The sequence below is a fragment of the Centruroides vittatus genome, unplaced genomic scaffold, assembly GCF_030686945.1.
Source record: "Centruroides vittatus isolate TY-2023 unplaced genomic scaffold, ASM3068694v2 contig_397, whole genome shotgun sequence".
Lineage (NCBI taxonomy): Eukaryota > Metazoa > Arthropoda > Arachnida > Scorpiones > Buthidae > Centruroides > Centruroides vittatus.
The window spans coordinates 2,080,890-2,152,978 of record NW_027122212.1 but is presented as its reverse complement, the minus strand read 5'-3'; the positions used below and the strand labels follow the sequence as shown (position 1 = coordinate 2,152,978).

Here is a 72,089-nt window from a genome sequence, read left to right as displayed (position 1 = left end):
TTTAATATATTGGTATTCTTTATTGCTAATTTAGCTGTTGTAATTTCGAATAAAAGTAAGTGCTATAAATTTGATTAAAACGTTTCTTTACTTGTTTTCATTTATTCATTTGCTGTAAACAGTTTATATTTTCTATCTTTGTATGTTGAATATGAGTGCATTCCTCGTTATATAGTGCCCATATATATATAAGTGTGTATTTTGTCTGTGTAAACGTCTATGTATATATGTGTGCATTTGCGATGTATGTATAAATATATATATGTGTGTTTGTGTGTGTGTGCGTGTATATGTGTGTGTATGTACACATATAGTACATAGGGGAGATAGGGGCTAGTTGTCACAGTTTTTAGTCATTTCTAGTTTTAGGGTCTATAATATCAATTTATTTAGGTTTAAGTGAAAATGTATACACCTACATATCTTTTAATTTGGTTTATAATAAATATATGAACATTCAATAACTTTTTGTCATAGTTATTAATTTTTTTTTATAAAACTGTGTCACAGGTAATCTGTCTCACATTTTTTGAGTTTATTATGTTAAATTATGCTTAATATGGCATTTACTTGCATCAATTCTATAAAGAAAATAGACTACTGATTTATTATTATTTATTCTGTAAAAGACTATTAACTCAAATATTTACATATCGTCTTAGAGTCACAGTTGTGACAAACATAAAATGGATTTACATCCGTACATAGCTCGTGAGACCAATTTTTACATCTGATGCACTGAATCCATTTTTCCTTGGATCGGCTATAACTCTCACCACAAACCAAACAGAAGGTCTCTTCTTCCTCTTCTGATGAGTCAGTCTTTTCTTTATTTTACTAGAGGCAGCCTTGTGTCTTGAAGACGCTTTTCTTTTAACCTCTGCGGTTTTAGAATTTTTCGTGCCTCCAACTTGTCTTTCTCAGGGGTGTCTGTCAATATAGCAGACTTGCATTTTCTTCTGTTTTGACGGTTACCCTTTCTTCCTCCTGCCTTTGGTAGTGGCCGAATAACCTCCGGAAAAATTACTGAACATGACTGGGGCTTAGCAGCTACTAAGGTTTTCGCATTTGGTGGAGTACCAGATAGACCAGAAGTCGAAGGTATGTTCGGATTTGGAGTTTCTGCACATGTATTGGTTAGTAATTTATTTATTATAAATGAATCTGTATGAGTTGCTGAATCTTCTGTGTTATTTGATCGTTCTATGAAAATGTTTTCGGCTGCAGATGCAGGGCTGTTCGGATCTTGACGATCTGTGACATAGCTTGGAAGAAAGTCTTGATCGGTGAAAATATCTCTGTTGAATGGATAAATTCCAGAGACGCGAAATGCAGATATTATATTATTTGGCACAACTGTTAATGGAAGTGCTAAAGAGACAATACCAGGAATGTCATAGATGGTGATAGTTTTCCGTGGATTAGTCTTCATCCACGAAGCACATGCAGAGTTGATAAATTTTTTTTAAGAAGCCGGTCTACAGACTGGAGCTTGTGGCTGCAGTGTGGGGGAAAAGATAAAATAATGACACCGTTGTCTTTTGAGAAATTTAATCCGGGAATTGAGAGGTGAGACTCTGGTTATCGAGCAATAACAGTATAGGCCTTTCTTTTGTACATTTAGTAGTTTCAACGATATGCTTCAAAAATATTAAGAACTGAACTTGAATTAATCAAAACATAATTCAATAGCGTTTTATAGATTATATTAAATTGAGTTTATACTGTTAATACACGCGGATCAATTTTCTTTATCGTTATTACCATGATAAAAGATATGGCAGCAATGTTTGAATATACTCCACATTTATATGCTCCTCTCTTGACAGCAGACGCCAGTTCATAAAATGGTTCCGAGATCTGCGGTTTTTCGGAAGCAGCCAGAAAAAATACCAAACATCTGCTGAAACTGGTCAATAAAACGAAAGAGGGAAAACCATTTTCCGGTTGTTAATTTAAGAGGAAAATCTTGAACTTCATTTAAGGTGTTATTTGCTGCATCAACAAATAGTACAACAGTTACATTTCAGAATTCATTATTTAAAACTGTATTTTAGTAAGAAAAATTACTTTTATTGATAAATGTTGAACTATATTTCACCACTATATTTCAATACAATAAATTCAAACTATATTCCAAAATGAGAATCAGAAATTCTTTCCAATTTGTCTATGACATGCACGTATCATAAAAAACTGGGCAAATGCAGAAATTAGGAAGGGTCAGCAGCAAAATCTTCAAAGTAATTAGTGATATAAACACTTATTGTAAATGCCCTTTAAATAAACTATTTCATAAATACAAACTATATTTATATACCTGAAAAGAAAAGGGTCGAAATATGCCATGCCATGTAAACTTAGTTTCTGAAATTTTTATGAAAAATTTCGAAAATGATGTTGTAACTCTTGTAGAAAATACTACTACTATACTATATATAAAAATATATGTAAAACTATACTACTTGTATTCGGTCTCAGGTAAGAAAAGTAGACAGAAAAAAATATATGTTTCCTATAAAGAATAGTTTCATTTGATACAAAGGCAACTATGCAATAAATATTAAGTACATGCAAGTACAGTTTGTGTTTGAAGATAAAATACAGTAGGCTCAGCAACATGCGAAAATATGTTGCAAGAAACCTCGTATAATTAAAAATTCGTGTAAAATGACGAACCTCCATTAAGTATAAATTACTTTTTATAGTAGCATATCGCTCCCTTATTTTTCATGCAAGGCGAATAAATAGCATGGAAACGTAAATATAAAAATAGCTGAAATGATTTCAATACTCTCACTTTCTGTTTGTATTTAGGTATCACTGAAAAACTTTTACGTTTTGTTTCTTCCACACTGTATATGGGGCGTGTAGAAGATTCGGCACTCTAACCTCGAAAGCAAACATCTTTTTTTTACTAAATTTTAAAAAAAACTTGTCTTCTAAAGTAAACACTATACAACTTTCTTTGTTTTCTCACAGTTAACAAATTGACTAACATTGCGTTTTGCAGCCACGCATTCTGCGCAATTAGAGAAGGCTATATCAATTTAAAAGATACATTAATATCAAACGCAGATGACATGTTACAAAGAGAATTTTGGGCGAACAGTGATACCGACCTCATTTTTAGAGCAAAACGAAGAAATATGCTACGTATAGCTTTGAGGCAAAGTAGATGAAGAGAAGAGCAAAAAAATATCTGTTTCCTATAGTCAATAGCTTCAGTTGTCAAAAAAGAAAATATACATTAAATACTAAATATGTACGAGTAATAGTTGAGCACGTAGAAGAAGCGCAGTAGGCCTTTGCTCTACCCAAAAAATTATTTCCAAATTAGTTGCGCAAGCAGAAATTTACGTAAAATAGTGAATGCAATTAATTATTAATTATATCGTACACTAAGCATATCTATGCTAAAGTTTTTTCATAAGTCAGACAACACTATATTTATTAACGTTAAACAGCATAAAAATGTAACAATAAAAATAAAATTAATTGAAAATTTGCATGCTTTGAGTCTGTATGTGCTACGTTTACCACGGGAAACACTGTCTTGTGCTTTTTTTCTACCCCAGTAACCATGACGCCTATGAGAGTTTCGTTTTTCTCTACAATTCTGTCATCTTCAGAAGCACGCTTTTTATGTTTTCATTGAATTTCAAATTTGAAATTGTTTTTTAAAAGTAAATAGAATAGAACTTCTGGGTGTACTATAGATTACTCCCTATGGAATTTCAGGATTTTGATTATATATTTGAACTCGGGGGACCGAGATGAGTTCAACGGTACCCTATTTTTGGACCGGAGACGAAAAGTAAAAATGTTATCACACTTTTTAAGTTACCATACTTTTTTAATGCTCTCATGCAGACGGCACCGTAGTTGCTAGTATTGCCATCTTGCGGTAAAGTCTGCAAACCGTGACGTCGGACTACGTCATCTCCCGGAGCGTTAAACACGCGATACGAGAGCGGAGAGAGCGACACGACTTCTGATCATCGCGCGATCGCCATTTCGGTAAATGTTACTTATGGCAGCGAACATGGCGGCCCGACTGACCTCTCGTACGGGCGCCACCACACGCCGCCATGTGCTAAACTAGTGATCGATTCACGGTAGTTCTTGAACAAAGTAAAAAAAGGGGGAAACGTCTACTAAAGGCAATTTTAACGGCAAGCGATCGCGATAGCGAGGCCGACTTAGCGGAGAGCGACGCGACTCCCTATCATCGCGCGATCGCCGGAAAAAAGTATGATAACTTTTTTATTTTTCGTCTCCGGTCCAAAAATAGGGTACCGTTGAACTCATCTCGGTCCCCTGAGTTTCAAATTATATAATCAAAATCCTGAAATTCCATAGGGAGTAATCTATAGTACACCCGAACTTCTTTGTATAGCGTCTACTATTTTTTGAATAAAAAGGTTTTAGGAGTTTTTATTTTTTCGGATAGCGAAAACCTGAAATTCGCGCGTGGAATCATACGATATTACACTAATACACACTTCATGCTGTGAATAAAACTGCTATGATATAAAGAAATTTTGTGTTTACAAATAGAATATTAGTATAAAAAATAAAAATAAATTCGAAATGTAACAATATTAAACTGTGCCACTGGATAATCGAGTGCACACATTTCAAATGGGTAGCGCAGAGAAGTAATGTTAAATTAATCGCCAGGTCATATGGAAGGTTGTAGCACCAAGGGCAAAATTGAAAATATTTCGCAAATCTCGTGTGAAAACTTTTGCTGTTTTTAAAAATATAAAAATTAACGATTTTAGCTTAAACTGCAAGACTATCGATATATGGTAACATTGTTTTAAGAGTCGTTTTAACATTGTTATGTAAAAACAAAATAGCTATTTATAAAATCAGCACAATCACCGTAATTACCAAAAAATATTCTGTTGGCAAAAAAAGGCGTTTCAGGAAAATATAATCCATATCAGAAAACTTTGAAGATTAATTCCAATAATAAATACTGTTTATTAATAGTTACACAAAAGTAACTATTAATAGGTAACTAAAATACAGTTGACTCCGCATAAGTCGACACCCCAAGGGGAAGTGGAAATGTGTCGAGTTATCCGATGTGTCGACTAAAGCCAAGTTGGAAAAAAACCACAAAACTACAATTAATAAAATACAGTAGTGCTTTATACAGTAACATAGACTTACAAAACATCGTGTTCTCCATTTACAATTATTCTGTAGATGATAAACTGAAAAATTCGTTTAGTGTTGTTTGTTTTGAGCACTTAACTATCTCGACTTTCTTTTTCAACGAACATGAATGCCTTGAAAACATCATCTTCGCAATTGTCACTTGTTGGCAAGTAACGTCTAAGGATTCTTAATGCCTCTGGCATGAGAAAATGCAATATTGGATTCTAGTATGACGTTGATGTAGATTGTATATTTTCTTTTTGTTTATCTGTTATTATTTTATACATAAAAATACATAAAATGTTAAGGCATTTTTATTAATATGTATATATATTAATAATATTAATGTATTATTATATTATTAAATATATTAATTTATATTAATAAATAAATCGACTCCCCCTCCTGAAAAAAATGAGTTCGCACCACACGTGCAGAGTGAATTCATTTTTTCAGGAGGGGTGTCGACTTTTCGCGATTCGACTGTATTTCAAAGGTAAAAAAATCAAATTTTGGGTACACTCAAAATTTGTCTCCTAAAAATTTATAAATACACAGCTGAATTGTATAGTAATAATATAGCACTATGATGGTGATATCGTTGGAAAGATTTTCTTATACTTAAAAGAAAGTGGAGAAGCTTTGAGCCAATAGTGCAAGCGGAGATCGACAATTTTCCTATGTAAAGTTTCTTTTTTGTGACAGATCCATCGAGCGGTCACGCAAGTAAGGATTTACATACAACATTGCTCATTATGTTAATACACCAGAAATTAATTTTAAAATTGAACCAGAAAAGTGATCTTCTCTGAAGCAGCTTCTTGACACCACGTATCTTCAGCAGTAAAAACGCGTTTCTAAAGAAATTCTTATAGGCTTAGTGATATTTCTGAATGCCAAAGGAGTACACAACGATGATAACTTAAGGTTTCATCAAGTTGCAATCTCTCTTGAGCTCTCAATTAGCTGCTGACATTATCAAACATATTTTTCATTATTCGTGTTATTGTTCTGAACTTCTGAATGGAAAAGAAATGTTTCTCAGAGTGAAGTAAGTCTACTTCACATTTACGCAGAGCGTCAATCTTGTCTGTGATGCAGTAGATTGTGATCAAAATAGATTTATAAAATGTGCTCACGTTGCAAGTTCTTACCTGTGTTAATATTAATATATAGGCAGAAGTAATTAAACTGCAATTTGAAAAAATTGTTGACCTAAAAATTACCACTGTCGCATGTCCGTCCTCTGTTAATATCGAGAAAGGTATCAGACAGATAAAAGTCATGACAAGATTCGGAGAACTTAGGATCCATATGCCCCAGTTAACTATGCACTAACTTCCCTAGGCTTCCCGTATAAAAGAGAAGTAACGTGATTTCAATTCAAATAATTTTTCCCACAACGAAGTTACATAGATGACCGGCAGAACTTTATTGGTACGAGAAAAAGTATAAAATATACAGGGGAAAGACTATGATAAAATATATGTTCTAAATCTCAAATTAAGTTAAATAATTTAAAAATATGATAAAAACCTGCAGCCTGGCATTGTGACAATAATATTTCCTCGTTGCTATTGAGAATATATCAGACGCTCCTCACTGGGATAATAAATAAAATAGACTTACCGCAACAGATGACTTAATTGATTTACTGATTAAAATTCATATCTCAACTTTTATTAGAATATTAATATATTTGTTTATAAGGTTTATTAAAATATAAATGTAAGTAACATAGTTATCAATATGTGGTGACTAATGTGAAAACTATTCACATTTCTTGAAAATTAACCTCGTTTGAAATTGAACTTTTATTTTTCGAATTACAATGATGTTTTTATTCTAGTAAGAATAGTATTGTGAGGAAAATATATAAGCGGTATGGCGTATCTGCACGAACATTAAAATCGTTATGTATATATTTTATCGAGATATCAAATGAAATAATTATTTTTATTACTGTAATTTCGTTTTATATAAAATTTTTACATCGATCGTGTATAGGCCTATTCTAAACACATCTATTTTAATACGTGGCACGAACATAACTATTTATTACGAAAATAAAATATTCTGTGAACTCATAATACTTAATTTTAGGGTAGTTTATATAACGTACCATATAATACGAAGTTTCTTCGTCACGCACTGTGAAAAGTTTTGGTGATTGTCAAAACTTTACAATGAACTTTTACGTTTGAAATTTCGTATGTTAGTTAGTTTCTTTCAACATTATCAACTAATATGTAAAATAATAACTTTCAAATAAATTATATTTTATATCTTAATGTTAACAAACAAGAGACAAGTCTTGATTTTCTACAAACAAGAGACAAGAAAATAATATTCATATTATTTTCAAACTATTCAATTATGTCAATCAATAACATAAATTGTTACTAAACTTGGAGTGTTAGATAGGTTGTATCTAGATTATAAAATCTTTATAAATAATAATATTTTTTTGTTAGTATTTACATAAATGTTATAACAAAAAAAACGTCAATCTCATTGTCAATTTTGTAGAATACAATTCATAAAATTATTGATTGCAACCAATAGCAAATATACGCCTATTTACTATATTTAGTATGCATTGCAAACAGAATCACAATTTAAAATACTGGTGTAATAATAAATAATTAATTTTTATATGATCTATATATTCTATTTGCTAAATTTATCTTCATTACATTTAAAAATTTTTAGAATTTATGTATTTAGTTTGAATGCTGTAATAACTACCATATTACGCGAATTCGAAACAAAATAATTCAATTTGCTTAAGAGTATGAGAAATACAAACAGAATAATTCTGTAAGAATAATTAAGAAGTTGAATTGAACTTTTTAAAAAAAAATTAATTCTTTTTAACAAAAACAGATAATTCTTTTTAACTCGTGCCAGATAATAGAATCGATTGCAAATTTTTTAGACTTCACGAAACACGCCATATCACGTTTAAAACAGTTGAGTATTTTTCTAGCTTCAGTCACAGTAAAATGTTCTCTTTAGTCTTCTCAATCCTTTTTATTTTTTACGTTAATACAATTTTGGCAAACGACGAGAATAAAGGTAATTGCATTTAAATTTTCTGATTAAATTTACCTGTTGTAATTATAATTATGTTTTATTTTATCATAAAATACATTACAATTAATAAAATATAAATTGATAAAATGTCTATAGTTATGAAAGATCACTTCTTATTACTTTGTAATTTTTTTCAGAATATGTAATTAATTTAAAGATTTATAACGTTGATAGGTTGTTCATTAAAATATCGATGTATCGAGTACAGTAATATTTTTTTTATTTCTTTTCGACTCGAAGTTCTTAGTTTAAGATACTTAATGTTTTTTTATTTTTCGACACTACAGTTTGCAAATAATTGCTGTCTATTCACAAAATATGCTGGTTGATGGTAATCAGTGTTTTACATTTCGTTTTCGCAATGGAAAAAAAGAAAATCTACAGTATAGTATGAAACATCAAATCAAAAATACTAAAAAAAGTTTTTCACGAAACGCCACAATGTGATGCTTCAATGCATTCTCTATGGAGGTGTTTGAGTATCAACACGAAAGTGGTGAAATTGTCATCTTTCACAGACTCATATAGTGCATGGTCTCGATAAACTAGTTATTATTGCATGACATTTTCTTCGCACGTTGTTACTTGCATAGCTCGAACGTAGGCACCAACTATCGCAGGCTATTCTGCAATATCGAAAACTTGCGGATACAGACATTTTCCATTAAGGAGTCTATGTAATTTGCATAACTCAAACACATTTGACCTGTACTGCTTTCGTCTGTGCAGAAGCAGTTTTCGGATAAATTCTGCCAGGATTTGCAGAAGTTGTTGCCAGACTAAGTGACGAATTTTTGTAGTCAGTCTTCAGTGGAGATGGAACCTGGCCAACTAAGTCGAGAAAAACCACACAAGCAGATTAATTTCAAACTATATTTATGTTTTAAATCAATTTTAGATGAATTACATATACGGAAAATATCATTATTCTCTACTTATGTAAATGTAGTAATGAGATAACAAACAATACATAAATCTACCGAGCAACTATTTATTGTGACATGATCACAATGACGGTCTGCAATTTGTAATTATAATTATAATTTATTTATTTTAAAATGTATGCTCTCCACCTCAAATTAGTGCTGTACTATCTTGCCCCGGTACATCAATGTCAGCAATGGAGTCGTACCGGTCATCTATCTAAGGGAAAAGTTTTGAATTGAAATAACATGACTTCCAGTTTGCACGAAAGTTACTGTATGGTTAATGGAAGCTACCTTGTCCATAAGTCTTCCACATCTGATCTCGACTTTCATCTATCTAACTCCGTTCTCGAGATTAAGGAATGACAGTTAACACACAGACGACAGTGAAAATTTATAGGTCTACAATTTTTAAATTGCAGCCCAATCTAGAATTTCAGAAATTTTAACATTTAAGAACAATTGTTGTTTATTTTGACATTTGTACTCATGTAGATCCATTGATAATTATATTCAATGTAAATGAACTAATTGATCAAAAGAATTAAACTAAATCAAGAGTTTAATTAAAACTGTTAGATATAGAAAACAAATGTAAAAAGTTAATGAACTGAATAATTATTTCTACGACTGACAAAACTTATACAAGGAAAAAGAATTTAAAGCTATGGAATAAAAAATAAAGATATTTATCGATTGCTTTTTCTTATCTTCTACTGTTAAACTACTAGAACTTCAATAGTTTATTTTATCTTTAAAAATCGTATAATTTACAAAATATAAAATATGCTAAAATATAAAAACTATAATGCAGAAGATTTATTTTGTAAATTTCGTGATTGCAATATATAATTATTCGACTAGATAGTTCGTGATATGCCGCTATTGATCTGTGCAGGCATATACTTTATTTTTTGTGTTGCTAATATTGAAAATTTATTGTTTCTTTGTTGGAAATTTAGTATTCAAGCTGGTAAAATAATTTACTAGAATTTGCGTATATAATTGCGAGTATTTACTTGAAATTATTCGTAAATTTTAAATGTTAAAAAGAAGAATATAAGGAAATAAAAAACATGAATAGAATGAACGGCGAAATACAAAAGTCCATAAAATTTTGTCAAACAGGTATTTTAAACAAATAAAAAATAAGTACTGTTGAAAACAGAAATGACATGCTTCGAAACTAAAGCAAGAAAATGTTAATCTAAAAAAAAGAGTTATTGACAATGCAAGACCAAATAAATTTAGAACAGGCTACAAACAACTCGAGCGTTGAAATAGTGGGGTACATTTTATGGAAAGTAAAAACTTATTAGACATAACCGATAAAATAATGACTCGTGTAAATGGAAAGTTCGATAAATCAAATATATTAAATGATTATTGAATGAAAACAAGCTAAAAATATCAAAGACCAGCCGGTGAATCGTAACAACCAATTGTAATAAATATAGTTAACCTTACTATAAAGCAAAGAATCATAAATGTAGTTAAAAAGAAAAACTACGAATAACCTCAAACAAGTGTGGCATTATAAACGAAGAATATGATATTTATGTTAACGAAAATTAAACATCGTCCTACAGAAAGTCATTTCTAGAACTCGAACTCTTAAAATAGTAGTAGATAAAAGGAGGAAAAATTACGAATATATGAATTAATAAAGGAAACATTTATATAAAAAGTTATAGCATTGTCTTCTATCTATATGTTGTCGCTAAGGCATATTAACAGTTTATTTTCTTAATGGGAGAGCTCATTAGACACAAGAATTTAACAGATTCCAGTAAAGAGGACTATATGTGTTCTAGTGACCTGAAAGTAAAGTTAAGATAGCTGTCCTGGTTGGACTTAGCGAAAGGTGTAAAAAGGAGAGGGTACAGAGGGATGAGTGAGGGATAGAGTGAGGAAAAAGGGAGGAAGTGGGTTAGGAGAGGTGGAAAGTGGAGGTAAAGTTCGGGATCACATTTCTGACTCGCATCGCACTTATTACAGAAAACAGTCGTTGATACGAAAACTCTACAGATTGCCTTTTCGGCTAGACGAATACAATAGTGATATACAGAGCTATATATATGTATTTCTACTGTGATGTTAGAAGCTTAAATAGTAATTATTAATTATCTTGAAATTTTTAATATACTGAATGACTATAGTTGTAACTTTGGCATAGTTACAATCGCAAAAACTTCGAAATACGAATATAACCACCTGTAGAAAACTACCAAATATAAAAGTTGAGAGGCTTCTGAACCAAAATGGAGAAACTGTAACGAATATTAGTAAGAATCTAAACTGCAATGTAATATCAGAATTAACATTAACAAAAAACTACATACACATAATTATCTTAAGTTATTTGTTATAAACCAAAACTTGGCCGGACAGCTCTTAATAGAAATGAACTTAATGTTGCATTTCACAACAGAAGTCATTATCAATAATAAATAATTTTATTGCTTTATATGATATGAAGTGACTCTGGTTTACCAAGCTTTTCTAAAGATTTAAAATTATAAATGTTTGGATGGTGGAACAAAGCAAATATATCGGGTCGCGTGAGACAAAAAGATTTAAAAACGCTTATATAAACTGCTCATTCCAAATTGAGCTAAAATGTTTCCACAATAACATTTTTTGGTTGTTGAAAAGCAAGTGAATGTTTCGAATAATCATCCCCTTTTGCCAATCGTGAAAGTTTAGCGATTAGTTCCTAGATGACACTTTCAATGAGCCCCTGGAAAAGGAAACAACTCCGGGGAAGGAAATGTGATCATCCTCCAGTCATAAGATTGGCAAAAATTTTGAAAGAGGGGAAAAATGAAAGGTTTCTTTACATTTCTGTCTGGTCTAACCATCACATCACATCGGCCTTTCTAACAACAGAAAACAAAGAGAAAATCGAACTTGCATCTTTAAGAACAAGTTCAATTTTCTCTTTGTTTTCTTGCAGGAGGTTCTCCTATTTTGTTATAATGGAAGTTCCTTTCTTTACAATTACAATTACAACGCGTTACAATTTTTTTTTTTGTTCTGGCAATTAGTTTCTTGTAATTAATTCTGTACATATTTAATGGTTAGAGATTAATGTATTGTACATAAAACTTCGAGTACAATAAAATAATTATATTTATAGTTGGTTACAACACAGACGTATGGTTTTGGTTATTAAACGGTTAATGGATTGGTTGGAGGATATCTTGGTTGCCCTGGCACGAGGGTAACAGTTCAAGTTCGTGATGGGTCAGGAGTATCCGCTAGAAGCTCTTTGTTCTATGGCTCTTTACTCTAGGCTGGATGGTTAGATGATGTTACACTGTTAGATGTATGGATGTAAATTGGTCCGGCTGCTTGAGAATTTTTAAATAGGTGGTTAACATTTTTGTTATAGGTAGTAGGGGTGGAAATTCTATTGAGGAGTAATTAGATGAGGTCATTGGCACTCAAAATCGGTTGAACGGTTGTAGGTCACGTGAGTCCGACGTCTTTCGGTTGGGGTTATGAAGTTGCACTGCTCTTATATTTAAAAAAAAAAAACATAAGTATTGGGTTGTTCGGAAAGTAATTTCGTTTTTTCCATATGAAAATAAACGCAATATTCTTATAATAAATAAATATTTTATTGAATTATATATTGACCATTTTGGTCAAATACCTGTTGTCATTGTTTCTGGTAGTAGCATGATTTCACATTCATAAAAATTTTGATCGTTGTATACAAAAAACTGATCCAAGTGATTTTTGACATTGTCATTTCAAGTAAATGTCTTACAGTTTAAAAAAAAATTGTATAGACTGGAACAAGTAATAATCTGAGTGCCCGATCTGGAGAATATGGTTGGTGTGATAATAACACATCCCATCTAAGCTATAACAGTTTCTAACGAGTTACCAAATTTGTGTGAAATTTGGCATTATCATGGTAAAACACTATACTTTGTTTGTTGATCAATTCTGGCCTTTTCTGTTTGATGATATTACTCAATTTGTTTACTCGATGGCAGTACACTTTCGAATCAATTGTTAAATTGTCTGGTAAAAGCTTAAAAAAAATTTCTTTAAAATCCCACCATAGAGAGCATCTCCCTTTAATAACATGTGGAACTCATATATCGAGCTTTGAAACGAAACCAATTCGTTTTAAGTAACAATAAACGGTTCAATTTAACAGATTTAATCTCGCAGCGATTTCACGTGTTGTTATATGGCAGATTGCTTCAATCAGTACCTTTATTTTGTTTTCATTGGCTTCAAGTGGCCATCCAGAATGTGGTGTATCTTCGATATTAAAATTGCCAGAACGCAATTTTGTAAACCAGTTTTGGCACTGTCTTTTTCTCAACACATCTTCTCCAAACATGTACCACAATTTTTTTCTTGTTTGAACAGCATTTTGATTTTTTGGTTATAAAAAAGCAAAATATGCCGAAAATGATGCTTTCGATTTTCCATATTTGATGGGTCACCGAAGAAAAACAATTGTACAGAATCAAACAAAATTTTTTACAAATAAGTCTTAAAATGTCAGCTGTCAAATTATATAATGAAAATGTGGTTTAAAATCAAATTGGCTGATAAAAATACATCTAATTCCTCTAGTAATAAAAAACGAAATTACTTTCCGAACGACCCATTATTAATAATAGGTTATCTTGATTGCAGTTTATCACTTGGGTTGGAATAGATGTACTCTCTCTCGGAAATCTAATTCTAATTATTAAAATAACTAAGTATAAAATTTACTTTTAAAGGTAATATTTAAAAATAATCTTAAGGATCAGTGTGCAGTTATGTGTAGTAGTCGCGATTCGAAAGGGAACAAATAATTAAACTTTAATAGGTAATAAAGTCACATTTATTAGGAACTACTAGTGAATGATACAATTTCAAGGTTCAGATAAAATACAAAATTTAAGAGATTATAATATAATTTGATAACAGAATAATGATTTATTTGTGAATAAGTCGTTTGGTACTACTGTTACTCTCGGAATGCAATTATTTCGCTATCAACATGTTTACTAATTAGTTAAAGATTTAAGGGAAGGACGACCAACTGGTGGCAGGAGAAATAAATCGAGGTATGTGGCTACAACTGGGCCGAGGCATAACCCAGGGTTGGTCAGCAACTAGCCCTTGACTTCGAAGAGCTTAGAGAGGTGTGGTCTCCTGCTTTTTCTTCCATTTCTGCTTCGGAAACTTTGCTCTCTGGCTCGGATTCATCCTCTCACTTTTGCTTTCTGGTTCTGTCTGTTAATCGGTAGAAAAGTGGGTATGAAGGCCAAAATGAATTCATCCCAAGGGTTGGTTTAAGAAATTAGTGGTGGCACTGTGGGGACAATGTCTTCTCTCGGTGATGCAACAGGTTGCTTGATGGTCAGATCAGTATCAAGGTTAAATTCCTCCCTAGCGATGGTCGGTTTAATTTGGTCCGCATGTACAGTACATGTAATATTTGTTTTCTTTGTATATCCTCTTGGGATGCCGTGTGTCGTATATGACACACAATTTTTCTTCCAAAGAATGAGAAGCAGCTCTTGTTTTTTGCTTTTTAAACAATTATATTAGTTATTAATTTCATCAGTAGAGTTTAGTGAAGCTTATTAGACTACATGCATTCCACTGTGATAGAAAGAAAGGAAAATATGAGTGATTGTCTGAGCACATGTTTTTGGAAGTGATCACAAGTATGACTGTTTCATGTAAGTATTCATTTTTCTCTATTACTATTGATTATAATTTTACAATTTAAACGTGATTTTGTTCAGGAGACTTCTAAGATTATATAAGAGTATTTTTCTAAAAACTATATTAATAACAGTATTTCATGAGATGAGCTAACTTTTGAATGTGTCGTATATGACACGTTGGTTCTTAACGTTACAATAATTACATTACAGCCTATGAACTGTTTTCTCATTGACAAGTTATTTACATTTATAGTTATTTTGTCATTTAATTAGCAATATGTATTCTATTATTTATTTTCATTTTTTATTAAATTAATTCATTAATAAAAATAGTTATTTATTTTTATAATTAAAATTATTTTATAATAAAATAATTATTTATTTTTATTAATAAATTAATAAATTAATTTTTGTGATTTGTTTTTGTATAGTTATTTATCTGGTCTGCAGGATTTTGTTTGTTAAGAATTTATAAATTATTAATATCATAAATCATATATTAAAACTAAATCATTGATATTTATTATAAATTTTTTAGTGTCAACAGATGAAATAAGAAAGGAACATCATAGGACACTTCATATTCATAGAAATTTGTGTGGACTGGAAAGCTGGTCCAGTGATGAAGACAGTGACCAAACATTTAAACCAGTCAGAACATTTATCAACCAAACTGTCCTGAAGAATGTAAGTCATTAGATGATACATTTGACGATGATGAAAATGATTCTTCAGCTATGTAAACAGAGGAAGATTTCTTGACATCAGTGCAGTAACAGACTCCACCATGGCACCATACAAATAGATTTAATTTCAATCTTGAAGTTAACAGGACCGAGGACTTCAATTATTCGGTATGGTCCTGACCATCATGGCGCTAATTTTTGCCTTAATCCTCTTGATGTGACAACTTCCTTTAATAACACTCTGTCTCCTACTCTGTAACGTGGAGGTTTATTTTGTCAGTGGTGTCATTCTCATCTTGTTTCAGCTGCTTGTTCAAAATATTGTTGTGCCATTTGGTGAGCGTGTTTCATCCGTTGACGTAATTCAGAGGCGAAGTTATCTTCTATATCGTAGGATATTGTAGCAGGGCTGTAACTAGGTCAAATGGATAGGTTGGGTTTCTCCCGTATAGAAGGAAAAAAGGACTTTCGTTTGTAGAAGCGTCTATTGATCTATTGAAGGCAAATAATGCATAAGGAATCCATTCGTCCCAATCTCATTGGTCTTTAGCCACATAATAAGATAGGATCTATCGATTAAGATTTAGTTAAATCTTCTTCGACGATGCCATTACAGGTTAAATGATAGGCCATGGTGAGGAGTCTCCGTATTTGTAGTAATTTACACACTTGTGAAAACATCTTCGAGATGAGGTTTGGTGCTCTGTCGGTTAGTAATTGAGTGGCATAATACAATGTTCGTGACAAATGCTTTCGCTATCGTCTTGCTGCTGATATCCGGTAGCGGGATGGCTTCTGCATACCAACTGAAGTGATCAACAAATACTAGGATATATTTATTGCCATTAGTAGTAAGGGGAAGTGGTCCGATAATGTCCATGGCGGTTCGTTCGAACACGTGAGAATGGGGAGCAAACAATTGTAATTCAGCTTGTGCTCGTCGTCCTCGTTGCCGGTGCTTCGTACAGCTTTGACAGCTTTGACAATAATTTTGGATTTCTTTGGTCATTTTCGGCCAATAAAATGATTTTGCTATTTTTGTTTACATTTTAAGCTCTCCCAAATGTCCTGCCGTTGGGTTGTCATGAAAGGTGTATAAAATATATCCTTTTAGGCTTGCAGGAACAACAATTTGTTCCCACCAATCCGTTTTTCCTTTATTTTTTCCTTTGTGGCAAAGGACACCCTCCTCATTAATACAAAAGTCCTCCAAATTAAGATTAGTATAACATCCTGTGGTTACTCTTTCCTTTAATGCTTGTATAAGGGATCCCAGCGATCATCACGCTGCTGCGAGTTGGCCAGTTGAGCCACTGAAAAAATAGGTTCAACCTCTTTTATTTGTCTGATTGGAAGACGACTAAGTGCATCTGCATTTTTGTGAGAGTTTGCAGCTTTGTGTATAACATCAAAGTTGAATTCCTGAAGAAAAATGATCCATCGATATAATCTAGAGTTTGTTGTTGAATCTTTGCAATCAAGTAACCATCGAAGGGGTCAGTGATATGTGACAATAGTAAATTTTTTGTCAATATAATTAGGATTTGAAGTACCTTACAGCCCATACTGTGGCTAAACATTCCTTTTTGGTTGTACTGTAATTTAGTTCTGGTTTTCTTAATAATCGGCTCGCATAGGCAATCGACTTCTCCTTGCCATATTTTTCTTGTGATAATACCACACCTAAAGCACAGTTTGAAGCATTTGTAGTAAGTATAAAAGATTTTGTGAAAAATGAGGGGATTTTAATAATGGTGCCATCGTCATAATTTTCTTTAAGGTTTTGAAGCTTTCCTGTTGATTCAGTCCCTATTCAAAAGATACATACTTTCTTAATAAATCCATTAATGGCTTAGCAATTTTTGCATAAGTGTCCACATGTCTCTGATAGTAACCAGTTAACCCCAAAAAGGATTGGATTTCCTTCTCATTTTCAGGTTGTGGAAAATATACAATGCATTTTATTTTGTCAGTATCAGGTTTTATGCCCCGTGCGAAAAAATCTCGCGACCTAGAAATTTTATTTGGCACTGCAGGAAGTGACATTTCTTAGGTTTTAATTTTATTTCTGCATCTCCTAATCTTTGGAATATTTGTTCTAAACGTTTAAGGTGGCTAGGCAAAGTCAGGACTGAATGTTAGAATGTCATCCATGTATACGAGGCATGTATTTCCCTTTAGACCATGCAATACAAAGCCATCGTTTGTTCAAAGCTGCAGGCAAGTGTCAAAGTCGCATTGAGGCATCTGTTCCATGAATAGTGCCCATCAGGGGTGGAGAAGGCTGTCTTCTCCTTATTGCATACACTTAATTGCCAAAAACCTGAGATTGTGTTCATCGTAGAGAAATATTTTGCTTGCCGTATTAAGCCGAGGGATTCTTGCACTGGAGAGAGTGGATAAGGGTCTACTTTTGAAATTTTATTTAGCTTACAATAGTCTATTATCAGGCGTTGTCCGCTATCTTTTTTTCTAACTAGGAGCGCTGCCGAACTCCATGGTGACGTAGAATGTTCAATGATATTATGGGCCAAAAGGCTGTCTACTATGTCATTTAACTGTTGCCAATGGGGAATAAGGAATTCGACAGGGAGGAGAGTAAATAGGCGCTGCATTGCCGGTATCGATTTTATGTTGCACTATATTGCAATAGCCCAGATCGTAGTCATGTAAGGCAAAAACATGCCAATATTTATACATTAAGGTTAAAACAGCTTGTTTCTCGCTGTTTGGAATGCCGGTCCATTCAAAAAGCTGGCCGAATTCTGCCTTTGACAATTTTGCCGTCGCTCCCTCTTTAATAGTATCCACAGGAGCAGTTTCCTCTATTGCTTGAAAACATGTGCTGACCTTGACACCTTTCTCCAAGTTAATCGTCTTACGAGTGGTATTGAGGAGGCAGACAGGAACCTCCCTTGATGCTCCAGGAATGTCCTTTTTTGTCGCGTGTAACCAACACATTGGCTTCTGGTATTCTTTCCTGAGGAAAAAGGGGATTGTCTCTATTACTCCCATTTTATTGTTCTCCTTGACCCATAAGATTTTTGCGGTTACTATACTTTATGTCAAAGGGGAAGTCGACAGGTTTCTACCAACACCACATCATTTCCTTCCTCCATTTCCGGTTGTAAATGTGGTCTCTTCCTTGATCTTATACCTCCAACGGGGTGGGTTCTTTCCATTCTATTTCTTTTTGACTACCTTTATTGTCTAGCATCCTCTCCCTATCTATATTGTTTTGTTTTCTCCCTGCCTTTCTCATAGAATTTGCTGAGTTTAAAAAGGGTATTACAGTTTTCAGGGGAATGGTCATTTCTCCACCTTTTAAATCAATAAGATATTTTTTCCTGTTATCATATCCCTGCTGACAATACCGTCCCAAGGATAAGTAACATCTTTGTCTACTAGACAACGTGCAAAATGGAAGCGCAAGTCTCCGATCTGAAAGGTAAGGCTCATAATGCCGTAGGTTTTGGATAAGATGACCGGTAGTGCTTTGTAGATCTGTTTCTTTGTTACGATCGATGTGTACTTTTTCTTTCATCGCGTTAGCAAAAGCTTTTGATAAAAGGGACACTTTAGCTCCCGTATTATATATATATATATAAGGAAATTTTTATTTGATGCTGGCAAGTGTCAAATAAAATTTCATATAGGATATGAAATGTCTATATATGAAATTCATAAAGGATATGAAATTGTTATATAGGAGGAAATTCGGCCACAGTACAATTTAATGAATAACAAAATAACAAGATTACAAAATTAGAAGAATACATAAAATCGAATACAACATCAGTTAAGCTATTCGCAGACCCTTATACGAGAGGGTGTAAGCTCATACAAATTTAGGAACTAAGAGAGAGTTTTTGGATAAAATCATACTTCTTCCACAAATTCTTGGAAGTTTGGTCGAGTATTCATCCTTATGAGCGTTTGCACTACTTATTAAATTCATCACGACTATCTTGTGCACCAGTTAAGAATTCGAAGAAACTGTCTTCGACAGGGGGGGGGGTTTGTCTGACTTATATTCGGATCAGCCCTGGGAAAATGGTCATGTGATTTAATGTTGTCGAAGACGAAGGTTGCTTTTGGCAGGTATATACGGGTCTTACGTGTTCCTGGGACAATGCGAAGATGGTGAAATCGGACGTCATATGTACTCTTTGATACCTGTAACGTTAGATCTACCATGTTTGTATGGGCGAATGTTGACGTTCTCGAAAGAGTATTATAAACTTTTAGCAGTTGTTGATGATGAGGATGATATTTAATCTTTTTTTCCGGCGATGTTATTTTAACGATCGCGTTGAGAAATTAAGTTAAAATTTTGCAAAAAATTAGGGAAAATATCCTTTAAAAGTTCTAGATCTGACATTCACGCCACGCTTTCCTTAAAATTGCACTTCCTTAGAGGATAGTGTGATTTTATTGGGTAGAGGTATGGTTACATAAGTATTGCGTTAGTTTCCGTTTTCGCTTTTCTCTCACTGGGAAGACACTTTCATTTTTTTTTCTAGATAAAATTCTTAGTACAAATATTAGTGAAAAAAATTTAATGTAAAAACTAATACGATAAACTAATATGATAAACATATGTGAATTATAAATAAATCCCGGCGCGTGGCAGTCTCGTGATAAGATTTATTGCTGTGGAGGCTGGGTGACTGGAACATCTTGGTTTACTCAGAAGTTGATAGTTGATTAGTTGATTGACACTCTGGTTGACCTGGGTAGAAGGTAACAGTTCAAAGTTCGGTGACAGGTTGAGAATGTTTATTAGAGTTCTTTGTTCTAGTGAGCTGGATGACTCGTTGGATGATGTTACACTTTCGGATATAAACGGTTCAGGATGGTGAAGAAATCGCAAGTAAGTCGATGATACGAGGTTGTTCATAGTAGTTGTACAAATTTCACTGTCGCAGGGTCTGTAAAAGGTCCATATACACACAACAGTGACCTCACCAAAGGAAAAGGTTAATTTCACGTCTTAGCCATTCCAGAGCAGCAGAAGAAGTGTACAAGCGTTTACATAAAAGTTTATGCCACCTTTTGACACCTGATCAAAGCACACATATACTTTTAGTAAGTGTAAAGTGACAAGAATTCCACGAAACTTAACACAAACAATATTCGCTACAGTTTTCTTTAAATAATATGTGTTTTTAAATATGATAAGTACGGCAAAATGAAAAATTTTCAGAATGTTTCGGATTTTTAGTAATATATAAGTGGATCGTGTTTCGAAAGTAAACAGTCTTTCGTGATTTTTCTTTTGTTTTGTCACGAAAGCTGGGACTCTCTTTAAAAGTCGTGTAATTATTCGATAGTGTTATATTTGAGTGGCAAGTTTTAAGAATTATCTACATATCACACGTAAATAAAGAATTAACAGAGAAAGTATTATCTCATTTCCGGTAAGTTTTGGAATTAGTAATATAAATTAAGTTTCTGTTGGTATTTTTCGCATAATAAGTATGATTTATTCAAACACAATTATTAATTATGCATTTATGAATAAAATAATAGGCTGAAAAATAAAATCTTTTTACGATGATATTAGTTGTTTTATAAGAAAAGTTGTTTATAAACATTCTAATAGAATATAATCGTGGAAAAAACAGCGCAGCTTGGAAAATATTTAAATCTCATAGAAAAGTATGTATTGAATCACATAATTCACCAATGATATTTACAGCAACATTGATGACAGAAGAATATTTCAAAAACTCCTTCGGTTTTCTACATGTTTAATTACTCATTTTATTTTGATCTGTTAGTTCATAAATAGTCCATAAATAACTATTCATTTTCAAAATAATATCATCATGCATTATTTTGATAACTGTGAATATTCTATTTATTACTTATATTATCTAGTTTTATTTTGAAAGCTTTATCATTTAGAAATAACTTGGTACAATGTGAAAAATTAGTTCTCATTAAATTAATAAAATAGACACTTGTAATGCAAGCTTATCATACCAGCTAGTAACTAATTATTCAAATTTTAATTTTCTGTTTTCAGTATCTAAGATTTGTATCTACAATAAAAGTGTTTTCCTAATATGCATTTCAGATGTAAAATTCCTCTTCAGTGAGCAATAATTTTTAGAATTATTAATTAAACAAAAAACATCGACGTCATTAATTTAGTTTACAATATCTGTAATCGATAAGCAGTAGTTAAAATTGTTATTATAAAATTACTATTTACATAGTACAGTTTGCAAGAATAAATAAATTACATATTTTAGTATTATAGCATTTAAATACACTTATATATTTGTCTTATAAGACCGGTTCAAAGAGACATACGGATCAAACAGTAAATAAGTTATTTCTCTTTGTTTCCTTTTCTATGTACATACTTTGTTATGGTATGTATTTCGGCACAATTCCTACATTATACATTTCATATGATAAAACATAAAGGTAATACAGTATATTTACAACTAACGGCTAACATTATATGGTACAAAGGCAAATATAAATTTTCCAAAATAATGTACACAACTCTAAATCTTACTTTTCCATACTGCAGTATGCACATTTAGAAAGTCTTTATTGTTAAGGTAGCCTTGAAGTCGATAGAAGAGCAAAATGCATCAACCACCGCTGAGGTAATAATAAAGAGGCATTGGCGAGATGTGACAGCTCTTTAGCTAATCGAGAGGAAAACAAATAAATTTAATACAATACTTTCAAAATTAATTGTAATTGTCAAAAATAAACCTGAATGTCAAAATAAACATTTTTTATGCATATGTGGCTTGTGGCGGCTTTTTATGGCTTCTATGTGGCTAATTCAATTGCGTTCGTTCTCAAAATGTCTTTGATCGACTTAGAATAAACTCTTCCGGATTTAGTTAATTGCGATGAGCAATTCGAAAATACAATAAAAATTTGTGTCTACGGCTGTTTTAGAGATATAAAATAATAGCAGGAGCGCGCGCAACAAAGCGATATCGCACCGAAAGACATAATGTAAACAAAATTATTAAAAGAACTACGGAAAATAGTCATAAAAAATAAGGAAGCTAGTGGCATGCATGAGCTAGAGATACGCATTAGACGGAAATTGATTTTCCTGTGTAATGCATGAGACAAGCCCTCGAATATTGAATATTTTATAAAACATATTTTTTTTTCAATTTCGTTGTTTCTATTTCAATTTTAAGTTTCTATTTACTTGAAATTTAATAAAATTTAATTAGAAATTAATAGATATAACAATTGAATTGTTCTCTTAGGGAACGTGGACGACAATTGCGTATGGAAGATTGCCGGATTCGATGTAAATTTTATTTTTACGTTTTTCATAACAATTAGTTAGCCACGTTTTTCATTTATCCTAATTTGAAATTACAGTATCCATGGTTCATGAAATTTAGTAACTCTAAAAAAGAAATTATTGGAGGTTTGTACTATGAACTGTTCAAGATACTTCAAGACAAACTTAAATTTACGTAAGTAAATTTATTTCTTTACAATAGAGAAAATGCATTTACTATAAACGTCAGAGATTTTCTAAAACTCTTATGTTATGTAAATTTTTCTTTCGAATTTAAATTTGAGATAATTTTTGTGTGAGAATATTAAAGCTTAGACTCAATATTTTCGAAAATAGTAAGAAAAATTTTTACGTTCAAGCAAACCGTGGACGTATCTTTTACTTATACGTGAATTTTTTTAAACATTATTTTAGAATACGGATATTATTTATTAATACAGAAACAATTTATTATGTATGTCTACATTCTATAATAAAACTATTGATAAATTCAAATATAAAATCGTTAGAATTAATAATAAATTTCGATGCTGAGTAATTAGTACTAAACTAACCTGTTATTTATATATAGATATGAAATAGTTCAACCCATACCAAAACTGGTGGAAGGAAGACACGAAAACGGTACATATTTTGGAACAGTAGGGCAAATTGTTAATCAGGTAAAAACTTTTCATTGCTTGTCTTATATAAAATAGTATTTGCAGTGAGTTATCGTTTGTAAATGAAACATATATGTGACCAACGTAGTCAACAATATAGCGTACTTCTTATATTTATCATGACACTTACGATATTTACGTGTCGAATAAAACGAAGGTCTGTTCCAAAAGAATAATCTTTTGAACCAGACCTCTATGTGTAATATTTCCTTCTATGTGTACATGTCTGAATACGTTCAAAAAAATTCTGATGAACAATTCAAAGTTTTAAAATTAAGGATATTCGTAATAAAAGTTCGATACGGACACTTAATTTTATTGATAAAATGTTTACAATTTGGTATGAGATTATTTCGCTGTAAAAATTAAAGTGGTCGAACATACAAAATAGCTCTTGTGAAAAATAGTTACTTATTATACCTATCTATTGTAAAATATCTATTGTCATGAAAGTGTAGAAAATCTGATTCCTGTTAAATTAGAACCTAATTTTGGAATATGTTTAACAGTGGTACTAACTAATTTTAGTTTTTACGTGGTTAGTACAAAATAAATGACGTTATAAAGTCAACTACGTTTATAAATTTTAAATCACCGTGATTTATATAATTGAAATATTTGTTTGAATAATACACAATCTTTAATTGAATGAAATAATCGTTTAATATAACTAACGTGCAATATTTACGACGTACGTTGCTATTTTATAAATTGAACGAAGTTAAGTACCTGATAACTTATTAATTTTTTTTTTTTTTAACATAGCTAACAGACTTTTGTTATCTTCCACTGTATATGTCACTTGATCGGATAAAAGTCGTACAGTTTTCTTCACTCGTGTATAGTACCGAAATACAGTTTATGATGAAACAGCGTAAACTGCAAAGTAATTGGGATACGATCACCAGACCATTTTCTTTGGGAGTAAGTGACATAGAATGTTTTTAATGCATTTTTTTCTTACAAAATGTCATACAATGTAATGAACAATTTTATGTATTCAACGTTTTTTTACTGTTACATTATAAATTCTATAACAATTTTTATTATTAACAATTTATATTATTTTAAAATCTTTAATAAAGTAAAATTGATTTTAAGTGTATTAGAAAAATTTCATATTTACGTACAGTGTGAATAATAACTAATGTAGATTTAGATGTATGTACTAATTACATCTATTAATGAATTGCAAAAATGTGGAATGTGCTAAATTACTGTCATATGTATGTCATATATATGACAAAGTGTAAGAAGTATACAAAATTAATAGAACAGGACTTATTATTTTATACAGAAATTCTTACACAACAGAATTTTCAAAATATGCCCCCCTACTGTAGCTAGGCAAAGCAACACTGAAAATTACTGTTTGACTTTCTTCACGGGGTTACCTGCTGTCTTTTGGCATAAATTGAATTACAGATTTTAATGAAGTATAAACTGCGATGTTTACTGCTTTTATCCGCTTGGTCACTGCTGGGCCTAAGTAAATGGAATCGTTGATCTTTATCTTTTCTTTTTATTTCTGTATTATTGCAGGTGTTCAACATCGTTCTCATGGGGCATCGTTCACTTTTTCTTTGTCCCTATTTAAACGGAGGCCATTTCCTTTGGATTTTCTTTTCAAATACTTTTCACCAAAGTTGTTTCAGTAGAAGTTTTTATTATTCAGCATAGTTTAACCTTCTGTTTTATTAGTCATTATTATTTCTTGACCGAGTACTTAGCTTAGTATTGGGCGTTACATAAATTTTTCCTCAAATATTTTATATTTATTTTATTAACCATAAATTTTTCACGTGGAGTCACGTTAACCACATTTTTGACTTCACCAAGACTACGTGCGAATTTGATGGTATAAAAATTTTTAAAAGTTAAAATTACCTCCTTATATTCATAATACTTAAAAGGCTCTAAAACATAAAAACATTCATCACTTCTTGAGAACTTTCAAATCCTTTCATTCGTCATCAGGGAAATCTTAAAATAACGTTATGTGGGTGCCGGGAGGCGGACAAGTAGATTTAATGTAATTACCTTCTAAATTTTTCTTTATTCATGAACCTAATGGTTTACAAATAACGTTTCAAACAAGTCTACATGTGATATTGCTATTCTTTATTTAATTTTTGAAAAGCTAAAAATTTGATATGCAGAACTTACTTTTAAAAAAGATTTGTCTATATCGGCGTTTCACAACCTGGAGGGCGTGGTGGTATTAAAGAGGGTCGCGAAACAATAATGAAATCATTTTATGAGAAAAAATCATTTACACTGTGTATTATAAACTTATAAACATTTCACTTACAATAAGTACACATGTAAAGAAAAGAAATTATTGTGATGGCTGCATTTGTTTTTCATTTAAAATTTTTTCCATACGTGGATCCACGTTAGAAACACACAAAAGCAAATTTGTTTCGAGTTATAAAAGACAATTCCTGTATTTAGTTTTTAGCGCAACCATAGACGAAAAACCCTTTTCACAGAGATAAGACGTGGCGAAAGGGATTAATATTTTCAATGCTTCTGTGACTAAATTTCTATATTCATGTCGACGAGCAAGCCAAAACATATTTAAATCCTCAGATGTAAATTGCAGTTGTAGCGTTTTGTCGGCAGACATTTCGATGAGCTGGTCGTGAATCTCAATTAGTAACTTAGCAGCAGCAACATTTTCACTAAACGCATTCAGTACCCATTTTTTCGAGAAATCATTTTTATCTTCCGCGAAATACTCCGGGTTCATACCTGTCGCTATTAACGCACCGACATAAAATAATAGGAACAGTTGTATTACATTTTTTGTATTATCGGTTATTTTCTTAATGTATAAAATTAGTGCAATGTGATTATGTAATATTTAAAAAAATTTACATTTATAATTACAATCAAAATTCAATTAGTAATAGTAAGGCTTACTGTTATTCCTTTGGGTGGGGGTCCCGAAATATTAATTTTATTTATATTTACTATTTGTGGGGTCGCGGAGCTAAGAAGGTTGAGAATTCCTGGTCTATATCATTGTGGCTTAATTCTGATTTATTGTACTAAACAGTGTTTGGAAATATAAAAATTTCAAATATTAAGCATTTGTGTCGTCTTTTGTACTATTCAATGAACAATTCGAGTTTAATTGTTGTATCTATTCATGCCGGATCATTTAATTAATTTCACTAAAACTGATTTCGAAATGATAAATCAGGCGCATCATATAATATGGCGAGAAGGGTAGTGTATACAACACAAAATGTGTATGATTATTTTCAATAACACCTATTTAAAACGTAACGGTCATAAACATAAATAGAATTTGCTTACCATTTATTTAGGTAAAATTTCACAAGAACATTTCAATTGACGACGGCCATTATTCGATATTTCATAAAGGTTTTCTTCACCACTTTACCTTACGTGTTTCGTTAGCGTTATTTTTTTCTAAAATAATTACAAAAATCAATTAAGTAGATCTTACATAAAATTTTACATTTGGGAAATTTTTTGACAAGAAACAATATGTAGTTTTTTGGTTTGAATATACATAGAGTAAGGTTTTGATTTCCTGTTTCTAAATTCAAATGAAAAACTATTAAATAAAGATAATATATTACAAAATGAAAGCTGATATTAATTACCATTGTATATTCAAGAATGAGTACAGTCAAACCTGTTTTTATGCGGGGGATAGGGACCGCATTATGATAAATATTAATGTATAACAACATTTATAATCTATATAGAAAATAATTTACTTCCGGGAATAGCAGTAGAAACAAATTTAATTACAGTATGATTAAATTTCCTTGTTATTAATAATTACTCTTACTATTAACTTAATTATACATTATTTAAAGTATTAATAATGTTGTTTTTGTATTTTAAATTAAGGTCTGGATTGCCATTGTAATTTCGATTCTTTTATTGGGATTTATCTTGTCTTTTATATTAAACCATAAGAAAAGAATCGGCAATAAAGAAAGATTTTGTAAAGTGAAGGAAATGATGTGGTATTTATTTTCGACAATAATTAATCAAGGTGCGTGTAAAGTGCCGGATGAATAAAGTCTTTTATTGTTTATAATAGGTTAAGCTTATCTCAGCTGTCCAATCTATCGATATGAAACAACTTTATAACGAACGACAGAAATGAACGGTTTTTAATAAATAATTATTCGTAGTTTACATTTTCTGAAAAAATATAAAACTTCAATAAAATAAATCATAATATCCTCTTCTTGCTATAGAAAAGCTTACAAGTCTTACATATTTAATGTCACAAAAATGTGACTGTAATCAAGAATTAAAAGTATTCAACCAGATAATGACTTTTATGTTACGGAATAGAAAATATAGTGTGAAACGAATAGTTCCTGTATATTTTTTATTTAAATTTTATTACTTTCGACATTCGCTATGTCGTTGTAAGTATGTAATAACGTAAATTCCAAAGTACAGTAAGTCGTCTACTTACGAACTTAATTCGTTCGTAGCGGCCCTTCGCAAGTCGAAAAGTTCGTAACTCGAAAAGACGATGTTTGGCGCAAAAACTCAAATACAACGTTGTTTTTACAATTACGTAATGTTTAGGCTAATTGAATAATGTTGAATTAAGATTGGTAAAGGAAAGTATAAATTTAAATCAATCACATGTACAGTACATTATTTATTAAAATTACTCATTTAAAACAACTACAAATGTACTGTACATATGTATGTACTGTAAATGTTTTAACGTAAAACTTCAAAAATAAACTTGACTATACATAAAAAATAACCAACTGCACTTTAACCAGCCTCTGTCGGCTTTGTTCGTAACTTCGAAAGTTCGTAAGTCGAATGTTCGTAAGTAGAGGCTGCCTGTATAAAAATTCTATACCGTCTTAAGTATATGTATCTGAGCGAATGATACTCGTTTATAAAAAAAATGATAAAAGTATAGCCTGTACATACATATATTTTGAAGAGTTTCCACACATTTGGCTTTAGTGTAAATCAGTGATTCCCAACCGGTGGTTCGCGAACCCCTGGGGGTTCGCAGTGTTTGCAGAGGGGGTTCGCGAAAATAATATTGTAATGGCGGATTTTTTAAAACGCCATTAAAATCAAAAGCAAAAAAAAAAACAAAACAAAAACACAAAAATTAAAGAACACACCCACTGTAAAACAGATTGTTCGCTGCCTGTTTGTTAAGAAATCTATAATAAATTTCAATATTTTCATTTCTTTTTTCCTTATTTGTTTTTCAAAATTACTTCATCAATATCAAATTATATCAACAATTTTATACATTATAATTTATTCCTCTTATTCAAGTAATTAAATACCATTTTCTTTTTATTACAAACATTTATTTATATTTAAAACATTTTATCAATGTGATTAGTATCATGTTCTGCTTTATATTTAAAATCATTGCAGCAGTTTTCCCTTCTATGTAATATTTTTTTTTTACAATACAATTGGAAATAAATATCAAATTAAGGCAGTTTACTACAGATTTTAGAATTAGATACTTGTTCACAACCGGAAACTGGGAGAGTAGTGTTGTATGGGCAAGCGCCAAATCCGACAGAGGGCGCTTGCCAATTAACCGACGTTCATACATAGGCTTAGCACTTGTAAAGCTTGAGTGATAGTGATACTGTGACTGTCAAGTTCTCGTGTAAATGATTTAATAATTATTAATTTAATTATTATTATAGCTTATTTTTATTATGGATCGATAGTTAAAAACGGGTCGTTTAGAAACGAGACATGATAATCGAGATGATAGTACTGAAAGCTGTAGTGAGGTACTGTTTCACCAGACGAAAAACAAAGGAAATGATGATAGAAAAGGGAAAAAGCGAAAATATGACAGCGACTATCTACAATTGAGTTTTCATTTTACTGGGGATGAGTCGGAACCTAAACCGCTTTGTGTTATATGTAACGAAGTTCTTGCCAACAGCAGTTTAAAACCATCACTTCTTCGTAGACATATTGAAACAAAACATCCGACACACAAAGATAAACCTCTTGAATATTTCAAAAGAAAATTAGCAGATATCAAAAAGTGTAGCCTTTCTTCTTTCTTGACTTCAAACGAAGATAGTAAAATGGCCCTTGAAGCATCATTTCGAGTAAGTTATAGAATTGCAAGATCTGGACAAGCGCATACAATAGCAGAAAATTTAATTGGACCATGTGCAAAAGATATCACCAAATGTATGCTTGGGGAAAAGGCAGCAAAGAAAATTGAGCTAGTTCCCTTATCAAACAACACGGTGTCGCGTAGAATTAATGACTTGGCTAATTATGTGGAGAACGAACTTCTAAAAAGAATAAAATTGAATTATTTTGCAATTCAACTTGACGAATCGACGGATGTAACAAATGCCGCAGTCTTGCTTGTCTACGTTAGATATCTTTTTACGAATATTGTTCAAGAAGATGTACTATTTGCAAAACCTTTGAAAACCTACACAACTGGAGAAGCGATTTTCGATATGATCAATGGGTATTTTGAAAAGAATGGAATAAGCTGGTCTTATTGTGTAGGTGTGTGTACAGATGGTGCAAAATCAATGACAGGAAAATTTTCTGGTTTTGTGGCACGGGTGAAGAAGATCAACGAGAAAATTCAATGGACTCATTGTTGTATTCATAGACAAGCTTTAGTATGTAAGCGTATTCCTGCAGAGTTATCTACTACTTTAAGTGATGCTGTGAAAATTGTGAACTTTATAAAATCGCGTGCTACAAATTGCCGTCTATTCCGTACGCTTTGTGAGGATTTTGGAAGTTTCCACGTTTCTTTACTACTTCACACAGAAGTTAGATGGCTTTCCCGTGGTAAAGTTTTGACGCGTTTGTTTGAATTGAAGTCTGAAGTTCAAGCATTTTTTATTGATCATCCGTTTCATTTGTCTTCTTGTATATCCGATGTTCTTTGGCTGCAAAAGCTTGCGTATTTAGCTGACATTTTTTGTAAATTGAATGAATTAAATATGTCTTTACAAGGCGAGGGTGTCACCATTTTCAGTGTACATGATAGAATTGAGGCTATGTTGAAAAAGATCAATTTTTGGATTGAATGCCTGCAGATGAATGAGTATGGATGTTTCGATTCTGTCAGCACTTTTTTATCAGAAAATTCAATTAAACTTGACGAAAACATTAAAAGGAGTATATGTGAACATCTGAACTATCTTCGATTAACTTTCGATGACTATTTTCCCAACAGATGCAATATATCCATCTCAAACAACTGGATACGTAATCCATTTCAAGGAAATGTAAGTTCAGAAACCTCTCTAAATATACTGGAAAAAGAAAAACTCATAGAGTTATCTTGTGACAGTTCTCTAGAAGCAATTTTTAAAGATCAATCTTTAATTGACTTCTGGCTCAGTATACAAAATGAATATCCTGTTCTGTCAAAAAAAGCCATTGAAAGTTCTATTACCATTTTGCACAACATATCTATGCGAGAAAGGATTTTCAACATATACTTATCTGAAAGATAAATACAGAAACAGGTTAAATGCAGAACCTGATCTAAGACTGAAATTGTCAGATATTGAGCCTAACTTTGAATTGCTTTGTTCTATCAAACAGCCACAAATATCCCATTAAGAGTTTTTCCAAATTAAAACATAAGAACCAGTTTGTTAAATTTATCTTGTTTTCAACTTTTATAGCCATCATTTTAGTCTTATTAATGTTTTATTTAAATGTTTCACGATTAATATAATCAATTATTCTGCAATATGTAAATATATATATTCTATCAAATTTTATTGCTTTTTTTTACCTGTCATTAACAACTACATAGGGGGTTCGTCAAATTTTTTTGGACCTTTCTTTTGGTTCGCGAGGAAAAAAAGGTTGGGAAACACTGGTGTAAATAAAGGATTAGAAAAGTAAATAAAGGACCCGCACACCACCAAGTTGGCAATAGTCGTAGGAGTAAAAAAAGTTAGTTGGAAGACGAAAGAGTAGGCCAATTACGTATCTAATCTATAAATTTTTTTTAGCTGATATTAAACGCTTTAGTGTTTCTTGAATGTAATAACATATGTAGAATGTCAGAACTCGTATAGTTCAAGTTTAACCGACAAGGAGTTTAAAATAACTCGAAATGTATTTTTATACAGTTATGTATCGTAATCTATAAACACGTTTTTACAATTTTCTTAATATGATCTTTTTAGAAAATATAAAATTTCGAAAAATTATTTTAATTTAAACATTTTTTTACGCAAAAATAATTTATAATAGAAATGTATTTTCAGGCCATAACGTCGATAACATCGATGGTTTCCCAGCCAGTATATTAATCGGAATATGGTTATTAGGAACAGTAGTTCTCGGATACGGTTATAGCGGTACATTAATATCCTTTATGACTACTCCTTCCTATCAACAGGTACCAAGAAATTTCAAAGAATTATCAACCGCTGTACAAATGGGAAAATTCTCGGTTGGATCGTATAAACAAAGCATTGTTTATAAATTCATTATGGTAAATAAATTATTTCCATTTAAAAATGTTATATATATTTAAAGTTAAAATTATTAAAAGCAAATGATAAAGTAAATTTTTTGATAAATTAAAAACAATGTTAAATCATAAATAAACATTTTTGCTTGTGATATTAAGTTTTAAAAGGAACAAATCACGTGTTGTAACAACACAGAATAAAAACTCATTAATTTTTGCATTTAAAAAACGGTTAATGTGAGCTTAGGTATACAAAATGGAGACCGGAAGTGCGGCCATCCCGTTTGCACACGCAAATGTGCAAACAAGATGGCGACTGTCGAAAATAACCTAAACACGCCTAAATTTAATCGTTTTTAAAACTAAAAAATTGTTAAAACGTAAATTTGCTACTTACTTTTTCCCCTCCTTTCGGTTACTTTTCCTACTCTTGGGGCTAGAAACGAAAAATAAAAAAGTCATCATACTACCTATAAATTCGTTCATGGACGATGTGAATTACGAGTTTCTATACATCAGTGGTTCGAAGCAAATTTGCCTGTATTGTATATAATATTTACTCCTCTTAAGAACTGCAGTCCGACGATTCACATCACTCGACCTTTCATGGACGATAGGCAGCGTCGCCATAGAGGTTGGCACCTATGGTCCACACCACGTAGCCTTCCCTGTGTCGTTCACGTTTTCTTTCGTGTCGGAAATCACTGTTACATATCCTTTGTTATGACAAATTTACCACGTTTAACGCACATTTGCACCATTTAAAACACGTTTAAACACATTTACACACTATAAATGCAGATTTAAATCACGTTTAAACACATTAAGCTCACATTTGCACAATTTTAAACAAGTTTAACACATATTTAACACAATAACACACTTTAAACGCAAATTACAACCGCATATACACCCTTTAAAAAACTTCTACCTCACTTACACAATGTTAACACACATTTTACACACTTTTATGACATTTAACACGCATTAAACACATTAATGACACGTTTATCATGTTACTTACCATTCACAAACTTTCCTTCTCGATAACTTTTGTCTTCGAGTGAATTGTACACACTTTGAAAAATACACAGACACTTAAAAAAAATAAAACCCCGTACATAATCCGACAACATCGCAATCAAAATTCTAAATTCACGTTATTCCTCATGTATCCAGAACAAAATTTTTTGATGGATATTTGCATACGGATGCATCATTACTATCAGCGCCATCTACATTTCTTTTCTAAAAACACTTGCCATCGAGGCTACCGGAACGCCGCCATTTTGTATACCTAAGCTCACATTAACCCCAAAAACATACGTAACGTCGACTGTATTAGTAACGTAATTGAGATATTCAATACAAAATAAAATGATCACAGAATGATGTAGATAAACTATTGCATTCATTTTATTTCGTAATTAAAACAACAGGGCATAAAGTATATCTATGGATTAATAACAATATCAATATCACAATAGCCTATTATCTCACAACAAGCAGAAAAAATTATAAATAGATATCCAACATTATAAAAAATATAACAACGTTAAAAAGTGTAATTCTGCATACAGAAATTTTTTAATGTATCATTTAAAAAATATTCTCTAATTTTCTAAACAATTGATTTTTTTGTTAAAATATTACACTATTATTTTTAAGCGCAAGTTTCATATTTGTAATCGTCACATTCTAATACAGATAACGAAATTTTCTCAGCACAGATTCATTTCTTTAAATAAATCAAATGTAATTTAAATTAATAACTAGATATATTTTGTAAAATATAAATAAATAATGTGTCTTTAAAATCTATTATACATTTAAAACAATGTTGTGACGTACTGTATATATCTACAGGGTGTCCCAAAAAGATGTACTCACTCTTTGATAGACGATTAATAATATGTTTTTTTAATTTAGTAATAGGTTTTAAATTAATGTATTTATTTATTTTTTATTGACTTAACTTCTTAGGACTGTGTTTTTGACAAGACACGTCTATTTACAAAAAAAATATTTATATATTTGACAATCAAAGAGTGAGTACATCTTTTTGGGACACCCCTGTATTATATTTACATATATTTCCGTAATCATAATGTTTATAGAATATTTACGAATTTGATTTTGATCCTGCAGAATTCTAAATCAGGATACGCTAACATATTGAGAAAACACATCGCAGAAAACAAAAATTTCTTAGATGTAGATACTGCTATACAACGATTAGAAAAAGATCATCAATTTACTTTTATGTATGCGAGACTCGGATTAGAATTAATTGGACAAAATTTAAGAGGAAAATTATTGTTTAGCGACGACTCTTTGTTTACGGTAAATGCAGGATATGTAATGAGGAAAGGTTTTCCTTATAAAAGAAAAGTGGATAATATGTAAGAAACAAAATTATCTATTTACATTTTAAAATTGAAAAACCCGATTAAAAACAAATTTATTTATTTGTAGAGTAACTCGAATGTTCGAAGCGGGGATTATCGATCACTTCGTCAAGAGAAGCATGTCGTTAAATTCTCAACACCAAGTTGAAAACTATTCTCCTTTAGATTCCACTGAACTTATGGGGGCGTACGTTCTTCTGGCTTTTGGATACCTATTGTCTATACTGTGCTTTGTTGCAGAACGGCTAACAAAATTGCGTAAACAACACTTATGCTTTACCGATAAATGCTTTTCTTCTAATGTTAATTTTAATTAGGATACAAATTGATGCAAAATTTATGGAAAAATAGCTTATACGTAACAAGATACGATTAAAGCTTTCTTGTATGACACGAAACAGATATAAAATGCTGTTTATATAGGCTATATAAGTCAAACCTGGATATTTTCATAGATAAAAAAACCACCTCTTACTTTTCGCATTATAAGTAATATAAGCAATTGGTAGATGAATTTAATTGTAAAAAACATCGTTCATCATATATAAAGAAATATATAGCCTAATTCTTTATATCGTAAACACTACTTTTACAGTATGAAATAAATTTCGCATTAAATAAAAGTTTTTACCCATCTGAAGCCAGAATGACATTTTTCGAACACATAAATTTTATTTTGATAATTTGAAACCGTGCCGTGTTTCTATTGTTGTTTTCTCACGCACAATGCAGTGTAATTTAGCGATCAATTGGCTTCCGTTCATCTTTATTTCAGTTGATACGCGTATACGTTTTGCGTTTCGGGTCTAATACGCCCCTCTTCAGTCAACTAAAATTGTTAAAAACAAAGATTTTTACATACAATACTTTTAAAAAACTTTTACATAATATACTTTAAAAAAGATATACAAATTGATCATCTTACAGGCATACCTTTTTTATCACGGATTCTGTAGTCTGTATGAGGTTTCACGCGTACGTAACACGTATATAACTTACGTTCGTACACTTGCATATCTGCTTTAACAATTATATAACATTTACTATTTTTTGATTATGGCATTATAATTTCTTATATTCACCGTTCACCTACCTTGAATAATCCATTTTGTTGTTTTTCTGTTGAATCATAAAAAAAAGGTAGGAGTATACTGTTAACACTATTAGCACAGCATATTTTACGACCAATTTAAATTTTTTTTAATGTTTCTTCTCTCACCTTTTTTTTATGATTCAACAGAAAAACAACAAAATGGATTATTCAAGGTATGTGAATATAATGGTGAATATAAAAAATTATAATGTCGTAATCAAAAAATAGTTAATGTTATATAATTTTTAAAGCAGATATGCAAGTATACGAATGTCAGTTACATACGTGCTACGTATGCGTGAAACCTCATACAGTTTACAGAATCCGTGATAAAAAACGTATGCCTGTAAGATGATTAATTTGTATATGTTTTTTAAAGTATATTATGTAAAAGTTTTTTAAAAGTATTGTATGTAAAAATCTTTCAAAAAATTTTAAAAACCAATGGGATCGGTAATTCTAAAAACTTTAAAATCCAAGTAAAAACTACTCTTTAAAATCCGACCTCGAGTGAGTTTTTTGCAAAAAAAAAAGGAACGGAGGTTACCAAGACTCAACTACCCACTGATGAGGCGTTGCGAAATGCATTTGGGAAATAGAACTAATAAAATTATGAAAGTATAGCATCTTTTCGTTGTTTTTTTTGTCTTCTTAACTCACTCGAAGTCGGATTTTAAAGAGTAGTTTTTACTTGGATTTTAAAGTTTTTAGAAGTAAAAATCTTTGTTTTTAACAATTTTAGTTGACTGAAGAGGGGCGTATTAGGCCCGAAACGCAAAATGTACACGCGTATCAACTAAAATAAAGATGAAAGAAATCCAATTGATCGCTAAATTACAATGCATTGTGTGTGAGAAACAATATAAATTTTATCTTCGGTATAAGAGTTCTATTGATTGGAGTGCAATTTGAAAAATTGGAGACCTTTAAATTCCCATTGTTGTCTGTCCGTAGTCTGTCCTTAACCTCGAGAACAGAATTAGACGCATGAAAGTAACAAACAAATGCAGATATCGAATTGGCAGGAGATCCCGATTAACTAAACAAGAACGTCTGCTGCAAACGAGAAATCACGTTATTGCAATTCAAATATTTTCTCTCCAAAAGTGTTAGACAGAGGACCGGCACGACACTATTGTTACAGGAAAAGTATGATGTACGGAGATAAGACACTACTAATTTGATGTGGAGAACATATTTTAACTTAAATAGAAAAAAAAAGATTAAAACTTGCAGCCCGGCATTGTCATCATGTCACAATAAATAATTGTTGTTTTCAACATAAAAGCAAGTGGCAAGTCATGCCTACAAAAGCTGAGTTATATTTTTATTGCAAAACATGGCTTTATGAAATTAAAAATTGTTAAACTAAAATATCAAAATTTTAAGATGATATCACATTCTTGATAAAAAGAGATATTATTCAAAGTCATTTGTTTATACATTTTTAGTGTAATCGAACGATTTCAAGTATAGAATAAACGTATAGAACGTATAGAACGGCACTACAAGCAGTAGAAGTCAAATGGTCATTGCAACAAACTTGTCTTTCTCAAGGTAATTGCCATTCTTCTTATTATCACAATCTTTTGTTAATATGAAAGTTGATATAATAACTAAATATTGTACCTTTGTTAGTCTATTTTAACATATGTGAGAACGAGGAGGTAGGAGGAAGTCGTATCTCCCCTTTCTGGCAACAGGTCGTTGACCTTTCACTTGTCAAGATGGCTAAAGTTTCGATTTCGGTCACGAGAGTCGGGACTCTTCTTGTCGGGCGAGTGGATAGGAGGTGAGATGGGGTCGACGATAAGGCGAAAGCGATATTCGAGTCAAAGAGGACACCATTTAACAATTAAAACAAGATTTATTGGAATTAAACAAAGGACACAATTACAAACGTTGACTAGTTTTCCTAATTCGCGTAGGGTACGAGAGAGAGCTTACAGGTTCAGTCCATACCTCATTATTAGTTTCCTTATAGAGTTAGGCCCTTTGATATCCAAAAAGAGTAAATCGGTATCCGAAAATGGCACACTGTTATAAAGTCGCGACTGAGCGCGGAGACGCTGGGACTGTAGGTCCAGAGCGGTGACGACCTGCGATGGCGTTCGTCCGGCAGATGATAAGAGACTCTCCTGAAAGGGGGGAAAGAAGTGGCTTTTATAGCTTTAGGCTGGAAAAATTGGTCACGTGATCGAAGGTTGATGGCGATTTTGGTCATAGGTGTTCCCGGAACTAAAAATATATGACGAATTCGGACGTTAACTATAAACTTAAGTTGCAAGATGATCTCTACACAGCTTAAGAACAATGGATAGTTGACAGTTATACGGCCAGGGACGCATATTTTCTCGGCCAGGATCTTTTCTAGACAGGATGGTTATAATAGGAAAATTCTCAATTTAATATAGGGAACAATTATTAAAATTTTACGTTCAGGGGAATTTCCGGATCTCACACAACGACGTGTATAGTGGTTATAACAATTGTTATAACCACTATACACGTCGAATATTTATAACGACTTACTACTTAGTACTTTAATGCATCGAAGATAAATTACCCAAAAAAATTTAGAGCTTTCATAAAGAATATATATTATTATTTTCTTCATAGTTTTCCTTCTTTTACAAAAAAATAGATAGTATTTTTTACTTCGAAAATATATGCATAAATTTGTTTTCGGGAAAAATAATTTCTACTAGCAAATGCAGATTCTTAAATTCAACTTGGACAAAACTGAGCTTGAAAGTACATTCTATATACGTTGTATATATTGAAGTTTTCATATCTAAAAGTACAACTAAATAATCAATAACAGTTATCTACAACAAGCTTCGGATAGCACAGATAAAACGTATGGAACAATAATCCGATACACATTTTTCATAAAAGTTACAAGTATTGATTATGTATCGTTTATATAAAATAAAGACGCTCTATGATAAGTTTTAGCAAATTATATTAACTCCTTTGTGTTGTTTAACTTTAATATGATATTTTAATTTCGTGTGAAATGCTTGCTTAGTTAATTTTTGATTCCAGCTCAGAGTGCTCGTTAATATGTAATACAGACTTTAATAAAGTTTGTTTTTTTTCTAGTAGATTTATTTCGGATCGTTCATTATTCAGTGTTCATAATTCTCCATCTAACATTTCGGTCAAAATGAATGAATTAAGAATTATGTCTTGAATTACTGGTAACGTATATGTAAGATATATTAAACCTGGTTAACTGGAAACAATGTAACTGTATTTAACTGGAAACAATATTAATTCAGGAACATTAAGCTATTTTAGCTTAATGTTCCTGAATTAATATTGTTTCCAGTTATAAATAGCCGTATTTGCTAGTTGTGACTTTGCTGTTTGTAAGTAATCAAACTAAGACTGACAGGATTACCGTTTTAGAAGTATTTTGTTGCCAATCTTTCTGTCAGATATGCATTTCGGCGGTAGCCCCTCATCAGTCTGACCTATCTGAATATCGTAGCATATGAGTTATGACCTATCTGTGTGACCTATATCATAACATATGAGATACAAAATTTAAGAATACACTAATTAATTATATACAGTTTTCAATTCCCGTGATTAATTTTATCATTATTGATTTGAACGTTTTGAATTTTTAAAATTAAGATACCACCATTAAAATTCTTAATATCATATATAGGTAAGTATATGTTTTAAAATACAAATATTAAAAAGATAAATTGCCAAGTGTCCGTGTATCTAAACCTTATGGAGTTCATGAATCAACAAAAACTACCTGCACGGTTTCAAAATACGTCTAATAAAGTTTTATGTTTAATATCAAAAAAATAGTAAATTTTGAAAAAAAGTTTTTAATTTGACAATAAAAGTACCTGTATATAAAATTTAACGTTTTGTGTGTGTCTGTTATTTATCAGAATTACAATTTCCAATTTTGTAAGTTTAAGTGTTATACTATAAAAATAAAAGTTTTCGGTATAAATTGTCTAAAAATAAAAATAATGGTAAAATTATTCTGAAAGATAAATTTATAAATAATTACAATAATGAATGTACAGTACCTGTGCATATTAATTACAAAAATTGAAAATACATCTCAAGTACAGTACATCTAAACTGCGAGAATCCAGGATTGATGACTTAATTTGTTAGTAAATTTTTTTAAAAATGGAGGAAAATAACACAGTTCTTTCAACAGCGATAAGTTTAGCGTGGGATTTCTCACGACCTATCCACGAAACTGCCAAACTTCCGTCACTCGTCGGAAGAGTGCAGAGCTTATTTTAAGTGATTTGATTGGAGGAGATTTCTAATAAAAAATAAAAACATGTCATTTCCAAACGACAGCTAGCTTAGATCAGTTCGGCTCAGCATAGCTTAGCTCGGAGCTCTCCTAGGAAAGCTCTAACCTCAGTGTTCTCGTCCTCCCACTAGCCGAGCTCATCCATTCACTCTCTAAAATGAACTAAAAATACTCGTCATATTTCATACGTCAATTCAAAGAAAATGATTCGTCTTAAAATGAGAAGAAGCCTACAGATGAAAAGAAATGGTTCATCATTTAAGGTAATATAAATTGCAAATTCTCTTTCGAAAAAGCATTAGTGGTACTAAGTGGGTTGAATATTCGAGTTCTTATCATAGGAGGAGATTTGCGATCTGATAGAATCTTTAATATCTAATTATTTTATATTAATTTCGACTTCATATTCCACTGTAATTGCATGTAAAGAATTTGTCTAATTTTGACTTAATAAATATGTTTTAATCTATCGATTTAATTGATTGTCATTTGCCTAATTCCATCCTCTTACCCACGATAGAAATAGTCCCCTCCTTAAATTTTGAAGTTAGTTAAACTTTCATTCGTGTGTTAGTTCGCGTAATCGACTAAGTAGAGTCAAAAGAGCTGATTTTGAAAGATTTAACCGATCCTTCAAATATAAACGGTCACAAACGTGTGACGGAGTCGATCGGAGCACCGGAAATTCACGTAGGCCTAACTATATTGTGTTGATAGGTGAATAAGTTGTACATATAAAGAAATCAGAAGAGCCTTAGCAATCTGGAAAATCGTCTCAGATTTTATCTAATTCGAATCCTTGTAAAATTAATCACGCGAATTTAAAACTGTATATAAATAATTAGTGTACTCTAAAATCTTGTAACTCATATGCTACGATATCCAGATAGGCCAGACTGATAAGGAGCTATGCCCGAAATGCATATCTGACAGAAAGATTACCGTTTTAGAAGTATTTTATTGCCAATCATGTCAGTCCTCGTTTGATTAGTTGCAAACAGCAAAGTCACAACAAAGACGAGTATCGAACAGCACGTATCTTGGGTATCCGAAAACACCAAGTTATAGGACAAAATTAACGTTGCGTCACATTCGAACCGACACCGATATTTACGACAGATTACATTTTATAAGTTACAGTAAATATTGCGTTTTACTATCACATAGGCAAAACTATTAAATATATTCATATTTAGAAATTTCAACGTGTTTTTGTAACATGTTAAGGAAGCCGCCGTGTATGTAATCGTGATATAATTTAGATTCGTAAAATAAAACTTTTGCAAATCTACTTATGATACACATTTTGAGAAAAATAAGTACTGTACATATATATGTATATATTTCTATAATTTTTAATATACATCTATCAGGGCCCTAATTATTACACATAGCCAAAATCTTAAATGTGTTTGTTATTTAGCAATTAATCAACGTCATATTTAATTTCACAAACGTTACAGATTTATTAACTTTATTTTGAAAATACATTTTAAGCTGTAATATATTTGAAAAAAAAACAAGCAATACAACACATATTTAACGTTTAAAGACAATATTGAGAATACGTATAAAAATGTTGCAGACAGAATAAAATCAGCATATTGTATGGCGTATTAATATCTGTAACAAAAAAAAACCAAATTTTTACATTAAAATTATTAAATTTTTCAATTATCTGCTGAATATACATATAAATTAACTGTAAATTGTTTACTTATAACTTACAAAAAAAAATTTAACATTTATTTAAAATCTATTTTATTTTTACTTGTGCTTCTGTAAAACGATTAAAGTTAACTAGCAATAAAGATAAATACGATCTCAGAAGCAACCATTCTTGTAGATTTTTATGTTTCGTGAGAATTGAACTTATAACACTTAAAATATTTTAATGCTTACGTTATTCGCATCCTCTAACTTCAGCAACGAAGTTCGGCACTTCTTCTTCCAGGCATAGGAAGAGTTCGTTTGTGTAGACATTTGGTAACAGCAGCATTCCGTACGATCTTGTGACCAGAGGAATTCTCGATTTCTTCAATGAGATAAAAAAAACGTTATTTAAAATTATTATTTCGTTATTTTAAATGCCCAAAAGTTTTAAGATAAATATGCTAACCGGACGAGATATTTAAGAACACGATAAAACGCGTTAATATGTTACAATTTCTACGTCTAAGAATACAATTTTTAATGATTGCTGTTATGAAAAGATAAACAAATGAATCAAGTTGTGTATACACGTATTATGAAATATAAAAAATAGCTTTATTATTCATAATAAACAGAACATTCTATTATCAATTTTTTTAGTTTCATTACCAATAACTTTATGCTTAATCTTGTGGTTCACGTATAACAAACATCAAGTACATAAACATATTTAGAAACGATAAGCTATAGATCTCATGAGAAAAAATAATTTTAAAAATCCAATTTTAATTATAATTATTAAAATAAATCTAATATATTTATTTTTTCGATGTTTAATACGTTAATAAAATATAAGAAAATGTACAATGATGTAATTTAAGTTTATTTGTTAGCTGCTACGGGCCGTATTCCTGACTACGCAATTACACACAAAAGAGAGGAGAGGAAAAAGTATACAAAGAATAAACAACGACAAACAGGGGTTTCGCCTTCTATTTTTCCCTGTTTCTACATAAAATGTAGCCTGAAAATCAATTATGAAAATCGTCAAGGCAATTTTACGTGAAGATTTCGATTTTCGTCATGTTCACGAAAAAAAAAAACAAAATAGGAATTGCGGACCGGAAGTTGATGAATCAAATTCCTTTTTATTCGGGTTCCTAATAAAAAGGAAACCGGCCTAAACAGAAAAAATTCTGGGAACGGAACAATTTTCTACGTTGAAAAGAATCCGTTCAAAAGGAAAACCTGCCAGACCGGTAAAGATATACATTACCGTGCCATTCCGGTTTATACAGGTTGTACTGTGTATTTTATTCGGCTTTCGAAAGGAAGAGCTACGGAAGGAAAGTTCATAGGAGTTATCATCTGTATCGAATATTTACAATTAAACGTAATAATTGGAAATAATTTAGTATATATTAGCAATTTTCAAACAGATTGTTTGTCGTGTTATATCTTCACGTATATACAATTCGTGATTTTCAAAATCGCGCTCGTGTGCTGTTTGATTCTGCGTAAACATAGAGTTTATACATTTATTACTTGATATAAAATATAGTTTATATCGTACAATACGGTAAATAAGTAGTTAGCGCATACAAATAATGGATATAAGGTATAATATCCGTTATATTTTTCAGTATATTTGAGGATTTATATAAAAATTACATTTATAGAATACTAGCTGACCCGGCCACGCGTTGTTGTGGCTCAAAATGTATCTATTATAAATGTATAACATTTCCCTTGTGGGGTGAATTTCAAAAAATTTCTTCTTAGTGTACAGTACATTCTCTTGACGTACCCTATTAAAACGCAATCAAAAACGCATCTAAAATAGTATAATAAAAGCAGAGTTCTTCACAGTAAGCCTTAATCCTGTCCCTCTCCCCGCTGGGGAATATCGAAAAATCCCTTTTTAGTGTATATTCTGTTGACGTACCCTATTAAAACGCATCTAAAATAGTATAAATAGAAGCCGAGTTCTTCACAGTAAGCCTTAATCCCGTCCCTCTCCCCCGCAAGGAAATATCGAAAAATTTCTTGTTAGTATATATTCTGTTGACGTAACCTATTAAAATGCAGTTAAAAACGCAAAAAAACCGCATGTAAAATAGTATAATAAAAGCAGAGTTCTTCACAGTAAGCCTTAATCCTGTCCCTCTCCCCGCTGGGAAATATCGAAAAATCCCTTTTTAGTGTATATTCTGTCGACGTAACCTATTAAAATGCAGTTAAAAACGCAAAAAAAACCGCATGTAAAATAGTATAAATAGAAGCCGAGTTCTTCACGGTAAGCCTAAATCCCGTCCATCTCCCCTCAGTAGGGGGAATTTCGACATGTATATTATATAAAAACACGTGCGTATTCGAATGCAACGTTGTGTCAAAATTTCAAAGGAATCGGTAGGAACAAACAAACGTTATATTTTATTTATATAGATAGGTAGAAAATGATCTGCTTTAGTCCATTCTCACAGAAAAGCATATTGCCTCACAGAAAAGCTAACTTAGGTCGTCGGAAGTTAGCGCCATCTGTTGGACATAAAAGCCTTAATCCATATATAAATAAATTTTTGAAAGGGGGGAAATGGTGATCTTCACATATGCCACAAACCTTCGCGGGAGTGTATTAAACAACTTCCCAAAGTTTCATGGCAATCAGATAAATGGTGCGGTAATGAATGAAGGACAAACACACACACACACACACACACACACACACACACACATAGACAACAGACATTCGTTTATATATATATAGATTAGTAACAAGATATCTGAAATATTAGTCTGAATCAGATAGCGATTTTCAGACAATAGGTTTCACACGGAATAATTTTGAAGCTTGTGAAAAGGGATAGTGTGTCTGCTTTTCCAACCAATCTAAAAGTTATAGTTTTTGGAATTCGGACAGAACACACCCGGTCTCCCAGACCGCTTCAACCGCCTATTTTTGGCTATTCGAAAATTTGTATATTTCAATGATTTGATAATTAACATACGAATTTCGCTACGTATTGTTTATTTTGATGATTACATTATTATAAATTATTTAAAATTGATTTAGGTAAGATAAGAATAATGATTTCGAGTAAGACTACGAGATGGCCTTTCGTCTCAGCAATTTCTAAAGTATATTTAACACCGTTTGTGTAAATAAATAAAAGTAATATAGAAGAATTTAATTATAAATTACCAACGGATGGAGACATCTCAAATGCCAAATTCTTTTAATTATTAAAAAACTCATTAGGAAAAAGTACAACTATCATTTAAACAAATCATATTTTACTACAGAATATTAAATCGTAAATGATGTAGCGTTTTTACTCGTATTTTTCAATATTAAAAATATGATTATAACTGGAAATATAATACTTACTTGAACAATTGAATTGCTGGATGTTTTATAGTAAACTTCGAAAGGTATATTTGTCAGAATTGTTGTAGGAGGAACTTTAATAGTTACACTTGTTACGTAAAATTCCGAATCGAGAACCAACTGCACATTAATATTGAAGAAATTAATTTTATTTAAAACTTATAATAAGGAATAAGTCGTTTAAATACACAAATAATCAAATACGGTAATATTAAAAGGTAATGAGTACAATTATGTCTTATGACTTGTGTTACAGAGTAATGAAATTGAGAGTATATTTTAAGTTTTGTGAGGTGCAATGATTATTATTCTTTCTGAATAATGCAAAAATCTAGTTTTTTAATATTTCCGGTGAAAGAGGTTTTTGCATTAATACTTTCTTCTAACTTTTTAATATTTTATAAGTATTGTTTTTCCCTTTCTAGAACGAAAGGCAAAACCAATACAAACGTACACTTTCGGCACTAATTAAAGACAAAGGAAATCAACAAAATAGTAAAGAATTTTTATTTCGTTTCTATTAAGATAGAAAATGTTTTACCAGACTAGGATTGTTCACTATGATTTTACTGATATTTTGCTTAATAAAAGCTCTTATCGTTAAAAATAAACTTCAGAATTTATATTACCCTAAGATTGTTTGCTAACACAAAAACATTCTTGCAAATAACAATTTTAGAAACGAGGAAAGAAGTTAAAACAATTTTTAAATTACTTATTTCATAATTAAAATATTTTAAAATTAAATATGCTATAAAAATAAAATGCTTACATTCAAGAATTGAGAACAATGTTGAAATTGGGGTTCGGTTCTTCGTATAAATTTCGGTGTCGAGGGTATTACTGAGTCGCACATTGAATCTAAAATGATCAAATAATATTATTAAGATGTTCAATTAATTGTTAATATATCTAAACCTTTTATGTTTTAAATATCATCGTAAATAAATGTTTAATAGAAAGTTAACTTTTGAATTTATACGTCATACGACGACTTATTAAAATCCTATTAATTAAGATTAAAGATAAAGTCTGTCGAAACACTCTGCTTTTATTCACTTTCATGTTCCGGAATGCATCCCGTTACGTTTGGATCTTTCGTTTCGGGCTATTACATTTTATGAATTTTAAGATGCGCACGTATATTGTATATGAATATTAACAGAAGGGTTAGCCAAAAGTCAGTTAACTATCGTAAAGACTAAGCTGCTGTTCATATATCTACTTTATTAGAATAATAGATTTAAAATTAAAGACACAAGTGGACGAGATGTTACGTAACGGTCATCGAAAACCCGATTATCACGTATTGACGAAGGCCAAATGTTTCGCGCACCCCTTACCAAAGAAATTAAACTACAATTTAATACTCTCTATATGTTATTTCGTGCAAATGTTTATACCGAAATAATTAACTAACAAAAGCTCGAACGTCAATTCATTAGAATCTTTGAATTTGTAACATAACATTTTCATTCGCTCGAATCTTCTATCGTTTTTAACAGCTAAATACTTCTAATTATATTTGCAAAAATACCAAACCTACATTTCTAGACTCAAGTTCGCAATTCATAAGTCTGCCCAAAACACATAGCAGACTTCCGGTCAATCGACGAATAAAGGAAAAGTTGTAGTATGGATTTATTGCTTCCATTTTTACATATTGTATAATATCGAAATATTGGCGTATCTGTTTCACGTAAAGCACAGATCCGATAGGAAAATGATACATTGCGTAATTTGTTTTGTTCTCTCGAAGAACATTAAATATTTTCCAAAAAAATATTTGTCTTCCGTAAACTAATTCAATTATTATTCGATATTGAGTAAGCTAATACTATAGCAATTAATGCGATAACACGATGGATTTCCTCCTCTAATCATAACGTTAGTAACAACGATGTAGATAAAACACGAGAAAAAAAATATTTTTTCTAATACATACAACGTAAGAAATTTAGAGAATGTTTGTAAATAAATTGCTTGTAATAGAATTTTACGCAGTAGGGAAGTTTCCGCGTGACGCCATTTTAGCTTTACTTCAGATAACTTTATAGTAATTAGTTATCACGCTTATTAAAATTTTTTAAATGAAAATTTTTATAATTGTCAAATTCCTTTTATTTTCCGGTTTATTAAATAATTCTTTTTTTAAATAGTTTCGACGAATATACTTTTTTAATAAGCAAAAGATCTTCGTAACACGAAATTTCCTTAGCAACGAAACTTGGAGAAATCATAGAAAGGATAATACAAAAATAATTTACCGTAAGGACATCCGTATATCTTCATATCCATGTAAGAAGTGAGGTCATTTTCATTACAATCGGGAAGTGGCCACGGTTGTAACCAGAACTTGTCAGTGGAAGCATCACGAGGGTAAACGGAGATTGGCTTGGAAAAATCGTAAACCGAAACTGTTTCACCCTACATAAGTGCAAATAAAATTAGGAAATTAATCGATTTATTACTTATGTAAGAACAAATTTATTAATTTGTTCGTACGGTTTAATTATATCAAGAAAATTATTCTAAAAAGCAAGTCTTAATTGAAATGGCTCCACATGGAAGAAATCTAGCCTAAGATATAACAATACCGAAACTTCATCTCTGTCGAATGTTGTTAAGTTTTTTTTAAATGTGCATATTTATAATTTTATAGTGTTCGTGCTGTTTATCACAAACACATTTCAATATAGTTCTGCTAAAATTCCAGAAAAGTTTTGAAGGATAAATTCAAAATACTGTATATAGCATTAAAGAACATAAATACAGCTGACTCACGGGTATACGTTTAATACTAATTACTAGGATGATAACACAACGACGTTGTATTATTGTAGCGACGTATAGCGGACATTTGAATTTACCGATAGAACGACGTGTCGGTTAACCGATAAGTCGGTTAATGGGGGTCGGATAATCGATGCTCTGAATGTATTATTTGTTTTCCATATGTTAACAATAAACCTTGTGTTTCTTATCATGCATTTTGTGTAAACTTCGTTTAGTTGTTGGTCACGGCGTCTTCGGATACATTATCGGACACCGCCTCCCGATTAATTTGTTATATACAGCACAACATTTAATATTCAGTAGATTTAACACAATATTTCAAACTTTTCGTAGATAAATAATTCGTTTTCTTATTAGTTAACATCCGGTCTAGAGCGGAAAGTTCGTATTAGTTAACATTATAGTTAGCAATACATAAAGAATGAGCAATTATGTATTGTAACATCGTCAAACTGCCGGAATGCAATTTTTAGTCATATTCATAATTTATTCAATATTGTACAAATTAGACCTATGCGAAGTTTACGATTTTAATTGTTTACTATTATATTTATAAAAAGTGTTTTATTTCTAATCTTTTAGGTTAGTATTACATTTTTTGCCACTATTTAAAACGCCAAATTATAGAATGTCGCTCAAACTTTGCAAGAAGAAGTCCACGCTTTTCAAAATGTTGGAAAACATTTCCAAAATAGTAGACAAAATTGCAGAAATATCATGCCAGTATTTTAGGAGAAAGGTTGCACTGTTACCGGCAAACATTTCTAAGAAGATATTAAGCAAATCTTTTGAGAATAAGACACTAATATCGTTTTTTCAGAAAGCGATTCTTCAATTTTGATAAAATTCAATATTTGTCTTCCTCTTGGAAAATATTAGAAGCAACATTTTCGAATATAATGTAGATATTTCCAAATTGGAGTAATAATTTATAAAGGTTTCGAATATTACTTTTGCAAAACACGAGTTAAAACAGCGTACGAAGTTCTCCGAAATTGAGAGATTTCATTTTTTATCTAAATACTTTTATCCGAAAAAAGTTCCAGAACAATTCTCGATTAAAGATTTTGTTATTCCGTTTAATGCAGAGTAAAGTTCAAAGTAACGTCAGTAAAGTTCACAAAACGTCTGATGTGTTCACTATTGGCGACCGACCCGGTGCGCCAATAATACTCGATGAAGTTCTGTGTGTCCTGTTGGAAAACACCGTTACAGGTCCGTCGGGAAGACACCTTGCGAATATTCCGTTGCTTGAAGGCACCGCTCGGGTCCAAAACGATCTTAGAAACTTCTCTCCCCAATCGTCCGGATGGCGTATCGTGGGCGAACTCCTGTCCGAACGGTGTAACGAGACGAACTGTCCCGAATCACGTAACCAGATGAACTCCCTTCACCACCTGCGTCCCTCTCTCCTTTTCGTACACACATGTCGGCCACGTGTCGGACGACCACCCGGTGTTTTCCCGTTCACATGTGGTCAGTCCCTCCCTCCACCGTCTTCTTGGAACGATGATCGTTATCGGCGCAATAAGGGAAGGGCGGGAATCGTGTTTACACAATTCCACCCCGACACCTCCCCTGCCGAGGATCAAACTGTGCTCGCTTGAGCCTGTTTGATACCCTGCACGTTGCCGCACAACCTTACAAATCGCGGTGGTCCGTTCCGATCGGACTGACCCGTTCTCCGGAACATCCGGGAAGAGATTCACCCCCTCCCCGCACAGAGATGCGACCTTCACCGTCCGACTCCAAACGTGAGAGAGCGTCCGCGTTACCGTGTAGTTTCCCCTTCCGGTACTCGATTCGCATGTCGTAACCTTGTAACGCGAGTGCCCACCGTGTAAGTTTGGCACTCTGTGGCGTGGACAACGTCAGATATTTCAAAGGATTGTGGTCTGTGACCACTGTGACCGGCCTCCCATAGATCCAGTAATTAAACTTGTGGAGGCCCCAGATAATTGCATAGGCCTCTTTCTCGATGGTAGCCCATCGGATCTCTGCCCCCTTTAACTTCCGACTAGCGAAGGCTATTGGTTTTTCCTGCCCTTCTGGCGAGAACTGCGCCAGACAGACGCCGATAGCGTGATTCGATGCGTCCGTGAATAGTACGAAAGGTCTTTCCGGGTCCGGAGAGTATAGTAACGGAGCTTGCCCGAGCTTCGTCTTTACTGCCTCAAATGACCTCTCGAGTTCCCGATTCCATTCGATTGTTTTCGGTGCTCGGCGAGCGAGCAGATTGGTGAGAGGGTTCGTCAATTTCGCGAAATCCGAAATGTAGTCCCGATAATATCCGCATATACCCAAGAAGCTCCTAAGTTGCTCCTTTGTCTTGGGCAGAGCTAGAGCGGTTATTGCTTTAACACGTTCCGGATCCGGCGCGTGCCGTCCGGAGCCGACAATGTGTCCTAGATATAGAAGGCGCGGTCTAGCGAACTGACATTTGTTGGCATTGACCGTCAGTCCGGCGTCTCTTAATGCCCTTAACACTGCTTTGAGATGGGTCAGGTGTTCTTCCCAACTCCGCGAGTAGATGGCCACGTCGTCAATGTACGCCACGGCGAAGTCGTTGAAAGGGGCCAACACCAAATCCATCAGTCTTTGGAATGTCGCGGCTGCGTTTCTCAGACCAAACGGCATCACTTCCCACTCATACTGACCGCGGTGCGTAACAAACGCTGTAAGGTGTTTACATTCATCCTCCAACCGCACCTGCCAGTAACCTCTACAGAGATCAAGCGATGTTATGTATCTGGCTTCAGCTAACTGATATACTAATTCGGCGGAGGGCACCATCGGATAGCGATCAGGCACCGTGGCGGCGTTCAGGTGCCGATAATCCACGCATAAGCGCATTCCACCCCCCTTTTTGGCTACACAGACTATTGGGTGAGCGCATTCCGATACGCTAGGCCGGATTAGCTTTGCGTCTAAGAGTTCCCCTATGGTCTCATCCACCTTATTTCGCAAAGCTTGTGGAATCCGATACGGGGCGAACCGTTTCGGAGTCCATCCCTCGATAAGGGTTATCCTGTGCGTTACTAGGTTTGTTTTTCCCGGCTTACTCCCGAATACCGAGTGGAATTCCTCTAGCACCTTGCGTAGGCTGGTCTGTGCCGATGCCGGGAGGTGTGCCGGAATCTCCCCAATCTCTCCGCTCTTTCGTCCACGGTCGTGCAGCTGCCGCGTCGACGGTGTCTCCACTATTTCCCCGAAACTCGCGTCCGAATCAAATACCACTCCAACGGCACAAATTTGCCTTTGGTATTTTCTGAGTCGGTCCACGTGGACCCACTTCGTCCTACCGTCCTCTAGTCTTATTCGGTAGCTGCCCTCACGTTCTCGCCTCTCCACTATGGCGGGTCCTTCCCACCGATCGTCGGTTTTGTTATCAGGATACGTTTTCCTCACCAGGACCGTGTCCCCAATACTAAATTCTTTGGGCCGTGCCCTCAAATTATAATTTGTCGCGTACTGATTTTGTTTCACGGCCGTATGCTCGGTCGCTATCTCCCTGACCGCCTTAATACGCTCCACCAGGGTCTGCAAGTATGCCGCGGCTTTGTTGTTCAGACTATCGGGAGGCGTTACCGATCCGGTCCATACCCTTTTTAAGATGGCTAGCGGCCCTACTGGGGCCCTTCCATACAGCATTTCGAAGGGTGATATGCCGGTAGTCTCATGAGGTACCTCCCGGTACGCCCATAGCAGAAAGGGAATGACTTTGTCCCAGTTCTTCTTGCTTTCCGCAATGGTGTGGCTTAGCATATTTTTGAATGTCTGATTCCACCTCTCCACGCTTCCATTGCTTTGTGGGTGTTCCGGGGTCGAAAATCTAATGCGCACTCCTAATAATCGGGTCATCTCCCGCGTTAGCCCTGCGGTAAAGTTAGTCCCCTGGTCACAGCAAATGAGTTCGGGAAAGCCTGTCCGCGTAAACACCTGTAAGAGCGTCGAACAAGTGGCCGTCGCCGAAAGTGATCTCATAGGCTCGACTTCGGGCCATCGAGTGCATAGGTCGATCATACAGAGAGCGTACCGGTGACCTCTGGACGATGGGGGCTCTATCGGTCCGATCATATCTATATTGACCACTTGGAACGGGGTAGAGGGTCGCGTGAGCGGAGTAATCGGAGTCCTATCCAGAATACGTGCCGGCGCCCTTATTTGGCACCTGTGGCAGCTCTGGCAGTATCTCCGAATATCTGCCGCCATTCCCGGCCAATAGAATACCTCACGAATGCGACCCGCTGTCTTCCGACTACCTAAGTGCCCTCCCCACGGAGTCTTGTGGGCCAGACTTAAAACTTCTGCCCTCCGCTCTTGGGGCACTACCACCTGTTTGATGGGCCGGCCAAACCAACTATCCCGACGGTAAAGTATCCCGTCGTTGACCACCAGCCCATCTTTCCCGTGTTTGGCGGCCTCCCACAACCGGGAGAGCGAATCGTCTCGGACTTGGGCATCCCGCAGATCCGTCCCGTCCCCCTCACTGTCTTCATCTCGGCCGCCCGCCGCACCCGGGTGGGGTTCCGGTTCTTTCCCTTGGGAGAGACCACTTCCCTTTATTCTTACGTTTCTTATGTGTCTTCCCCCTTTCCCTTGGAGCTCCCTCTTCCGGTCTAACAACGTTCGGTAATCCTCTTCCGATAACAACGCGTCCGTGGATTGATTTAACTCGTCCGTTACGGCACACGTTACCAGCACCGGCCCCTGCGACTTTGGGCTGCTTTCCTCCCACAACTCTATTGGGAACGTTGCCAAAACCGCGTTTACCCGGTGACCAAAGGCCCCAACCAGTTGAATTTCGCCCTTCGTTTCCATCACCGACGCCGGGACCATTGCTTCCCTTATGACAGAAATCTCCGCTCCCGAGTCGACTATAGCCGAAAGTCGATTTCCGCCACATACTAACTTAATCCTATTCGGCGACTCCCCAGCCTCTGGCCGATCGTACGCTGTTACTCTTGCCACTAAATGGTTCTCCGTCTCAGGCGTCTTGCTCGCGGACACGAGCCGTGCCTGTTTGGGCACGCTAGTCGCCTTCCGGTTAGGGCACTCTCTCTTCCAGTGCCCGGCCTTCCCGCATGAGTAACAGCTAGCCCTGGGTGTTCGCTCGCTAGTATTCCGGGTCACCGGGTCGGGCTTTCTCGCCATCTCTCCCTGGGTGTCCCGTTGGTTCCTATTCTCCTCTTTCTTGTTTCCCAGATTACCGCCCGATGCCTCCGCGAACTTCTCGATAAACTTCGCTAATTCCGCGGGCTTGCTCCATCCCTTCCCCTCTTGCAAGGTTACGTACTTCCTCGCGTCGTGGGGTAAGACTGACTTTAAATGGTCCGCCACCGTTAGCTCGATAAGTTCTTCCCTCGTCTTTACCTCCCTACTATCTACATAGTATTCATACAGGTCCTTCAGACGCGACGCGAACTGGGACCACGTTTCCCCCACATACCGTTCGGCCCGCCTGAATCCCTTCAAATATTCCGCAGGGGAAAGCCTCAACTCTTCGAGAATGAATTGCTTTAAGGAGGGATAGTGTCTGACTTGATCTACCGACAATCTTGTTAGCGCCGCTTTGCATCTTTCCGATAGCACGCTCAGAACTATTTGCCCCCGCAATTCTTCCGGTACCTCGTAGGTCTCCAGAACTATTTCGACCGTACGAAACCACGATGGCACTGCCTCCTCTCCTTCCGGCATTTTGGGAAGGGCCCCTTTTACTCTCCGTGCATAGTCGTCGAAATTTTCCTTGACTGCACTGTTCTCAGAGTGTCGGGCCTCGTTACGTTGTCTATTCCGTTCTAACTCGATTCTCGCCGTTTCCTGCTTGATCTTTTCGAGTTCGATCTGCAGCCTAAGCCCTTCGAGTTCATCCCTAGAGCGGTCTCTCGTCACGTTTGGCCCGCGTCCCATGGTCGGACTGCCTTCACCTCGCGACCCATCTTCCTGTCGGTTTCCGTTATGAACACCCGACGTCCCCGGCTCATCGTCGTCCCAATCAATTGCCCTAAAACCCCGCGATTTTCCGCGTTTCGGCATCTCTGTGCGAAAGAGAGTGAAATGGCGTACCTGGGTCTCTGATTGCCGGCGGTGCTCTATCTGTTCCCGGGTTCGCTTTCTGCGTTGTCTTGCGTCGCAGCTCAGTCTTCCCGAAGAGTGTCTTTTCCAATCCTGTCGTGACTGCGCCAGTAAAGTTCAAAGTAACGTCAGTAAAGTTCACAAAACGTCTGATGTGTTCACTATTGGCGACCGACCCGGCGCGCCAATAATACTCGATGAAGTTCTGTGTGTCCTGTTGGAAAACACCGTTACAGGTCCGTCGGGAAGACACCTTGCGAATATTCCGTTGCTTGAAGGCACCGCTCGGGTCCAAAACGATCTTAGAAACTTCTCTCCCCAATCGTCCGGATGGCGTATCGTGGGCGAACTCCTGTCCGAACGGTGTAACGAGACGAACTGTCCCGAATCACGTAACCAGATGAACTCCCTTCACCACCTGCGTCCCTCTCTCCTTTTCGTACACACATGTCGGCCACGTGTCGGACGACCACCCGGTGTTTTCCCGTTCACATGTGGTCAGTCCCTCCCTCCACCGTCTTCTTGGAACGATGATCGTTATCGGCGCAATAAGGGAAGGGCGGGAAATCGTGTTTACACAATTCCACCCCGACATGCAGTACGCAGGTGACTGTATAGCAAAGTTCAACCCATAAGGCGGCATGTAGAGTTTGCATGACGAAATATAAGATAATATTCAAAAAATGTTGAATATTGTTTGTTTCATTTCTCAAATTAATTAAGTATTAATTCCAAGTTAGTTGAATACTCTTTAAATTCTTACTGGGAATTTTATTTCAAAGTGCTTTATGCTAACAATTGATATGGCGATTTAAGATATGAAACTGTCCCCGAATTATGTTCTCTGTCATTGTTTGTTAATGGTTTTGAAAGTAATCAAGTCGTTTCTTAGATATAAAAATAGCTTGGAAACATCTTGATTATTTCAAAACCAAGATATTAATTTGTCGAATTTACAAAATTCGTATTTGCTGTATTTTCGGTAGTAAGATATAATGACGAATGACAGCAGTTTAACGTGAAAGGAAATCTTTGGATTGTATAAAATACAAATTTTTCCTCGATACTTTTACATATGCATAAATTTAATAAATTTAATTTTCATGACAACAAAAAGAAACAAAATATGTTATATACAAAAAAATTCTGAAGAAAAAAGTTTCATGAATCCAGTAGTCTATTGAATAAAATTTCTAAATACGTCTCTCTCAATTTAAATGCGTGTATATATATATACACTATATACACTCTGTATATGTATATATTCAAATATTAATTAACGGAATGATAATTATAGGCTATTAGTAAATACTTGATATATTTTTACCGAATTGTATGATGAAATACGTCTAACAATTTCGGAACAGTATTTGTTTTGGACATATTGATATACAGTATCTTACATGTGAACCGAACTATACAATAAAAATAACTAGTGTTTATCTATCTCACCGTAGGAAAACAAACGCATCGTAGGAGCGACTGACCAAGCAAGAATTCCGTTCCATAAAACACTGATGACGTTAGAGCTTTGTTGAGCAGCATTCTTAATTAACTCCTGTCGTCAGAACGCTCGTAGAATCAGTTCATTCTAATACCGGAACTAGTACTGTACATGAATGCCAGTAAACTGGCTGGTGGTCTCCGCGTACAGTATTTCCTGTCTGTGGTCGGTTTGCAGATTGTTATGTTTGTAATGTGCTTGTCAAAGAGTTGTTGATGTATGACGTGAAACATACATGACCAATTTTCAAGTTCCAACTTGAATGATGTACAAGTGCAACGATCGCATTAATCTTCTTTTCTTTACATGTGTAAGTAAAATGTTTATAAGTTTATAAAAAATGATTTTTTTCTCATAAACTGATTACATTATTGTTTCGCAACCCTTTTTAATATCACCGCAACGTTCAGGTTGAGAAACACTGGCATAGAGTAACAGTTTTTAACATAGAATAACACAAATTATTAGTAATCTATGTTTTCTTACGATTTTTACCTTTCCTTTTGCTTAACATACTTCAAATGACTGATATTTACAAATAAATCAACAAATAATTGTACTATTTAAGTTTCTGGTTAAATTTTAATCACGTATTCCAAATAATTAAGATAGTGTGGAAGAAACGACAACATACTTTATTTTAAATATATTCGCTAATTAAAGTGCAATTAACTCTAATTCTTTTTTTTCCTTAATAACTACAATTGTTTCTAAATATCCTGTAACAAATAACAAAATACAGTGGAACTTCGCTTAATGTATAAAATTAGTGCAATGTGATTATATAATATTTAAAAAAATTTACATTTATAATTACAGTCAAAATTTAATTAGTAATATTAAGGTTTACTATTATTATTAGGCCTTTGGGTGGGCGGTCGCAAAATATTAGTTTTATTTATATTTACTATTTGGGGGGTCACGGAGCTAATAAGGGTGAGAATCGCTGCTTTATGCTAATTATTAAAATACATTGAAAGGCACATTATTTCTTGTAAAAAATTGCTACTATTAATGTTTATATTTTTAATGTTAATATTTTGTTTTGTCAACAACGACAATTCGCACTTAATGTTGTATTTAAAAAGAAAATTTTTAATCCAATCTTTAAATTTTTTATACACGATAGACTTGTTAATGCCTTGGAAATAATGTAATATTTAGAGATGAAAAAAGGAATAAATATTATCATCAGTAAATAGAAATAAATTTTAAGAATTATTTAAAGATTAGTATCATGTTCCAAAATGATAAGGGGAAAATGGACTAGTTTCAGCAACTTCAGTTTTAATAAAGGAAATTAAACAAACTTTCCTACAAAAGAGTATCACAATAATTGATAAACCATTCTTAAACTCTTAAATGTAATAGGAACATTTTTCACATGAAAAATGTTTCTCATATAGAACCGTCTTTTTATATAATCTAACAGTGTTTCTCATGAACATCATTAGAATTGCACTGTTTCAAAAGTCTTTGCTGACACAATGAAAATTTTAGTATCGCCATAATTTCACTTTATCTGTGTTTACTGTTCCGAAAGCATGAAAGCACATTTTATTGTAAAACAGGATGTTTGACAGAGAGTTCAGATTTTTGTCAGTTTATGAAAGAATAACATGACAAATTCGTGTTTTTGTTCTTTATAAGAGCTTTTCTTATTTGCTGAAACAAACTGGCAAGAGAATAGATACAGGCATTTGTGTGTAACATCACCATCGGATACACATTATGATAACATCCGTCCATTTTTAGATCGCTTTCGTTCTCCAGAAACTGTTTGTACATTTTGTTATTTCTTTTAAAATCTGGTGCTGCGTTTTGGTAAACACGTAAAAGTTCCTATGAATCGCAGCTAACCCTTCTATGGTCACGTGATTTTTTTTACTCTCCCCCTCCCCTTGATCGCGCGGCATCTAACAGATTCCATTTTTTTATCTTTAAATTTTAAAATTTTTGGCTTCGCTTCAAAAATTATTATTACATTTTTGTTTCCTTTATTTTTTATACTTTTAAACAGTGTGAAATATTTTCTTATTGACACAAATGCTTTATTTGTGTCGAATTTAATGTAATTTGATACGTAAAATGCAAAAAATAAACATGTCAAATTTCAACTCGCCGTAATTTATCTCATGTTTCACCAATCGCCATCGGGTTTGTTTGTCAACGGGGAAGAAATATGACACTTTCAAGTGAAGTCAGTACAAATTTCCTACTGCTGCGAAAAAAATTGTCAATATACCCCGCTTTACCCCTTCCCGCGAAAATCACTAAGCGTTAATTGCTTTATGACCCTACATTCAAATGCTTTTTTCTGACTTGTAAAATCGATTAATTGACAAAGATTTTATTTTGTTTTACTGATATGAACGTAGTATTTAAGATTTAACAGATATTTTTCTTATAATTTTACACATGAATTTTATTTTTAATTTTTATTATGATATAGTCGTGTGTTAGGCTTAACTTGATCACCTAATATAAAACTTGACATCGGTCAAAATATTATTCAATCCATCAAAATTTTTTGTTGATAGATATAAATGTTTTCTGTGTGTGAAATGAAGCAGTCGAAAAATAATATGTGGACCATCGAAAATTCGACAATTTACAACATAATGTTGAATGCGTAAATTCATGTATTTATAACTAAAAATATTCTCGAAATTTCATCAAAAAATGAATTTGCAACAATACCTAAATTAAATTATTACGCAAGAAAAATAAATTGTACTATCAGCGCAATTTGTATTAAAGATATTAATTTTGATAATTTTTGTCGCTGTTATTTATCGCGCGGACAAACGCGATTTCTCACAGAGTATAATGAGACATCGCTGAGTTTAATAATAAATTGCGATATCTCGTTTCAAAATCAGGCTAAAATCGATTATTTTTTTTGAAAAAAGTAAAATTGTTGAGAGAAAAGAATCGATAGCGAAAACGATGCTCGCGATGGTCGCGATCGACGATAGCGATTATCGCGAACTAGTTTTTTTCCCTATTTTTGTCTACGGCTTATAGTCGCGTGGAAGCTTGTTAGAAGCCAGCACTTTTACGAATTATTTTCTGAGTAAACTCGGCGCGCAATAAAAACGTTGTTTATGCATTTTTGCAGTTCGAAAAGATTGGAGAACTTAAATTTTTTGAAATTTTTAAAAAAAATTTCAGAAAAAATGCTACCAAAAAATTACGAGAGGGCTTCTCACAGAAGTCAGGCGATCATAGAAGGATATTAACTCAGCAAATAACAACACAACCAATGCCTGCTTTTGCTGAAACGCATTTTCTTAAGGGTCGTGGGCAGCACCTCTCTCAGCAGCAAAAAACTATTGTTAATCACGTTTGAGGTAACTTATCTTTTGCAGAATACCAAACATTTCACTGGCCTGACATAATTTGATTTGCCAAATTGTAATAAACATTCAAATTCAGGACATTTCATTGTAAATATCGCCTGTTTTCATTCGTTTTAATAAATCGATACCATTTTGTGTCAATCACCAACCACACATTAATGGATATATCAGATCAAATTAATTCACAATGTGGGTTTAACATTATAAAAGAATCAAAGCATGTTTATATCGTTTGACAACGAATTTTATTCTTTCTCTCGTTTAAAAATTCTTATGAATTCTAATCATTTGTCATTGCTTAATTTCGTACCTTGTGAAAAAACATATATTTCTATCATACGATATCACTTACTAATTTCAAATACTATCGTTATAGAACTTACTTGAATGTGATCCGGACAAAATAAAAACTATTTGTTTTTATTTTGATGGATTATATTTGACGAATACAAAGTTAAAAGGAAAATACCCTTTATTGTACGTGTAATTAAATATTTCCATAAATGCGACTGAGAAATACGGCAACAAGGGAAATTTCGTTTATATACACTACATATCGCTTTAAAATGTAAAATGAAAACATGTTTATTCATCCAAACATGTAGGGAAAAAATTTGAATCTTTTGCATATTTTAGAACTTAGGACATTTCAAAGAGTCCTGAGTTCAAAAATGTAAAAATTTGGAAGAAGTCATTTTTTGACCGATCGCTACGCTTTCCCTCTGTTATGTATAACAGTGGGAAAAGTAAAAAATATCGAAAACATATTTATACACAGGGAGTGCAAAAGTACGTATACTGTTTAGAATATGAGAAATACAAAGGTTCGGTGTTAATTGTTATTATTTTATTAACTTTTATTAGATCGTACTTCCCTTTGTGATTTAATTTGTACATAAAATAAATATTTTTTATTTTCTATTTTTTTCCATAATAACAAACCTTTGCTGCATCCTATATTGACAATGTCATTACTTAGTGGAGTATTTTTTAGTGGAGTATTTTTTTTAATAATAGAAACGTTTTTCCGTTTTATCATTATTAGAGCTCTATTTATTAAATATTTTATTCTGTAATTATATGATAACATCAGAATTCTCCGGCCTATTCTGGTAGCAAGTTTGCCCCCGATATGAATCTGATGGTAAGGCGAAGTTGAAATCGATAGAGTTTTACCTGACTCTACAGCCGTAGAAATAACAAATATGAGTAATAAAATGATTAACAGAGGGTGGAAATGATTAAAAAAATACGTGTGATATAGTATAATTTCTTCAATACTAGCTAGCATACAGCAAAAAAATAAATAAATAAAAATATATATTCAATTAGCTTCTGGAAATGATTTGAAACTTAAGGAAAGAAGAGGAACTAGCTAATACTTCGATAGACAAAAAAGAAATATCAATTAATCAGGGCTGATAACGGAGACAATCAAAGTATCATATATTATTTGGTATAAAAAAGTTGTTAAAATATGAATTTGTAAACTTTTGTATACAGAAGTACTGTACTTAATATTTGTTAATTTATGATGTTTACTTAACATAGTAAAGTTTGTCCATCAATTATTAATTATTTGTGTGCATTCTCGTTGATTATTTTTCTAGGTGAAGCAGGTACGACTTTGAGTTTAGTAAAGAACGTGAAATGCATGAAAATTATCATAGAAATTACATAAACGTACGCGAATCAATAACAGTCATTCGGTAATCAAGACGTATAGGAACAGGAAAACCTACTACAAATAGTTTGTTTAAAAGAATTGTTTATTAACGAAATTTTATAGCGAAATTCTACGTGTTTGTTAAACAAATGAATATTGTTTTAATAAAGCTAAGCTTCAGTTCACATAACAAATAATTTATTTATTATAAAATAGATTTTTCTTCCAAGTTAATTGTAAATAAAATTTATTATTCATAACATGTTCAAAACATCGAAATTAAATTCTGTCTGTTAAATAAATAAATATTTCTATTCGTTGTATGAGAGATATTATTTTACTCTCCTGAGAAATTTTCATTCGAATTGATAAATCCAAATGAAAATTACATTCTGTTACCGTATCAATCAATTCAATATTTTCTTAATATCCTTTATCTGTTTGATCTTCGATAATTTTATAAAAAATATGAAAAATCGGGAACAAATCGAATTACTTTAAATAAACATATTGTGTTTCTTCGGTTAAAGCAGTAAATCTAAATGTTGTCCTAATACGCTCTTGAATACTATAGAAGAATAGAGAGGAAAACTGGAAGTAAAAGAGTGATAGGAATGTTGGAAGACAAGGGGACCAAAAAATTTTTTTGTCCAAAAAATATCTATTTATAAAATGATTAAACTTACAATGAAAAGAACAGTAGTCCTAAAAGTTTGGGGAACACTGGGTTAAAGTAAAGCTATACTTGTGTGGACATTGCGGAATCGGATCATTTCGGGTGCATTGATGAGGTTTCAGTGGCGTTCGAGAAGACTTTAGAAGAAAATGAACTGGAAGTATTCAAGTGAGGCATTTCTTCGGTATAGAAAAGTTTATGAAGAATTAGTGGTAGTGGAATTTATATTATTAGATATAGATGGTGTAAATTATGTAATTTTTCGTAAATTTTGTCCAAAAATATTTTGTAAATATTGTTAGTTGACTGATAATTTAAGTAATAAAACAAACGGGCGCAAATTATAGCGGTTCCTATAAAAAAAGAATAAAAACATCAACAGATAACTGTTACTAAGCTGAATGCAAAATACTTCCCATTGTCTTTATTCCTCAGCTAAAGTAACAGGAAATGGACAGGCAGAAAGTAGGATGTGGATTACTTTCCAAGAGCTTATTCTTTCCATCTATTCTTTTGCCTGTATATACAAAACTATATTATATAAATTGCGCAGATGTTTTTCACTGCTTATTTCGTGCTTTCTATTAAAAATACAATTAAACGCAACATAGGATGATCGGAATGCGTTCTACAAAACAATCCAACAAAAATTTAAGTAGTGAGCACATTCTTTGAGTTAGCTAGAAGCCAAAGTGCTTAGTATCACAGCCGACAATCGGAAAGCATGGAATTATAAACCTAGGAGTTTTGCGAGTGCTGTATCGTGAATATCTTGGGCTTAGTCATTTTCTTCATGCATTCACCTCCTACTGAACCCGCTTTGATGCTCGAAGAATATTTCATTAATGCATTTCTCGTATTCATGTAGAAAATAACCTGAAATAAAAAACTCATTGGTAAAATACTATTATGCTATTAAAATAATTTTATGTTTTAATTATTCCTTACATCTAGCATTGTTCTGTTAATAACAAAATAAGTATATATAATAGCATGCATTTGAATATTTATTGTATTAGTTAAATCTGGTTTTCAGACGTCTGAAGTGTTATAGAAAATAGATATTTAACAAGAACGACTTCTCCTCGAGAAGATTTCAAAGTACACAACAATGCTTGACGGTATTCAATTTCGTGAAATTTTTGCAAGGTCATCAGAAATATCAAATATTTAATTTTTGCAGAAAGGAATGAAATTTAACATTAATTACAGCATTTCATTTATTAGCTAAATTCATTAGATTACTTAATTCGGCATAAAATACAATTTAACATTTGAAAACTTGCATCGGTTTCTAAGATGTATTTTGATAAATTTGTTAGAAAAGTTTTGTTAATTGTCATGATTTTAAAGTAAATATTTTGAAATTATTAATATGAATATCACGAAGGGGCATGTTACACATCACGCGAAATAAGATATTATCAGTTTTAATAATAATATAGGATATATGCAAAGATTGGTTGTTTAGAATAAACATAACCAATAAAAATTAATCAAGGGAGGAGCAAGTGAGGTCACTAAATATATTTATTCTGTAGTCGTCTCGAATGGGTCTGACTAGTCATACGTCAACAAATTATAGTCATTTACTTTTTATCTGCTGATCTTGAAGATCATTACTGGATCTACTACTTCTCATTAATTTTCACAAGTGAGTACTGCTTTTATCTTTTTCTATGTCGTTTTATGAGTAGTAGTGGTTTGGGAAGCTTTGATCACAAAATTAATTTTTTAAGTACAAATTTGAATTAAATTAATTTTATTTTAACAATATTAGGAAGATTTCATCACAAAATTAATTTTTAAAATTTATTTTAATATTATTATAAAATTAAGTTGCAGTGATAATTTAATTAAAATTTGTCAAGTAAATTAAATTAAGATTACAAATAATTTTTAAAACAAAAATTTGTCGAATAGAATTATTTAAGTCACAAAATTAATTTTTCGAGTAAGATTACAAATTATTATTTTAATTTAATTAATAAATTTTTATAATTTAAGTACATTTCGAGTAAATTAAGACTGCAAATAATTTCTCGAGTAATAGTTTTATTATCAATACTGAAATTAATTTTCTTGATTGATATTCGGCTACACAAAATAATATAACATTGAAATTATTTTGAAAAGGTTTTTAGGTTTCAGTTTATTCAAGTGTTTCTACTGTTTTCTTCAGTTTATCTAAAGTAAGACATATTTCTGCATGTAAGTGCGGGAATAAATTTTCACGATGGCTGATGTTAATTCTTGATTTAATTTTTGATATTTTAAAATGTGATACCAAGAAAGTTGATTTTGGAACTCGTCAATGAATTGTTGGTCAGGTTTTTGGTAACGAGAAACAAAATTCCAGTTAAGTAATTGTAATCTTGTAATTTGCATAAAGTTGTGGTTTTTATTTTTGGTATTTTAAAACTTCTTTTATATCTAACTTATGTATGAAGAGGATAATAAAATTATCTGAGACAGGTTGGAATTTGGCGACTTTATTCCAGTCAAATTTTAAGTAAATTAATTTTAGATGTCGATTAAATTAAGATTACAAATAATTTGTTGCGTTTATTTAAATAAAATAAAATTTTTATATACCTTACTATGACATTCCCAACTTCCAAAATTATGTTTTTTATATGATAAATACAGCTCATGTAAGAAATTTCCAAATTTAACAGATTTTTTATCTCGTGGTGATAAATTATCAAAAGTAATGAATTGATTATCAAACTTTATTTAGTAGTAGGAAAATTTCCTTGTTGCTTGGGGAAGTACATTTTTAGATTAGTAGAATACAAATTATTAAAAAATTTAACAGAACAATGGTTGTAATGGTTGTTTTATAATCAATTACATTTTAGTTTTACTTTGTTGTATTTAACAATAAGTTAAATTACAATTCACTTTTTATATTAAAATAATAGTAATACAACGGTATATATAATAAGCATTATTTTTTCCAATTTAATTTGATAAAGAAATGTAATGAATTTATTATAAAAATCTATCTACCCAAAATTGTTTGTATGTCTTGCTACAAACCCAATTTGTCTACATAAGGTGTTGAATGGAAGATTTTCGTCTCGAATCGTGAAAGCTTCGAGAAGACTCGTATATCACTGCTTAATGTTTTTATGGCCAACAATCGATAAGTTGAATTGCTTCAAAATCTATCAGCATCGCATTCTGTAATTTTATATAAATAAAAATTAGGATTAATATTATTTTATATTTAATAAGAAAATAACGAAAAGATTTCATACATAAATATTTTTTACCGACCATATAAATGTTCATTGATATACCAAATTGTTAATGTGAAATCTATAAAAATATAATTTTTAAAATTTATATTGTAACTGAATTGAAATGAAACTTGTTTTTAAAATTTACAAAATTTAGTTTCTATAATGAAATGAAAGTAAAAGATATATTACAAGAATTTTACTCAAATTGTACAGTAGCAATAATGATAATAATAATATTACAAAATGGTCTTTCTTCAAATCAAATTTATACTGTGTGATCCAACTTATTAAACTTTGAATTACTATACGGTTTATACTAAACCATAATTTCTTTGAAATAATATTTATTTAACTGATAAACTCTAATTAAAGATATTAAATTTATAAAATGAAACTGTGATTATATACATTTTTTTTATTATAAACTCATTTTACCTCAACGAACTTTAAGAATAAATTTTACAACAATAAGTTAGTTTATTTTAAAAACAACTTATTTAATTAAGCTAACTAAAAACATACTAAAATCGTAACACTATCTGTATTAGTTATATATTATAGTACATACAATTATATTAGTTTTAAATACATTTTAGAAATTTATATATAATATTATTACATTTATTTATTTAATATTAGCTTACTATCAATAATATTATAATTTTAATTAATTTCTATGCATTTAAATTTATATTACTGAGTATTTATTTAAATATAATTAAGAAAAAGTTTAAAGAATATTAAACTCCAAGAAAACGAACCTCTGATTGTAATTCCTAAAAATTTGTTTTTCACATGATAGATATAAACCCTACAAATAATTGCTGAATTCTTATGTCTAACTGTTAACTTTTTAAAAATAATAGATTCGTTATAAAAATGAATTTTGGTGAAATTTTCAGTATATCTAAAACATGACATATTTCTGCAAGTAAGTGAAGTAATAAACTTTTACTGATTTTACGTAAATTATTCGTAATTCAAAAATAAATTATATAGCATCTCGAAAACTCTATAACTCTCTAAAATTTTGTTTCTCTTATGATAGAATTAAACCATGCAAATAATTGTCAAATCTTATCGATTTTTTATGTCTAACTGTTAAATTGAAAGAAAGTAATAATAATAGACTCATTATAAAAATCAGTTTTCCCGAACTCTAGAATATCTTGTTACAAACCTAAACTCCCAGAACTATGTGTTAACAAAGATTTTCATTGTGAAGCGCAAATGCTTCAAAATCAATAATCACACACATTAAATAATAATAATAGTGATAAACCTGTAAAAGACGTATTTTAAACATTTACACAATTGTCTAAATGGTCGTACATTGCATTAAATTTTACCACCTTAAATTGATTCTCTTATATTTCTTGATGTTAAACTTGTGAATTTTTCGAAGATTTACTTTTATCTAGAGTTAGGTCTAAGTCAAAGGCAAACTTTCAAATAAAAATACTTACTTTCTGAAGAGGATGATCTTGTATAAGAGGTTCTTGCAAAAGAAGTTCTCGCGAGTTATTTGTACTAAAATCCACTTTTATTATTATACTTGTGACAGGGTTCTGCACTAAAACTTTGTAATGAATATACAATATAATGTAAAAATTTTATTCTTAGTGTTCGATATTTTCAAATTTTTATGTTTTCAAATACCAGTAATATGCGATTCATATTAGTTGTATATACAACTAATTTGAAGACTCTGTAATGTAAGACACTAAATTAAATTTTTGACTCGATATTTTACTTGCAGTAACGAATATATATGCAATTAAAGACGATTATCCTGAGATTCATATTTATACTCTGTTGGTTAGGAAATATTTTTATGTATTTAATAACTTGAATAAGTAACTATAAGTTATTGCACTTTTACTTGCATTTTTATATGATTTATATTAATCAATAACCACTTTATCTATTATTTTTAAAATAATATTTATTACAATTGATGAAGAATAATTTACTAAAAATCTTGAAAATATTAAACTCAATTATATTTTTTAAACAGCTCTTCTGAACTTTATATCGATAAACATGCTATAACAATCAGTGATTTATTTTTAAATTAACATATATAATAAGCAATAATAATTGTGAATGTATAGTATATAGTGCTCTTATCTTTTTCGTAACATTCACATATTAAACAATAATGCTAAATCAACCTCACAAGAACAATTCGAAATAAATCTATAAACATTTTTTTTTTGCTGCTGGAATTAAACTTTATTTAGGAAACGTTTTCGACCTAGTTTAATAGGTCATCCTCAGGTTACAGATTGGAAATTGGAACATATTTTACTGTGAAATATTGTTTCAAAATAGAATACAATAAATGAAAAAGAACTTTTAAATATTTGAATATAAAGCAAAAATAGCTAAAAGTTTATGTAAATAACGAATAACAGTATTATGTAAAAATGAATAACCCGAAAATATAAAAAAAATACATATTTAAAATTAGACAATTATGATCTTTTAAGAACTTATTTTGTGCAATGTATTTCCATGCCGTTGCTATGCTTCCGTGAACTTTTGCGTTAATGCACTTATCTTTCAACATGCTTATGTATATTTTAATTTTTTCAGCGTTCTGTGCCAATGCAGGAATGTATATTTAATTATGTTTGCGTCAAATTTCTTGTGGTGACAGTAATGTATTCCTTGACTGCATATTTTCATATGGCACACTATACACAACTTCCATTTCTTCTGTTTGTAATCTATTCTTATCGTTTTTAAAAACACGATACATGAAGGTAATTTATAATCATAATAGACCGTTTTTCTTTTGCGATTATTTTCATGATGTTAGTCGCGTAAATATTAAATGTGAATTTCCTGGTTCATCTAGGTTCGCCGTTTTTGTCCTATGATTCTTATCTTCAAACTTTTTAATCGGACTTTCTATCGTGCTAGTTTTATATCCTAGTTTGTTGGCAATTTGTTTAATTCTGTTTAACGCCTTTATTCTGTCTGTTATATTTCCGCAATATAAAACGCTCTTCTGATCACAACCCGGAATGCCGCTAGCTTAAATTGATAGGGATCATTCGAATTGCAAATGATGAACAGTGGGCTGTGTATTGGCTTGATGTATACACTTTTGTGTAACTTTCTGTTTTTAGATTCTATACTTATGTTCAAAAAAATGCAGTTGTACTAAGCTTATTTGTTTCATTTTTAATTTTAGCCCATCTTTGTTATTGTTAACCTTATCAATGAATTCTGTTATTTTTTAGTTGTTTTTCCTAATTATGCATACATTATTTACATATCTTCGAAAATATATAATATTTGCTTTGAAGCCACTCATAGTTCCTTTTTCTAGTTTTCGAAACACTAATTCATATAAAATTCCTGATGTGTCGTCTCATGGGTCTTCTTTCTTTTTTCTATATATTTGGTTATTGAAGCTAAAATATGATTCGTAGCATACCAATCTTGTTACGTCTGTCATGTTAAGGTGTCGTTAACTAACTCCTGTATTTCTAGGAGCATAAATTCCATTAACGCTGTAAAACATGATTCTACTTTTATTGAAAGGTACAAGTTCTCTTAGTCAATTAGTATTCTTATTTCTTCATCAATGACCATAAGATCTTTCATCACTTTTGTTGGGTGCTGTGCAATTAATATACTGTTTTCAAAATTGGTGGTAATGTATTTCGCTTTTCAATAAAATGTTAGTCCTGTACACTCTAACTGGCTTTTACATACGAAGGAAACGTCATCAAAAGATGAATTATCCGTTGTTCACGTTTCAGAAAATCGCAATATACTACGTTTTGGTAATTTAACACACTAAAAATAAAAAATTTTTAGTTACACTTGTAAACTTTAAGTTTTTATGTAATCTATTTGCATATTCCTCAATATGTGCCAGCAACATTTAGATTGCCAGCATCTATATGTTCCAGTATTCGAATGGGTGATGTAATGAAAATAGAAAAATTAATAATAAGATCAGCAATTAAAAAGAAAGATAAAGAGATTTACAACTTACGTAAGAAATGTAAGTTTTTAAAAAAATATAATAGAGATAATAATATACAAAATAATCCCCATGATCAATATATTTTAAACAAACAAGTTAAACTAACAAAAAAATTTGATTATCCTACTGCAGTTGAAAAACAAGAATGGATTAAGAGGTCAATAATTAACCTTACTAATGTTGAAATACCAAGTGATTATTTAAGAATCCTCTCTTTAGGTACGAGTATGAATCTTCCAATGCAGTCTAAGAACTTGCCAATAATTGCGGAAATAGAACATGCAATAAGGAAACTCCCAGGAAGTAAAGAAGAACAAATCAAACTAAGAACAGCCATAAGTAAGGATTTAAATAAATTTAAAGGTGAAAATCAGAATAGTGGTTATATTATAGATAAAAAAGCTGTTAAAATAGCTAAAAAAATGAAAAGATTAATTAAATTTTTTAATAAAAAACATATTTCTTTAGTCATGGCAGATAAATCAAAGCAATTGGTGATTATTAAAAAGGAGGAATTGTTGTTCCTTGCTATTTGTTTGTCTTGTTTTGGCTCATAGAATCCTCGAAGTCGGAAATGGAAAGAGTATAATTTTTACTTGTTAGTCCTGTACACTCTAACTGGCTTTTACATACGAAGAAAACGTCATCAAAAGATGAATTATCCGTTGTTCACGTTTCAGAAAATCACAATATACTACGTTTTGGTAATTTAAATAATTTTACAATAAAATATTTTATAGGAAACTACAATATTCTCCACTTTCAAAAATGTAACTGGAACAAAAAATAAAATCTTAATAAATTATTGCTTCATGATGATGTGTAGACCGTAATTTCTTTTCAAACAATATTCCAAACTTTAAGTAATTTATCAAGTCGCAAATATTTTTCATAAATTTGATTCAATAGTAGAATGAAGTTCACTTTTTAAAACTGACATTTATGAAGAATAAAATTAACATACACACTCAATACATTTATATTAAATATGTACATACTTTCTTGTTTTTTGACTCATTTCTAAGTTGACATCACATATAACTTTTTTCATATTCCTGGTATATTCGGCCAGACCCAAAATAAGGTTGACACAGTTAAATATAAAGTTGTCGACATATCTAAAACGAATTTCCGGGGTTCGAATCGGATCCTTAGATTTTTATATGAATTCAAATTTTTTCTACAAAAGCAGAATGATTATCAATAATGCTAATTATAGAAAAGAGTTTAACTCTAATTAGATAAAATAATACGGATATTACATTCCCTTTGTGTATAAATTGTTTTCTGAGGTAAACGCATTTTATTCCATTAGATGACGATTTACTTGAAAATGTACAGTGTCATTTAGCCTACGCAAAGTTATCTTCTGAAAATTAAACAATATATATATTTTTTTAAATTCATTAAACTTTTTAAATAAAATATCAGTAAAATTGTAGAATTTAATTTAAAATATTTTCGATTAGTTAGAAGTAAACATCAATGTTTTTTCTATCACAACAAGTATGTGGATTGATAGACAAAATCAATTTGTTACATTTAACACACATTTTTACGTATTATTGAAACTGTTAATTAAAACAGATTTTTAGAACTCGATATCTCCTGTGCAGAATGTGAGTGATTTTACAGTATTATACTTAAAATTTAAAATAATAATTTATAATGATTATATATATAAAGAGAACATAACTATTAACAATCGATCAGGGGAAATAATTTGTTTTATGGAGCTTTAGGTAAGAATCATGTTTTTTGCAATGGTTTGTCGCTGATCAATAATAAACTATTTATTCGATATTTCAGTTGATCTTATTAAATAAAATTGTTCCGTCAATGTCAATGTATCGGTGTTGTCTAGAACTAAAAAGTGCATCGTCGAAGAGATGAGAAAAGTACCAAAAAATGCGTTTTTGAATGGTTAGTCTATTCACTTCAAAATGAATTTTTTTAAAAATTCTAATTGTCATATTCTGTCTTGTAATTTGTCTGTTTTTAAAAATCTTTTAACAGAAATAGCAACTGTTCAACGAACGTTATATGTATAAAATTTTCTGCATAAGATACAATTGTATATAAAATGAGATTTTTTAATTACTTTATCAAAAATCTATTTATTTATTTAACGTCACTTAGTTTTTTCGAAATCCTCCACCAATCAAATGTAACTTAATAAATCGTTCGAAACGAACCAGGTTTGAATGGAAGTCATATATGTGACAACAATGTTAGGCTTTTTCTGATGTTATGTAACATGCCACGTGTCATGACGTTTACGTTTTTATGGCACATGGTTTCCGTGCTTTATACAGAAATTTCGATTAATTTATTTGATAGAATAACGTTATTTATTTTATATAAATTAATTTTCTGGAGAGTTAACGAAAATGCTATACCAAATTCCATTCGAACGAAATATTTCAAAAAATTCGAGCTAGCTTTTTTGATCTTGTTTGTGTATCCTCATGCTCGGCGATCAGGAAAGATGATTACTTTGAGTAATTCTAATAGAATTGACTCCATCGTTTTTTATAATTATTTTGGGACTTTATATACATGTATAGCAGTGTACATAGATTCTATACAGTATTCTACGGTAGATACATATAGATCTTTATATAAAGATTCATTAATTCGGCACCCGATAGATTGATTTTATGTAATATCTCTTTCATAGAACTTATAGTTATTCCAATTGAACTTAACAGCTAAGTGTTGCACTGTATCATTTTAAAACTCAATACAGAACATAAAGCTGTGTTCGCAGGTACTAAATGTTTAATCATTCAGACTGTATATCAATTATCAAATTTTGGAGACATACAGAAACGTGCGGTAATCTGGCACCACTGCAGTTCTGAAGATTAGTTTGGAAGTTTTTTCTCAGGGAGCATTCTGTGGGGAACTGCTTGTCAATTAGTTGTTACACACGTGAAGAAAACATTCTAGACTAAGCATAGCCAATCTATTGGTTTCGTGCAACACGTGACAAAGTAGTAATGAGGTCACGAATATAGTAGACTAACGAACTTCTTCTGTAGATAATACCTATACACAATTCAGTATACTTATTTATAAATTCTTTATACTGTATTTATTCAATTCTATAAACATTTTTGTAAATTATTTTTTCGTTTACTTTTGAAATAGTACAATGAAAATAGTGTAATGTATTATTATTTACTTTATATTTTATAAAAATGATATGGTTGTTTATGATTTTGATTTATTTCGATACAGGGGAAATGGTACTTCAATTGGAAGTAGTTTTGTACTAATTACGTATTGTTATTGTCATTATTTATTTGAAGGATTGTGTAAATTGTTCCATAATAGTACGTTATCTTCTATATATTTTTTAAACTATATTAAATTGAGTTTTTCTGTTGAAAATAATAATTTAAGAAAAGTTAGTTTCAACAGAGCAAAAGAATTTTTTAAACATATTGATATAAATTACTCTTTTTACAGAAATTCGACTACATTATTTTAAAATTAAGGCTTGAAACAATGTGGAAGTACTATACAATATGCCAGTTAATATTGCGTATTTTACAGAAATTGTAAGCAATAGATTTTTCGAAAAATTGAAGAATAGGGTTTTAGAAAACTCATTTGACATATTTCTTTCTTGATAAATTCGTAATTTTTATATTTATAATTTAATCGGATATCATGAGTCTTCACACTATGAGCAATAAAAATTCTAATAGGAAAATTATTTCACTTAATGAACAACGCAATAAGTTACAGTAATTATTTAATAAATTAAAATGTGTTTACCAATTGATGTTCGGACAGTGTTAAATAACAACCAATGGAACTGCGAAATTATAATTAATTTTCTTTTTTTATTTTTAGTTCTGTCCTCATTTTCTAGTCCTTCAT

The 72,089-nt window shown here is 32.0% G+C and overlaps 2 protein-coding genes across 2 annotated transcripts; both read right to left on the bottom strand.

Annotated features, from left to right (window-relative positions):
- Positions 1–41,271: 41,271 nt before the first annotated feature.
- LOC136976215 (uncharacterized) lies at positions 41,272–47,297 on the bottom strand. The gene is made up of 5 exons (XM_067271439.1): positions 47,133–47,297; positions 45,638–45,726; positions 44,866–44,985; positions 41,727–41,859; positions 41,272–41,447 (listed from the first exon to the last, which is right to left on the bottom strand). Exons 1-4 carry the CDS (start codon positions 47,161–47,163, stop codon positions 41,728–41,730), a joined length of 372 nt encoding a protein of 123 aa, XP_067127540.1. The 5' UTR covers positions 47,164–47,297; the 3' UTR covers positions 41,272–41,447; position 41,727.
- A 2,005-nt stretch (positions 47,298–49,302) lies between these two features.
- LOC136976195 (uncharacterized) lies at positions 49,303–53,697 on the bottom strand. Its single transcript, XM_067271422.1, has one exon. It carries the CDS (start codon positions 53,695–53,697, stop codon positions 49,303–49,305), a length of 4,395 nt encoding a protein of 1,464 aa, XP_067127523.1.
- Positions 53,698–72,089: the final 18,392 nt, after the last annotated feature.

Excerpts from the sequence above, each read along its gene's own strand:
- LOC136976215 (XM_067271439.1), bottom strand. The coding sequence starts at position 47,163 with ATGGATATGAAGATATACGGATGTCCTTACG. Across the intron at positions 45,727-47,132 it reads GATATACGGATGTCCTTACG|ATTCAATGTGCGACTCAGTA; the intron begins GTAAATTATTTT and ends TGATCATTTTAG. Across the intron at positions 41,860-44,865 it reads CCAGCAATTCAATTGTTCAA|AAATCGAGAATTCCTCTGGT; the intron begins GTAAGTATTATA and ends ATCTCATTGAAG.
- LOC136976195 (XM_067271422.1), bottom strand. The coding sequence starts at position 53,697 with ATGCCGAAACGCGGAAAATCGCGGGGTTTTAGGGCAATTGATTGGGAC.